Genomic DNA, 72089 nt, shown 5'->3' with positions numbered 1-72089 from the left:
GGTGAGTGCATAACTCCGTCTTTGTCGTATCCTGCGATTTTTATGTCGGGTGTCGGCGGGGGGGGCTGCTAGCGTAGCGTCGGCGGCCGGTAGCGGCGCGGTCGGGCGTGACGACGCAGGTCGAGCAGACTTAGTGGGTTGCTTGCGGGAGCTGGTCGGGCGTCTAGATAAGGCGGCGGCTCCAGTAGTTACGGAGGTGTCCCCGGCGGTAGTTTGGGAAGGCCCCCGGGAAGTGGGATCGTTACAGGCGCGGCCCGGGATGGGGGCAAAAGAGGCGGTCGCGGTGTCAGTACAGACCGAGGCCCAAAAGGAAGGCGATAGGGTGCTTATTGATGATCGTGCTCGTGGGGAGGTGTATGTATGCTTCGAAGGTCCATTGGGGGCGCATTTAAAGCAGGAGGTGCGTGAGTGGATATGGAAGGACGAATATGTCGAGATTTTTTCTCTCCTGCCGCTTGCTAAATTCAATTTGGATAAGAGCAAGCGGGACGAGAGTAAGAAGGATGAGGAGGAACGTCGGCGGTATAGGCTTATCCCGCAGACGTTCGTCAATTGGTCGCAGGCGTTTGCCATATTAGCCAGTGTGATAGGGGAAAAGGCGCCGGAAAATTGTTCGGCGTTGTTTTGCTATTTTGATGCCATTGGGGAGGCTCATAGGGCGTATGGGGGGCAGGCGTGGCTAAGATACGACGAGCAATTCCGTCAGCGGAAAGCGGTTCGGCCGGCGATTCGGTGGGACCAGAAGGATATTGCTCTCTGGTTAAGGGTTACGGCTCCGGTTAGGCAGTCCTTTCCCGGGAGCGTCGGCCAGGGAGGCCAGTCCAGTCAGGTCGGGCAAGGCGTCGGGGCAAAGCTGGGATTCTGCTGGCAATTCAACGATGGCCAGTGTAAGTTCGGGGCCACGTGCAAGTTCAAGCACGTGTGTTCAGAGTGTAATGGTGCATCCCACGGGGCTGCAAAATGTATGCGAAAGAAGAGGTCAGGGAACCAGTCCTCCTCGGTTAGTCAAGGGGTTGTCACCGGTGAGGGTGGAAAGGATGGTCCCTTATCTAAATGAGTATCCGGATAGGGCGGCGGCCATGTTACTTTACGAAGGGTTTTGTGTTGGGTTTATTATTCCTCCGCCTCCTTATGAGGTCCCGGTTACGCGGAGGAACCTTAAGTCGGCCTATTTGCATGCTCAGGTCGTGTCGGAAAAATTGTTTAAAGAGGTTTCGTTGGGTCGTATGGCGGGGCCTTTTGTTGATCAGCCAACAAAAGATTTAGTGGTGTCCCTGTTGGGTATTGTTCCAAAGTGCGAGCCTCGGAAATTTCGTTTGATTCAGCATTTATCGTTTCCCAGGGGTTCGTCAGTGAATGACGGGATTGATCACGAGTTGTGCTCCGTAGTGTATACCTCATTCGATAAGGCGGTGGGGTTAGTTCGGGCTGCGGGTCCCGGCGCGCTGTTAGCAAAAACCGACATCGAGGCGGCTTTCAGGTTGTTGCCAGTTCATCCAAAGAGCCAACGGCTGTTGGGTTGTTTTTGGAATGGGGCTTTTTACGTGGATAGGTGCCTTCCGATGGGATGTTCCCTTTCTTGCGCATACTTCGAGGCATTTAGTAGCTTCGTTGAGTGGGTGACGAAGGGAGTAGCTGGGGTCGACTCTTTGATACATTACTTGGACGATTTCTTGTGCGTCGGCCCGGGGGGTTCGCCGGTTTGCGGTAATTTGCTTCATGCATTGCAGAAGGTGGCGGGGGATTTTGGGATCCCTTTGGCGCCAGAAAAGACTGAGGGCCCGGTATCGACTATTTGCTTTTTGGGTATTGAAATTGACTCGGTGGCAATGGAGTGTCGTCTTCCTGCGGATAAGTTGGGGGCTTTGATTCAGGAGGTACGCCGGGCTTGTAGGTTAAAGAAAATTACGCTGCGTGAGCTTCAGTCGTTGCTGGGGAAGTTGAATTTCGCTTGCCGGATTATGCCAATGGGGAGGGTATTTGGTAGACGTTTGGCGGCGGCAACGGCGGGGGTGCGTGCGCCACATCATTTTGTGCGGCTCAAGGAGGAGCATTGAGCTGATCTGCAGGTATGGGATAACTTCTTGGGCCAGTATAACGGTCGCTCGCTATGGATGGCTCCGGCACAGGATACGAGTGATTTAAATATTTTTACAGATGCGGCGGGGGCGGGCGGTTTTGGAGCGTACGGGGGAGTTCCCCATCGTGGTTGCGGCGACCATTTGGGGGGACAGGCTCAGGGATAAGAAGGTTAGTTTTTACTGCGACAACATGGGGGTGGTGCTGGCCATTAATAACATCACGGCATCATCTCCGCCAGTAGTTCAGTTGTTGCGACATTTAGTGTTGGTGTGCTTGTCATTGAACGCGTGTGTGGTGGCGGTTCATGTGCCGGGGGTACGGAATTGTATCGCTGATGCTCTTTCTCGCTCGCAGTGGGACCGGTTTCGGCAATTGGCACCGGGAGCGGACCGTCTCGGTTTGGCTTGTCCGGAACATCTCTGGGATCTGGTCTCGGTCCCGTAGAACGATTGGTGGAAAGGTCTTTAGCGTGCACAACGTGGAGTGCTTATTCTGCTTGTTGGAGGCAGTGGGAGGAGTGGGTAAGAGAGTTGGGTGACGTCAACACGGATAGAGACAGGTTGGTGGCACTTTTGTACTGGTTAGGGGACGCCTGGGAGGCGGGGTTTTCTTTGGCAAAGGTTAATCATTTCATGTCTGCGGTAGCATTTGGTTTTAAGTTGCGGGGCTTTCGGGATATATCTAAGGAATTTTTAGTGGGACAGGCTTTGAAGGGTCTGCGCCGAGGTAGGGTCGAGGCGGATTGTAGAAGGCCTGTGTCGTTTTCTCTTCTTAGCTCTTTGGGCGGATCATTAGCATCGGTCTGTCGTTCTTCGGCCGAGATGGAGTTGTTTCGGTTCGCATTTTCTTTGGCGTTCTTTGGGGCATTCAGAATTGGCGAGCTGGTGTCGCCTAGTACCAAGCGGGCAGGGGGGTTGAGACTGGGGGAGGTGAGCCTATATGCGGATCGGCTCGAGGTATGGTTGCGCCGGTCAAAAACTGACCAATTGGGAAAGGGAAAGCTGATAGTTTTGTTCGCCCTCCCGGGTTCGGCTATGTGCCCGGTCGCTTGCATGCGGGGTTTTGAGCCACGAGGGGGGTCTCCAGAGTTGCCATTGTTATGTCACGAGGATGGGTCATTTTTGTTCAGATTTCAATTTGGAGCTGTATTTAAAAAATGTTTGGCGGTGGTCGGTGTCGCGGCGGGCCCGTATTCATCTCATTCCTTCAGGATTGGCGCAGCAACAGTAGCAGGGCGCTGGGGGTTGGATGATGAAGGGGTGCGGCGCATCGGTCGTTGGGAGTCCAACAGATTTAGGTTTTATGTCCGCCCCCATCTGTTATGAGTCATGTTGTTAGCGGTTGAAAAATGTTTGTGTGTTGGTATCTAATTTTCTTTTCCGTTTCAGATACGCCTCCATGTCTGGTGTGGTTGTTGGGCCACTCTTACGTGCATTGGGGGGCTTTGAGGGCGGACGTCCGCCCGGACGGTCGCCAGTTGCGCATTCCGCGGCAGGATGCGGTTTTGCATTGGCTGGGATTTAGAGTTATGTCATGGAGCAGGGTGTTAGCGGAATTCCAGACATATTCCCGGCTGGATAGGGTTGCAGAGGTCTTGGTATTGCACGTGGGTGAGAATGACTTGGGGGTCCGCCCCTTTCGTGAGTTGGTGCGGGATATTAAACATGATATGTTGTGTTTGTGGGTTTCTTATCCCAGGTTGGTGATAGTGTGGTCGGACATTGTCCCAAGGAAACATTGGCGACTGGCTAGGTCAGTGGAACGAGTCAATAAGGCTCGCATTAAAGTTAATCGGGCGGTGTCCCGTTTTGTAGCCAAAAATGGGGGCATTTGCGTGCGACACAGGGATTTGGAGTCAGGAGTGGGGAACTACTGGAGGAGTGATGGGGTTCATTTGACCGAGGTTGGGATCAATCTGTGGAGCCTGGCAATAGCAGAGGGAATTGAAAGGGCGGTGGTGGTGTGGCGGAACTCACAGGCTTAAGGTGGTCAAGGCCTGTTTCGCTGTGGCGGGGGGAGTCCTTGAGGTCAGTCAGTACAAAATGGTGGGGGGGTCGCATCGGGGGTATGCGTCCCCCAAAAAAGGTACATGGTTGAAGACTTCATCGGGTGTTATCCCTTTGAAGTGGTCTTCTGGTGGTTGGAGCCATCTGCAGAGGTGAGCGGTGCCTTCGAGCTGGTTTACGGCTGGAGGTAATTGGTTGGTGGTGGTTGCAGATGGCTAACTCGGGGTGTTTAAAAAGGAATATCTAAAATGGCTTCAAGGACTTCCCCTGCTCGGATTAATGTTAACGTTAAATTGTTATTTATGATTCTGACCCGTGTTGGGTCATGTGAATTATTAGAAGGAATTCTCTGGTTGGATTCCTAATTAGTTATCCGAATGTTTCGGATTTAAATGGTATTTTATAAAACTGTGAAATTAATAAACGGCTGCTGTGGCCATTTCACATCCAACCTCGGTGTCACGTGTCTTTTCTAAAAGGTGGGGGTGGAGGGATAGGAAGGGATAAGTGAAGGTTCACTAACACACGACTCTACTTAGGCAGGTCATGAGAGTAGTCTAGTGGGGCCAGTACCTGTAGGTTGCGGTTCTACGGGGGATTTGTCAGTCACGAGTGGAGTTTGGGGAAATTTGTTAGATGGGTTACGTCAGTTGTTAGCTTCAGTTGATACTTCTCGTGGGTCACAGCTAGCAGGTCCCGTTGGAGCTTGGTCAGTGCAGGGACAGTTAGAGGGGGGTGCTCGTAGGGAGAGTACTGCGAGTGCTGAGGCAGGCTCTTCGTCATTTAACGCCTTAGATGCCGGGGTCCAGACGGTGAAGGTAGATGGGGCTAATAAGCCCTTGCCAGTTACGGATACTGCAAAGGGGAGCATGTACATTCGCTTTGAAGGACCATTAGGGACCCACTTAAAGCCAGAGCTCCGTGAAAATATATGGAAAAGGGAGAATTTGGATATTTTTACTTTATTGCCGTTGGAGCGATTTAGTGTGGAACGGTGGGAAAAGGGCAAGGAACATCGTAAGGAGGAGGATGATGAGAGAAGACGGTATAGGCTGATTCCGCGCACATTTGGGAATTGGCTACAAGCTTTTTCCATCATGGCTAGCGTTATAGGGGAGAAATGCCCAGAACATTGTTCCGGTTTATTTTATTACTTGAATTCTATTTGGGAGGCTTATAGAACGTATGAGGGTACTGCTTGGCTTAAATATGATGAGCAGTGTCGTCAGCGTATGGCGGTTCAGTCATCCCTGCGGTGGGATCATAAGAACATAAGCTTTTGGCTGCACCTTATGACTACACCAAAGGGGGCTGGTCAGGGGGGTCATGTTGAAGTCACAAGTTTGCATAACCCCTTTCAGTCGTCACCCGGCGGGTCTAGATCAGCGGGTTCGTCGGGGAGTTTTAAGAAAGGGGTCTGCTGACTCTACAACGAGAGCACCTGTAAATGGGGAACTAATTGTGTCTATAGATACGAATGTGCCGGGTGTGGGGGTGGTAACCACCCCATCTTCAAGTGTTTTAAGCGGGCACGAGGAGGCACGGCGAAGCCAGGGGATGGTTCTGCTAAAGGAGGTGAGTCCAGTAAACCTCGACGCTATGACGCCTTGGCTAAAGAGGTACCCCGACAATGAGAGGGCGCAGCTGTTATTGAACGGTTTTGGGGACGGATTTAGGATTCCGTTCTCCCCGGGGGTGGGTGTTTTGATGGCTAATAATCTGCGTTCGGTACGTCATTTAATGAGGCGGTTCATTTGGTTAGGACGGCGGGGCAAGGGGCGCTTATGGCTAAGGTGGATGTGGAGTCTGCATTTCGCCTTTTGCCGGTGCACCCAGAATCCATGCACTTGCTGGGGTGCTCGTTTGATGGCCTTTTTTATATTGATAGGTGCCTTCCTATGGGGTGCTCTATTTCTTGTGCCTATTTCGAAGCCTTCAGCACGTTTTTGGAGTGGGTGGTCCATGAACGAGCCGGCTCTAAAGCAGTTATTCATTATTTGGATGACTTATTTTGTGTGGGCCCTGCGGCTCGGCCGTCGTGTGCAATAGTGTTATGGGCAATGATGGATGTTTTTGTTGACTTTGGGGTTCCGTTGGCGTTTGAAAAAACCGAAGGACCAACCAGTACGATCTGTTTTTTGGGAATTGAAATTGATTCCCAGGCAATGGAATGTAGGTTGCCAGAGGCAAAACTTATTCATCTGCGAGCAACGGTGCAGGAGGCTCTGGTGAGAACAAAAATCACCTTGCGGCTCCTGCAATCTTTATTGAGGAAACTCAATTTTGCCTGTAGAATTATGCCCATGGGCCATGTTTTTTGTAGGCGCTTAGCACAAGCAACTGCTGGTGTTAGATGTCCCCACTATTTTATTCGCCTTGGCAAGGAGCATAAGGCGGATTTGAGGGTTTGGGATTCCTTTTTGGTAGAATATAACGGCGATCATTATGGATTGCAGAGGGAGTTTCGAATGTGGAGATGCAATTGTGTACTGATGCTTCCGCTTCTATCGGTTTCGGGGCGTATTTTCAGGGAAAATGGTGTGTTGGTACTTGGCCACTAGAGTGGAGGGAGTGTGGTTTGACGAGTAATCTTTGTTTTCTGGAGTTGTTTCCCATTCTTGTTGCAGTGGAAATTTGGGGACAGCTTTTGTCCAATCGGTCTGTGGTTTTTTACTGTGATAACATGGTGGTCGTGTGCGCTATTAATAGTTTGTCCGCCAATTCCCCCCCGGTAATCACAGTGCTACGCCAGTTGGTCCTGCTGTGTTTGAGATGGAACATTCTATTTAGGGCTCATCATGTTCCTGGAGTTTCCAATGACATTGCAGATGCTTTATCTCGATTGCAATGGAATAGTTTCCGTTGGCTAGCTCCAGAGGCGGAGAGGGATCTGGTTTATTGCCCCGAGCACCTTTGGAGGGTGGTGTCGCTCTTCTGATATGGTGGGCGAAGCGTACGCTGGCCCCTGCTACGTGGGATGCTTATACCACGATCTGGGTGAGATGGTTCCAGCTGGAGGATTCGTGGTGTAGTCAAGGGAGTCCTTTTAGTGCCTTAGATGGGATGTTTTGTTTTTTGTTATCTCTTATGCAGAGTGGATCTTCAGCTTCCTCTGTTGTTAAGTCGATAGCGGCACTTTCCTTTTTCTTTAAGTTAATTGGTTGTACGGATGTTACTAAGCATTTCTTGATACGGCGGGCTCTGCAGGGTTTTCAAAAAGGGCATGTCGGGCAGGATAAGCGTGGGCCCGTGTCTTTTGCAATGTTGGAGGGACTTTATTCTCAGTTGCACAGGATATCCCATTCAGATTATGAGAGGTTGTTGTTTCAATTGGCTTTCTCTTGGGTTTTCTATGGGACTTTTAGGGTTGGCGAATTTTGGTTAGTCCCTCAAAACGGGTGCAGGGCGGTATTCAAGTAACCGATGTGTTTTTTTCAGGATAGTGTGTTGAGAATAATGTTGTATCATTCAAAAACTGACAGGAATGGAAAAGGTTTTGAGATTTGTTTGACTTAAATTCATGAGGGGGAATCGTGCCCAGTGGGGTGTTTTCTGCATTTCATGGCTGTGTGTACTCAGGGATTTTCCTCTTTGCTGGTGCTTGCGGATGGTTCAGCGTTGTCCAGATATCAATTTATTGCTGTCTTTAAGAAATGCGTACAAGGGTAGGGCCTTTCACATCTGGATTATAGCTCTCGTTCTTTTAGGATTGGAGCTGCTACTGAGGCTTCTCGTTTTGGGCTCGACACTGCTTCAGTTAAGAGGATTGGCCTCTTGGAGTCCAGCCGCTTTCGTTCCTATGTTAGGCTGCATTTGCTGGAATGTTGATTTCTTTATCTTGGGTTTATTTTGTGTGGGGGGGATGTCATTCTTTTTCTGTGTGACTAATTTTCTGTTGCTTTCAGGTTCTGCAAAATGTGTGGTTTGGCTTCTTGGCCATTCCTATATTTACTGGGCTGAAAGGAGTGCCCGTGTGCGTCCGAATGGTAGGTATTTGGGTTTAGATCCGGATGAGGTGGAGGTACACTGGTTCGGAGTTTGTGGCCTGACCTGGGATCAGGTAAGGCCTTTGTTTCAGGATGCGGTTAGGTCCTGGGGTCTACCTGACATCTTGATAATTCATGCAGGGGGTAATGACATCGGGAGTTATCCCATGCGGAACCTCATTAAGACCATTAAGAGGGACTTCTTATGTTTTGTAGACACCCATCCTGGGCTTTTGATTATCTGGTCCAAAATTGTACAGCGGGTAAAATTGTGCAATGCGCAGTCAGTGTCGGCGCTGAATAGGACCAGAGTTAAGATTAATAAGACAGTGGCCAAGTTTATTCGCCTAAATGGTGGGTTGTTAGTTCATCACCGACTGTTGGAGGATCGGGGCGCGTACATTGGAAAGGATGGGGTTCACTTAACGGATGTGGGCCTGGATGTTTTTAATTTTGGCCTCCAAGAAGGCCTGGAGTTGGGTTTCCAAATGTGGCGGCGCATGAAAATTTAAGGAGTCAAGTTTTCATGCTGTGGCGGGTCCTTGGCAACGCTATTTATGTTTTTATATATTGCTGTCTTTGACGCAATATATTGGTTTTATTTTAAAGCTATGGATTTGGGCTTCTCTAAGGGGCGGACCCTGGGAAGCGTGGTGCTTTAGCGTACTCGTGGTGACGCCACTGTAGCTTATATGGTCACGGCTAGTGGTTTAAGGGTATTGCTTTATTTATGTTTTGGAGGTTGTCAAGGCCTTAGCCACATAATGTTAATATGTTAATTATGTTTATGATATGTTTATACTTGTTTTTTATATATTCTCAGGTTCTGTAAAAGAAATCATCTAATAAAGCTGTGACAAGCACCTTCCAATTTTAATTGTGTCGTTGTATATTTATTAGATAGGAGGGTGTTTGTGTGGCCCCTTGTCGCCCTTGTACCGTCATGTGGTGACAGAGCCTCTTTAAGGGTTCACGGTTATGGCTCATTTTTTTTGTCAGCGCTTCCCTGAAAAGGGCGCTGTACTCTTTGCATGCTTAGATAATGTAGCATATTTAGTGCACACAAGCTGCATGGAGGTGCAGCTTGGTGGTGCTATGATGAGAAATTCAGGTGTCGTTTGTCATTATGTCCGGAGATTGGCTGAGCATCCAAGGCAATCAGTGTTTGGAATCAGCTCATCCTGTATCAGCGACATCCTCAATCCTCTCTAGAAGGAGTCATTTCCTCTGGATCGTATCCTTGGGCATTGGCTAGAGTGCCCAAACAAGTGTCTCCATGCAGATGATTGCTGTGATAGAGACAGCGTTGAATATAACAGGTGGAAGTTGCCTGGGGCCTCCCTACGATTGAGTTGCTGAGGCGGTGGGTGGAAGTTGCCTGGACCTCCCCATAAAAGCGATAAGTTGAAGGGTAAGAAAGAGGAAAAGCCCCGATTTGAAGTGGATGTTAGTACTGTATCAGTGAGGAGCCCAAGCTCCGTCCAAAGGTAGGCAAGCTGGTGAGCCTGCATTGCCTGAAATTGTGGCCATTTTGTATAGATTCTAGCCTACTAAAAGGATTTGCATCAAATCTGGTATTCTTGTCATCATTTCATGACTAACCCTGCGAGCACTTAACTGATACCCGCTCCTACATTTTTTGGCATAGTTGGCAGGATAGTCACAGCCCAGGAAAGATGGCATGCTGTATGGAGTGCCCAAGGAGTGAGCAGAGGGCACGGCAGGAAGGTTTACATGATGAATTTCACAGAGAGTATAGTCGGAGTTCCATTGGAGGGTAAGCTAGTGCCGGAGTTGCAGTCATGAGTACGCTCTTGCCAAGTGCACCTTTGGCTGCATTTCTGTAACTGTAATGAGCCACAAGGAAGCGTTCAAGAGGCGGGTAGAGAGGAGTCTCCCAGCAAGAGAAAGACAAGAGGCTGAGACAAAGAAGGGAGTCCTGGGACCTTGAGTATGAGACTGCAATTGTTAAGTATGTGCCTCACCTGTGAGAGACTGTAACCACTAAGCTTTGAACCTTATGCATGTTTAACACTGTATTTCATTTATAGGTCCAGGACTAGAGGAGATGAGCGGTCACTATATGCATATATACTTCCATTGCGATGCTGCCACCTAGTGGCCAGGAAGCATTTTTATGTGTTGTTTTAGTCACAGGACCTGTGCTTACATGTTCTGAGCTGTGCAGATGCTCACATCAGCAAAGCTCACTGCTATGTAACACTGTTCAGACAATGGTGGCTGACCCTGTTTATTGCAGGCACCGGGAATACCGGCTCGGGCACTGTCTTTAACATTTACTTTAGTGTGCAAAAACAGTGTAGTATGGGCATCTAATCAGTGTCGGAACATTGAATAACTCACAAAAGGCTGTTTTTAAATTTGATAAAAGGCGACTGATCCCACCTAATGGGTTCAGGTGCAAGGGCTGCGACCCATAAATCAGCAACTATTGTACCAACAGGGCTGAGTAGGCCCTGAAGCCAGAGAAGGGCCCATTGCCGTGGCGGTGGAGTGCAGGAACCTCCCCACAGATGATTGCTGTGAAAGAGGCAGCATTGGATGTAACAAGTGGAAGTTGCGTGAAGCCTCCCTGTTATTTAGTTGCTGAGACGATGGGTTACCCCTGTATCAGGGAAGAGTCCGAGCTCTGTCCCAAGGAAACCAAGCTGGTAAAACCCAATTTCCTGCATTGCCTGAAATTGCCGCCACTTTGTGTAATATTTTAGGTGACTGTGCCTCTCTGCTAAGAACAGTTTTTTGTATTTCCTTTTGGTCGTTTTGCAAACATTACCGGCCTACTAAAAGAAACCTGCATCAAACCTGGGTTTCTTGTCATCATACTGCCAGTAACAATGCAAGGTCAAATACATTAGAAAAATGGACAAAAGTAGATGGTCCAGCGTAGTCAAGTTTAAAACAGAGTGTAGTTCCAAAGTGCCTACGCGTTTCAGACGTATACCACGTCCTTCCTAAAAGCTATCCAGCACAGTGGAGCTGTCCAGCAAAAGTGGTGCTGAAACAGAGAGTCGGTGATAGAACATCACTGCTCTAATAGTAAGTTGTGTACTTACAGCATTGTTTGTTAGATAGTTATCAATGATAGGATGAGGATAATAATGATCCAATTTTACCCTTGAGTAGTGGATAGAGTATTAATGCTTATTTTTGTTTATTAGGCTGTCGGATATGAACCTCTGCAATACTCAAATCGAGATATTAAAACATAAATAGACGCTAAAAAATACATCATTTAAACAGTTTAATACAATACATGAATACATGAACTGGAAAAAAGGGAATTATATACTGGTCTTTAAGTGTAATTGGTGTTGAAAAAAATCTTTGTATAATAAACCGCCATTTGATTAATAAGGAATGTGATGGTGGAGGGACCCGTTGGTACGGACAGTTAGGTGTCATCTGTAAAGGCCGTGAACATTGACAGGTATTATTAATTATTAGACTATATTAAATTCTGCCGATAATTTCATAGATTCTTTTACTAATAATTGAACAATAATTCTGGTCCTGAGAGGGTTAATCTAAGACTGAATAATTATTAAAAATTATATTAAAAATAAAAGGGGAGTCCTGACTACAAAACAGAGGGTAAAGAACAGAGATGTTCCTCACCTCTGTACCTGAGATATGGTTGTGTTATACTAGATATTGTCTATAGAAGATATACATGTTAAAAACAAATATATTCTGATGTACCAGGAAGATACTATCACACCTCTGCGGGTCTAGAACTCATATCTAGCCTGAGTGTTATCAGTAATTAATATAAATATTAATTACCTGTCTTGTGATTCCTTTCTTTCTGCTGACAGGATTATATGTCATGTTCCTTCTTCTCACTGGGATCCGTCATCTGTAAAGAATCAAAGGTGTGATAATATGTTCCTGATACATGTTATAGACACTTATATGTATAACACACTAGGGCCATAATTATTTATCTGAGGTATAATGTACAAATAGAAAATAAAGAAAAAGACGACACTAAGGACCTGTTCACATCACCGCTGCCGTTCCGTTGAGGGATTTCGTCTGAGGTTTCCGTCGGGTTAACCCTTCAAAAATGAAACAAAATAACATGCCCCCCCCTTTCCTGTGCTGTATGGCTAAACCCCGTTGTCATAGGATACGGACAAAGACTGCCTCCTATTGCATCATTGGGATCTGCAGCTGACCACGGTCAAGAGACTGGTCGTCCAGCTGCTGAAACAATCTTGGAGGCACCCTTGGGTGATGCCAGGATTCCTGTGAGTGGTGAGTCACATTCATGTTTGGTTGCGTAGTCAAGCACAAATGTGTTGACGGATGTGGATTTGTTCTCTGTTATAAAGGACAACTTGGGCTTGTTTGGGTGGCAAAGGGTGGAGTATAAGCTCTGCCAGTAAAGCCAGTAGGTTAATACCCCGCCTGACTAGATGGTTTGTACAGATTAACCTTTTGTGGCTTATTATTCTGTGGTGTGGCTCCTCTGGGAATTTACCTGTCCACCAATATAGGGGACAAGATCCACAGACGAGAAATTGTGATATTTGGTTTCAGTGGATCACGTAATGGTGGACAAAGAGCGTATTGTAGACAAGAAGCTTAGTTTTGAGAGAGGGTCTGAGAAAAATTTCAAAGTGGTAAAGACCTGTACGATGTAACCTGTCATTTAAAACGAGATAGCCTTGCTGTAAATATCACAGAGACGCTACATAAGTGTCAGGATTGTGAATAGACATGATGTCCTGGCTGGAGGTAATGTATATTCACTTTCAGGACACTTGAGTAACGTTATAATGTGTTTATGTGGCTGCACATAGCGATATAGCTATATCACTATGTGCTGTGTAAATGAATGGGGAGAAGTGTATGACGCTGATTGGTCATTGATTGGTCAGGCCATACACTTCTCTCCACAACGCCCACTTGGTCAAAAAGTAAAACATGCCCAGTTGTCCATTAAGAAACTCATTAGCATGAAGCTAAAATAGGTCATAACTCCGTCAAAAATGATCGTTTTTCTAAATAAAAAACACTGCTGTAATCTACATTACAGCGCCGATCATATTATGTAGACGATAGGCCACTTATAATGTGAGCCCAGAGCTAAGCAGAGCTATGCAGAGGGCGGTCATGACGGGTCTGGACCTGCAAGGGGTCATTTAGAGGGGTATTTTGGTTATAGGTTGGTGGGTGGGTTTGAGTCAGGAATTGTGCTAGGGGGTTGTGAGCATTGGGGGTGGAGTTAATGGGATGTATATATAGTGGCATAAGCAGGGAAGCCATGTTATGTCTTGAAAATTTTTGTCAAGAATAGAGGTGTGCAGCCAGTGTCAGGGTAGCTGTTTTCTGGTCAGTTTTAGGGCCTAGAGTTATGGAGGGTTTAGAGCAGTTAATTGCTAGGGTTAGGCAGGCAGGCAGCTGATAAGGGGCTGGAGTGGGTCCAGGAGCAGCTAGGGGCTTTAGCAGGCTCCTCGGCGGGGCGTCCCCCCAGAGCCCGGCGTTCACGGCCTCTTGAACGCTTGAGCCCCCCGGCGCAGACGGAGGAGTGTGACTCCCCCCTTACCTGGTCCCCGGTGGCTGGCGACGGTGGCGTTGTTCCGGTGTCGGGGACTGGAGCCATGGAGGTGTCGGGAGCGGCAGCAGCAGTGGAGAGGCCTGGAGTGAGAGGCCAAGGTGCGGTTCGCCGGGTGTCCAGTCGGGGTCAGCGCAGCACAGTCCATGTGCCTGAGGAGCGACGTGGAGATGGACGTTGAGGGAAGCGGTGGTGCAGAGGCGGGAGCAGACCCCCTCCTTTCCAGTGCGGTGGGCACGTTCAGGGAGCCTGTCACGAGTTCTTCTGTGGGGCCGGAGGCAAGCCAGGACTCTGCGGCTGTCACGGTAAGTGCCTTCAGCGCTGCTAGAGCGCCATCTGCTGGGTCAGGGGCAAGTGTGCATAGTACACCCGTTAGCATGGGTGATTTGGCGCCATCTAGTCGCCGTTCGGAACATTACAGTGTCGGTGGTAGGCCGGCGCCACCTGCTGTTCAGGAAAATTATTACATCGTGGTGGCAGGCCTGCGCCACCTCCTGGCCATTTTCTTTATAGCAGCAGTAGTGGTAGGTCTGCACTGACTGCTGAATATGTACAAAATTTGCATCATCCAGCGCCTCCTGAGGGAGACGTTGGCCAGGTGGTAGGTGTTTCGTCTGTTTATTTGCCGTTCCAGGTGTCGTCAGGACGGGAGTCCGGTGTAGAAGCAGCCGATGCTTTGCGGCGGGCACTCGGGGTGCCTAGGATGCTCGGACAGGAGACGGCTTCGGTGGACTCAGGACGGACGGCCCCGTTAGTGTCTGGCGACGGGCAGCCTTCTGGTGAGTCACAGCGTTTACACACCATACACGTGGACAGTAATTTTAGTAATGAGAGTAGTCTAGTGGGGCAAGTACCTGTAGGTTGCGGTTCTACGGGGGATTTGTCAGTCACGAGTGGAGTTTGGGGAAATTTGTTAGATGGGTTACGTCAGTTGTTAGCTTCAGTTGATACTTCTCGTGGGTCACAGCTAGCAGGTCCCGTTGGAGTTTGGTCAGCGCAGGGACAGTTAGAGGGGGGTTCTCGTAGGGAGAGTACTACGAGTGCTGAGGCAGGCTCTTCGTCATTTAACGCCTTAGATGCCAGGGTCCAGAAGGAGAATGTAGATGGGGCTAATAAGCCCTTGCCAGTTTCGGATACTGCAAAAGGGAGCATGTACATTTGCTTTGAAGGACCATTAGGGGCCCACTTAAAGCCAGAGCTCCGTGAAAAGATTTGGAAAAGGGAGAATTTGGATATTTTTACTTTATTGCCGTTGGAGCGATTTAGTGTGGAACGGTGGGAAAAGGGCAAGGAACATCGTAAGGAGGAGGATGATGACAGAAAACGGTATAGGCTGATTCCGCGCACATTTGGGAATTGGCTACAAGCTTTTTCCATCATGGCTAGCGTTATAGGGGAGAAATGCCCAGAACATTGTTCCGGTTTATTTTGTTACTTGGATTCCATTTGGGAGGCTTATAGAACGTATGAATGTACTGCTTGGCTTATATATGACGAGCAGTTTCGTCAGCATATGGCGGTTCAGTCATCCCTGCGGTGGGATAATAAGGACATAAGCTTTTGGATGCACCTTATGACTACACCAAAGGGGGCTGGTCAGGGGGTCATGTTGAAGTTGCGAGTTTGCATAACCCCTTTCAGTCCTCACCCGGCGGGTCTAGATCAGCGGGTTCATCGGGGAGTTTTAAGAAAGGGGTCTGCTGACTCTACAACGAGAGCACCTGTAAATGGGGAACTAATTGTGTCTATAGACACGAATGTGCCGGGTGTGGGGGTGGTAAACACCCCGTCTTCAAGTGTTTTAAGCGGGCTTGAGGAGGCACGACGAAGCCAGGGGATGGTTCTGCTAAAGGAGGTGAGTCCAGTAAACCTCAACGCTATGATGCCTTGGCTAAAGAGGTACCCCGACAATGAGAGGGCGCAGCTGTTATTGAAAGGTTTTGGGGACGGATTTAGGATTCCGTTCTCCGCGGGGGTGGGTGTTTTGATAGCTAATAATCTGCGTTCGGTGCGGGATCATCCATTAGTAGTACGAGACAAGTTGCGGAAGGAAGTTTTGTTGGGTAGAATGTTAGGCCCCTTTTCTGATGTTCCTATTTCCAATTTGCGTGTCTCCCCGCTGGGGGTTGTCCCCAAGAAGGAGGCGGGCAAATTTCGGCTTATACATAATTTATCTTATCCGAAGGGTTCTTCGGTAAATGATGATATTGATGAGTCTTTGGCGCGGGTTTCCTATATGTCATTTGATGAGGCGGTTCGTTTGGTTAGGACGGCGGGGCAAGGGGCGCTTATGGCTAAGGTGGATGTGGAGTCTGCATTTCGCCTTTTGCCGGTGCACCCAGAATCCATGCACTTGCTGGGGTGCTCGTTTGATGGCCTTTTTTATATTGATAGGTGCCTTCCTATGGGGTGCTCTATTTCTTGTGCCTATTTCGAAGCCTTCAGCACATTTTTGGAGTGGGTGGTCCATGAACGAGCCGGCTCTAAATCAGTTATTCATTATTTGGATGACTTCTTTTGTGTGGGCCCTGCGGCTCGGCCGTCGTGTGCAATATTGTTATGGGCAGTGATGGATGTTTTTGTTGACTTTGGGGTTCCGTTGGCGTTTGAAAAAACCGAAGGACCAACCACTACGATCTGTTTTTTGGGAATTGAAATTGATTCCCAGGCAATGGAATGTAGGTTGCCAAGGCAAAACTTATTCATCTGCGAGCAACGGTGCAGGAAGCTCTGGTGAAAACAAAAATCACCCTGCGGCTCCTGCAATCTTTATTGGGGAAACTCAATTTTGCCTGTAGAATTATGCCCATGGCCCGTGTTTTTTGTAGGCGCTTAGCACAAGTAACTGCTGGTGTTAGATGTCCCCACCATTTTATTCGCCTTGGCAAGGAGCATAAGGCGGATTTGAGGGTTTGGGATTCCTTTTTGGTAGAATATAACGGCAGATCATTACGGATTGCAGAGGGAATTTCGAATGTGGAGATGCAATTGTGTACTGATGCTTCCGCTTCTATCGGTTTCGGGGCGTATTTTCAGGGAAAATGGTTTGTTGGTACTTGCCCACTAGAGTGGAGGGAGTGTGGTTTGACGGGTAATCTTTGTTTTCTGGAGTTTTTTCCCATTCTTGTTGCGGTGGAAATTTGGGGACAGCTTTTGTCCAATCGGTCAGTGGTTTTTCACTGTGATAACATGGTGGTCGTGTGCGCTATTAATAGTTTGTCCGCCAATTCCCCCCCCCCGGTGATCACAGTGCTACGCCAGTTGGTCCTGCTGTGTTTGAGATGGAACATTCTATTTAGGGCTCATCATGTTCCTGGAGTTTCCAATGACATTGCAGATGCTTTATCTCGATTGCAGTGGGATAGTTTCCGTTGGCTAGCTCCAGAGGCGGAGAGGGATCTGATTTATTGCCCCAAGCACCTTTGGAGGGTGGTGTCGCTCGTCTGATATGGTGGGCGAAGCGTTCGCTGGCCCCTGCTACGTGGGATGATTATACCACGATCTGGGTGAGATGGTTCCAGCTGGAGGATTTGTGGTGTAGTAAAGGGAGTCCTTTTAGTGCCTTAGAGGGGATGTTTTGTTTTTTGTTATCTCTTATGGAGAGTGGATCTTCAGCTTCCTCTGTTGTTAAGTCGGTAGCGGCAGTTTCCTTTTTCTTTAAGTTAATTGGTTGTACGGATGTTACTAAGCATTTTTTGATACAGCGGGCTCTGCAGGGTTTTCAAAAAGGGCATGTCGGGCAGGATAAGCGTGGGCCCGTGTATTTTGCAATGTTGGAGGGACATTTTCTCAGTTGCACAGGATATCCCATTCAGATTATGAGAGGTTGTTGTTTCAATTGGCTTTCTCTTGGGCTTTCTATGGGGCTTTTAGGGTTGGCGAATTGGTTAGTCCCTCAAAACGGGTGCAGGGCGGTATTCAAGTAACCAATGTGTTTTTTTCAGGATAGTGTGTTGAGAATAATGTTGTATCATTGAAAAACTGACAGGAATGGAAAAGGTTTTGAGATTTGTTTGACTAAAATTCATGAGGGGGAATCGTGCCCAGTGGGGTGTTTTCTGCGTTTCATGGCTGTGTGTCCTCAGGGATTTTCCTCTTTGCTGGTGCATGCGGATGGTTCAGCGTTGTCCAGATATCAATTTATTACTGTCTTTAAAAAGTGCGTACAAGGGTTGGGCCTTTCACATCTGGATTACAGCTCTCGTTCTTTTAGGATTGGAGCTGCTACAGAGGCTTCTCGTTTTGGGCTCGACACTGCTTCAGTTAAGAGGATTGGCCGCTCGGAGTCCAGCCGCTTTCATTCCTATGTTAGGCTGCATTTGCTGGAATGTTGATTTCTTTATCTTGGGTTTATTTTGTGTGGGGGGGATGTCATTCTTTTTCTGTGTGACTAATTTTCTGTTGCTTTCAGGTTCTGCCAAATGTGTGGTTTGGCTTCTTGGCCATTCCTATATTTACTGGGCTGAAAGGAGTGCCCGTGTGCGTCCGATTGGTAGGTATTTGGGTTTAGATCCGGATGAGGTGGAGGTACACTGGTTCGAAGTTTGTAGCCTGACCAGGGATCAGGTAAGGCCTTTGTTTCAGGATGCGGTTAGGTCCTGGGGTCTACCTGACATCTTGATAATTCATGTAGGGGGTAATTACATCGGGAGTTATCCCATGCGGAACCTCATTAAGAACATTAAGAGGGACTTCTTATGTTTTGTAGACACCCATCCTGGGCTTTTCATTATCTGGTCCGAAATTGTACAGCGGGTAAAATGGCGCAATGCGCAGTCAGTCTCGGCGCTGAATAGGACCAGAGTTAAGATTAATAAGACAGTGGCCAAGTTTATTCGCCTAAATGGTGGGTTGTTAGTTCATCACCGACTGTTGGAGGATCGGGGCGCGTACATTGGAAAGGATGGGGTTCACTTAACGGATGTGGGCCTGGATGTTTTTAATTTTGGCCTCCAAGAAGGCCTGGAGTTGGGTTTTCAAGTGTGGCGGCGCATGAAAATTTAAGGAGTCAAGTTTTCATGCTGTGGCGGGTCCATGGCAACGCTATTTATGTTTTTATATATTGCTGTCTTTGACACAATATATTGGTTTTATTTTAAAGCTATGGATTTGGGCTTCTCTAAGGGGCGGACCCGGGGAAGCGTGGTGCTTTAGCATACTCGTGGTGACGCCACTGTAGCTTATATGGTCACGGCTAGTGGTTTAAGGGTATTGCTTAATTTATGTTTTGGAGGTTGTCAAGGACTTAGCCACATAATGTTAATATGTTAATTATGTTTATGATATGTTTATACTTTTTTTTAATATATTCTCAGGTTCTGTGAAAGAAATCATCTAATAAAACTGTGACAAGCACCTTCCAATTTTAATTGTTTCGTTGTATATTTATTAGATAGGAGGGTGTTTGTGTGGCCCCTTGTCGCCCTTGTACCGTCATGTGAGCCCAGAGCTAAGCAGAGCTGGGCAGAGGGCGGTCATGACGGGTCTGGGCATGCAAGGGGTCATTTAGAGGGGTATTTTGGTTATAGGTTGGTGGGTGGGTTTGAGTCAGGAATTGTGCTAGGGGGTTGTGAGCATTGGGGGTGGAGTTAAGGGGATGTTTATATAGTGGGATAAGCAGGGAAACCATTTTATGGCTTGAAAAATTTTGTCCCGCCTGCCCTCCCGTTAATTTTTCTTTTGAGCGGAGATGAGCGGTCACTATAAGCATATACACTTCTGTTGCGATGCTGCCACCTAGTGGCCAGGAGGCATTTTTATGTGTTGTTTTAGTCACAGAACCCGTGCTTACATGTTCTGAGCTGTGCAGATGCTCACGTCAGTAAAGCTCACTGCTATGTAACACTGTTCAGACAATGGTGGCTGACCCTGTTTATTGCAGGCACCGGGAAAACCGGCTCGGGCACTGTCTTTAATATTTACTTTAGTGTGCAAGAACAGTGTAGTATGGGCAAGTAATCAGTGTCGGAACATTGAATAACTCACAAAGGGGCTGTTTTTAAATTTGATAAAAGGTGACTGTTCCCACCTAATGGGTTCAGGTGCAAGGGCTGCGACCCATAAATCAGCAACTATTGTGCCAGTAGGGCTGAGTAGGCCCTGAAGCCAGAGAGGGCCCATTGCTGTGGCGGTGCAGTGCAGGAACCTCCCCACAGATGATTGCTGTGAAAGAGGCAGCAATGGATGTAACAAGTGGAAGTTGCGTGAAGCCTCCCTTTTATTTAGTTGCTGAGACGATGGGTTACCCCTGTATCAGGGAAGAGTCCGAGCTCTGTCCCAAGGAAACCAAGCTGGTAAAACCCCATTTCCTGCATTGCCTGAAATTGCCGCCATTTTGTGTAATATTTTAAGTGACTGTGCCTCTCTGCTAAGAACAGTTTTTTGTATTTCCTTTTGGTCGTTTTGCAAACATTACCGGCCTACTAAAAGAAACCTGCATCAAACCTGGGTTTCTTCTCATCATACTGCCAGTAACAATGCAAGGTCAAATACATTACTCGTCCTCACTAGCCTCCCCTCATGCCAAATTTTATGGGCAAAAGGACCATAACAATTATATTCTATTGGAAATAAAAGGTTGATTTCTGACTTTAGGGAACAGAGGGTAAAATAATAGACATGTTCCTCACCTCTGTACCTGAGATATGGTTGTGTTATACTAGATATTGTCTATAGAAGATATACATGTTAAAAACACATATATTCTGATGTATCAGGAAGATACTATCACACCTCTGCGGGTCTAGAACTCATATCTAGCCTGAGTGTTATCAGTAATTAATATAAATATTAATTACCTGTCTTGTGATTCCTTTCTTGCTGCTGACAGGATTATATGTCACGTTCCTTCTTCTCACTGGGATCAGTCATCTGTAAAGAATCAAAGGTGTGATAATATGTTCCTGATACATGTTATAGACACTTATATGTATAACACACTAGGGCCATAATTATTTATCTCAGGTATAATGTACAAATAGAAAATAAAGAAAAAGACGACACTAAGGACCTGTTTACATCACCGCTGCCCTTCCGTTGAGGGATTCCGTCGGAGGTTTCCGTCGGGTTAACCCCTCAAAAATGAAACAAAATAACATGTCCCCCCTTTCCTGTGCTGTATGGCTAAACCCCGTTTTATGGTCAAAAGTAGCATAACAAGTGTATTGTATTGTAAGGCCCCTTGGGTGCCTGGAATTATGGAGCTTATGGGTATATTGTTTATATAGTTTAAATTAATGGTTATTATAAATGTAATCTTAAATGGTTAACACAATTATTTTGTCTGAGTCGTTATAAAGGGTTACCAACGGCATGGAAATCCACTTTTTAAGGGATGGCTGGAGTCTGGCAGCTGGTGTCCATTTTCCCAAAGCAAAGGAGCTGAAGAGCCCTTTCCAAAAGCTTATGGACTGTTATTGTTGTCCCATGCTTTTTAGAGGGATGAGTTATCCTCTAAAAATAGTTCCTCCACCCCCCCTTCCCTGCATGTGGCATGGCCAGAAGTTCCCAGCTTGCAGTAAAGTGGTCCGGGGATGTGGGACAGCGCTGGTGTAGAGGAAGGAGGAGTCAGTCCTTACATTGCACCCTCATCTAACAGGTCCATGAGGCAGGGTTCTGCTCTGCCCATGAGGAAGCAGTAGGGGCATGGATGGCTCGAGTTGTGGTGGGAGGAGCAGTCCTGTGATTATAATGTACAGGCAGACTATGGAGGGCAGTCGGTAGCATCAGTGGTGAGACAGGTGTAGACTCCAAAGGGAATTTATTACCCCCTCCTTGCTGCTGGTGGGAGAGACCGTTGTCATAGGATACGGAGGAAGACTGCCTCCTATTGCATCATTGGGATCTGCAGCTGACCACGGTCAAGAGACTGGTCGTCCAGCTGCTGGAACAATCTTGGAGGCACCCTTGGGTGATGCCAGGATTCCTGTGAGTGGTGAGTCACCTTCATGTTTGGCTGCGTAGTCAAGCACAAATGTGTTGACGGATGAGGATTTTTTCTCTGTTTTAAAGGACAACTTGGGCTTGTTTGGGTGACAAAGGGTGGAGTATAAGCTCTGCCAGTAAAGCCAGTAGGTAAATACCCCGCCTGACTAGATGGTTTGTACAGATTAACCTTTTGTAGCTTATTACTCTGTGGAGTGGCTCCTCTGGGAATTTACCTGTCCACCAATATAGGGGACAAGATCCACAGACGAGAATTTGTGATATTTGGTTTCAGTGGATCACGTAATGGTGGACAAAGAGTGTATTGTGGACAAGAAGCTTAGTTTTGACAGAGGGTCTGAGAAAAATTCCAAAGTGGTAAAGACCTGTACGATGTAACCTGTCATTTAAAATGAGATTACGCTTGCCTTGCTGTAAATATCACAGAGACGCTACATAAGTGTCAGGATTGTAAATAGACATGACATCGTGGCTGGAGGTAATGTATATTTACTGTCAAGACACTTGAGTAATGTCATAGTGTGTTTATGTGGCTGCACATAGCGATATAGCTATATCGCTATGTGCTGTGTAAATGAATGGGGAGAAGTGTATGACGCTGAATGGTCACTGATTGGTCAGCATCATGCACTTCTCTCCACAATGCCCACTTGGTCAAAAAGTAAAACATGCCCAGTTGTCCATTAAGAAACTCATTAGCATGAAGCTAAAATAGGTCATAACTCTGTCAAAAATGATCGTTTTTCTAAATAAAAAAACACTGCTGTAATCTACATTACAGCACCGATCATATTATGTAGAATATAGGCCACTTATAATGTGAGCCCAGAGCTAAGCAGAGCTGGGCAGAGGGCGGTCATGATGGGTCTGGGACTGCAAGGGGTCATTTAGAGGGGTATTTTGGTTATAGGTTTGTGGGTGGGTTTGAGTCAGGAATTGTGCTAGGGGGTTGTGAGCATTGGGGGTGGAGTTAATGGGATGTATATATAGTGGGATAAGTAGGGAAGCCATGTTATGGCTTGAAAAATTTTGTCAAGAATAGAGGTGTGCAGCCAGTGTCAGGGTAGCTGTTTTCTGGTCAGTTTTAGGGCCTAGAGTTATGGAGGGTTTAGAGCAGTTAATTGTTAGGGTTAGGGAGGAGGCAGCTGATAAGGGTCTGGAGTGGGTCCAGGAGCAGATAGGGGCTTTAGCAGATAGGGCCCGGCGTTCACAGCCTCCTGAACGCTTGAGCCCCTCTGCTTCCCTAGCCCCCCGGCGCAGACGGAGGAGTGTGACTCCCCCCTTACCTGTTTCCGCGGTAGTGGTCCCTGGTTTGACAGATCCGGTGGCTGGCGACGATGGCGTTGTTACGGTGTCGGGGACTGGAGCCATGGTGGTGTCGGGAGCGGTGGCAGCAGTGGAGACGCCTGGAGTGAGAGGTCGAGGTACGGTTCGCCGGGTGTCCAGTCGGGGTCAGCGCAGCACAGTCCGTGTGCCTGAGGAGCGACGTGGAGATGGATGTCGAGGGTAGCGGTGGGGCAGCGGCGGGGAGCAGTCCCCCTCCTTTCCTGTGCGGTGGGCTCGTTCAGCGAGCCTGTCAGGAGTTCTTCTGTGGGGCCGGAGGCAAGCCAGGACTCTGCGGCTGTCACGGTGAGTGTCTTCAGCGCTGCTAGAGCGCCATCTGCTGGGTCAGGGGCCAGTGTGCATAGTACACCCGTTAGCATGGGTGATTTGGCGCCATCTAGTGGCCGTTCGGAACATTGCAGTGTCGGTGGTAGGCCGGCGCCACCTGCTGTTCGGGATAATTATTACATCAGTGGTGGCAGGCCTGCGCCACCTCCTGGCCATTTTCGTTATAGCAGCAGTAGTGGTAGGTCTGCACTGACTGCTGAATATGTACAAAATTTGCATCATCCAGCGCCTCCTGAGGGTGACGTTGGCCAGGTGGCAGGTGTTTTGTCTGTTTATTTGCCGTTCCAGGTGTTGTCGGGACGGGAGTCCGGTGTAGAAGCGGCCGATGCTTTGCGGCGGGCACTCGGGGTGCCTAGGATGCTCGGTCAGGAGACGGCTTCAGTGGATTTAGGACGGACGGCCCCGTTAGTGTCTGGCGACGGGCAGCCTTCTGATGAGTCACAGCGTTTACACACCATACACGTGGGCAGTAATTTTAGTAATGAGAGTAGTCTAGTGGGGCAAGTACCTGTAGGTTGCAGTTCTACGGGGGATTTGTCAGTCACGAGTGGAGTTTGGGGAAATTTGTTAGATGGGTTACGTCAGTTGTTAGCTTCAGTTGATACTTCTCGTGGGTCACAGCTAGCAGGTCCCATTGGAGCTTGGTCAGCGCAGAGACAGTTAGAGGGGGGTTCTTGTAGGGAGAGTACTGCGAGTGCTGAGGCAGGCTCTTCGTCATTTAACGCCTTAGATGCTGGGGTCCAGACGGAGAAGGTAGATGGGGCTAATAAGCCCTTGCCAGTTTTGGATACTGCAAAGGGGAGCATGTACATTTGCTTTGAAGGTCCATTAGGGGCCCACTTAAAGCCAGCGATCCGTGAAAAGATTTGGAAAAGGGAGAATTTGGATATTTTTACTTTATTGCCATTGGAGCGATTTAGTGTGGAACGGTGGGAAAAGGGCAAGGAACATCGTAAGGAGGAGGATGAGGAGAGAAGACGATATAGGCTGATTCTGCGCACATTTGGGAATTGGCTACATGCTTTTTCCATCATGGCTAGTGTTATAGGGGAGAAATGCCCAGAACATTGTTCCGGTTTATTTTGTTACTTGGATTCTATTTGGGAGGCTTATAGAACGTATGGGGGTACTGCTTGGCTTAAATATGACGAGCAGGTACGTCAGCGTATGGCGTTTCAGTCATCCCTGCGGTGGGATCATAAGGACATAAGCCTTTGGATGCGCCTTATGACTACACCAAAGGGGGCTGGTCAGGGGGGTCATGTTGAAGTCACGGGTTTGCATAACCCCTTTCAGTCCTCACCCGGCGGGTCTAGATCAGCGGGTTCATCGGGGAGTTTTAAAAAAGGGGTCTGCTGACTCTACAACGAGAGCACCTGTAAATGGGGAACTAATTGTGTCTATAGACACGAATGTGCCGGGTGTAGGGGTGGTAACTACCCCGTCTTCAAGTGTTTTAAGCGGGCACGACGAAGCCAGGGGATGGTTCTGCTAAAGGGGGTGAGTCCAGTGAACCTCGACGCTATGACGCCTTGGCTAAAGAGGTACCCCGACAATGAGAGGGCGCAGCTGTTATTGAAAGGTTTTGGGGACGGATTTAGGATTCCGTTCTCCCCGGGGATGGGTGTTTTGATGGCTAATAATCTGTGTTCGGTGCGGGATCATCCAGAAGTGGTACGAGACAAGTTGCTGAAGGAAGTTTTGTTGGGTAGAATGTTAGGCCCCTTTTCTGATGTTCCTATTTCCAATTTGCGTGTCTTCCCGCAGGGGTTTGTCCCCAAGAAGGAGGCGGGCAAATTTTGGCTTATACATCATTTATCTTATCCGAAGGGTTCTTCGGTAAATGATGATATTGATGAGTCTTTGACGCGGGTTTCCTATACGTCATTTGATGAGGCGGTTCATTTGGTTAGGACGGCGGGGCAAGGGGCGCTTATGGCTAAGGTGGATGTGGAGTCATTTTGCCTTTTGCCGGTGCACCCAGAATCCATGCACTTGCTGGGGTGCTCGTTTGATGGCCTTTTTTATATTGATAGGTGCCTTCCTATGGGGTGCTCTATTTCTTGTGCCTATTTCGAAGCCTTCAGCAAGTTTTTGGAGTGGGTGGTCCGTGAACGAGCCGGCTCTAAAGAAGTTATTCTTTATTTGGATGACTTCTTTTGTGTGTGCCCTGCGGCTCGGCCGTCGTGTGCAATATCGTTATGGGCAGTGATGGATGTTTTTGTTGACTTTGGGGTTCCGTTGGCATTTGAAATAACAGAAGGACCAACCACAACAATCTGTTTTTAGGGAATTGAAATTGATTCCCAGGCAATGGAATGTAGGTTGCCAGAGGCAAAACTTATTGATCTGCGGGCAACGGTGCAGGAGGCTCTGGTGAGAACAAAAATCACCCTGCGGCTCCTTCAATCTTTATTGGGGAAACTCAATTTTGCCTGTAGAATTATGCCCATGGGCAGTGTTTTTTGTAGGCGCTTAGCACAAGAAACTGCTGGTCTTAGATGTCCCCACCATTTTATTCACCTTGGCAAGGAGTATAAGGCGGATTTGAGGGTTTGGGATTCCTTTTTGGTAGAATATAACGGCAGATCATTATGGATTGCAGAGGGAGTTTCGAATGTGGAGATACAATTGTGTACTGATGCTTAAGGTTCTATCGGTTTCGGGGCGTATTGTCAGGGAAAATGGTGTGTTGGTACTTGGCCACTAGAGTGGAGGGAGAGTGGTTTGACGGGTAATCTTTGTTTTCTGGAGTTGTTTCCCATTCTTGTTGCGGTGGAAATTTGGGGACCGCTTTTGTCCAATCGGTCAGTGGTTTTTCACTGTGGTAACAAGGCTATTTAGGGCTCATCATGTTCCTGGAGTTTCCAATGACATTGCGGATGCTTTATCTCGATTGCAGTGGGATCGTTTCCGTTGGCGACCTCCAGAGGCGGAGAGGGATCCGGTTTCTTGCCCCGAGCACCTTTGGAGAGGGTGGTGTCGCTCGTCTGATATGGTGGGCGAAGCGTTCGCTGGCCCCTGCTACGTGGGATGCTTATACCAAGATCTGGGTGAGATGGTTCCAGCTGGAGGATTCGTGGTGTAGTCAAGGGAGTCCTTTTAGTGCCTTAGAGGGGATGTTTTGTTTTTTGTTATCTCTTATGGAGAGTGGATCTTCAACTTCCTCTGTTGTTAAGTCGGTAGCGGCACTTTCCTTTTTCTTTAAGTTAATTGGTTGTACGGATGTTACTAAGCATTTTTTGATACGGCGGGCTCTGCAGGGTTTTCAAAAAGGGCATGTCGGGCAGGATAAGCGTGGGCCGGTGTCTTTTGCAATGTTGGAGGGACAATTTCTCAGTTGCACAGGATATCCCATTCAGATTATGAGAGGTTGTTGTTTCAATTGGCTTTCTCTTGGGCTTTCTATGGGGCTTTTAGGGTTGGCGAATTGGTTAGTCCCTCAAAACGGGTGCAGGCCGGTATTCAAGTAACCAATGTGTTTTTTTCAGGATAGTGTGTTGAGAATAATGTTGTATCATTCAAAAACTGACAGGAATGGAAAAGGTTTTGAGATTTGTTTGACTAAAATTCATGAGGGGGAATCGTGCCCAGTGGGGTGTTTTCTGCGTTTCATGGCTGTGTGTCCTCAGGGATTTTCTTCTTTGCTGGTACATGCGGATGGTTCAGCGTTGTCCAGATATCAATTTATTGCTGTCTTTAAGAAATGCGTACAAGGGTTGGGCCTTTCACATCTGGATTACAGCTCTCATTCTTTTAGGATTGGAGCTGCTACTGAGGTTTCTCGTTTTGGGCTCGACACTGCTTCAGTTAAGAGGATTGGCCGCTGGGAGTGCAGCCGCTTTCGTTCCTATGTTAGGCTGCATTTGCTGGAATGTTGATTTCTTTATCTTGGGTTTATTTTGGGGGGGGATGTCATTCTTGTTCTGTGTGACTAATTTTCTGTTGCTTTCAGGGTCTGCAAAATGTGTGGTATGGCTTCTTGGCCATTCCTATATTTACTGGGCTGAAGGGCGTGCCCGTGTGCGTCCAAATGGTAGATATTTGTGTATAGATCCCGTTGAGGTGGAGGTACACTGGTTCGGAGTTCGTGGCCTGACCTGGGATCAGGTAAGGCCTTTGTTTCAGGATGCTGTTAGGTCCTGGGGTCTACCTGATATCTTGATAATTCATGCAGGGGGTAATGACATCGGGAGTTATCCCATGCGGAACAACATTAAGAGGGACTTCTTATGTTTTGTAGACACCCATCCTGGGCTTTTGATTATCTGGTCCGAAATTGTACAGCGGTTAAAATGGCGCAATGCGCAGTCAGTGTCGGCTCTGATTGGGACCAGAGTTAAGATTAATAAGACAGTGGGCAAGTTTGTTCGCCTAAATGGTGGGTTGGTAGTTCATCACCGACTATTGGAGGATCGGGGTGCGTACATTGGAAAGGATGGGGTTCACTTAACGGATGTGGGCCTGGATGTTTTTAATTTTGGCCTCCAAGAAGGCCTGGAGTTGGGTTTCCAAGTGTGGCGGCGCATGAAAATTTAAGGAGTCAAGTTTTTATGCTGTAGCGGGTCCTTGGCAACGCTATTTATGTTTTTATATATTGCTGTCTTTGACACAATATATTGGTTTTATTTTAAAGTTATGGATTTGGGCTTCTCTAAGGGGCGGACCCTGGGAAGCGTGGTGCTTTAGCATACCCGTGGTGACGCCACTGTAGCTTATATGGTCACGGCTAGTGGTTTAAGGGTATTGCTTTATTTATGTTTTGGAGGTTGTCAAGGACTTAGCCACATAATGTTAATATGTTAATTATGTTTATGATATGTTTATACTTGTTTTTTATATATTCTCAGGTTCTGTAAAATAAATCATCTAATAAAGCTGTGACAAGCACCTTCCAATTTTAATTGTGTCGTTGTATATTTATTAGATAGGAGGGTGTTTGTGTGGCCCCTTGTCGCCCTTGTACTGTCATGTGGTGACAGAGCCTCTTTAAGGGTTCACGGTTATGGCTCATTTTTTTTGTCAGCGCTTCCCTGAAAAGGGCGCTGTACTCTTTGCATGCTTAGATAATGTAGCATATTTAGTGCACACAAGCTGCATGGAGGTGCAGCTTGGTGGTGCTATGATGAGAAATTCAGGCGTCATTTGTCATTATGTCCGGAGATTGGCTGGGCATCCAAGGCAATCAGTGTTTGGAATCAGCTCATCCTGTATCAGCGACATCCTCAATCCTCTCTAGAAGGAGTAATTTCCTCTAGATCGTATCCTTGGGCATTGGCTAGAGTGCCCAAACAGGAGTCTTCATGCAGATGATTGATGTGATAGAGACAGTGTTGAATATAACAGGTGGAAGTTGCCTGGGGCCTCCCTACGATTGAGTTGCTGAGGCGGTGGGTGGAAGTTGCCTGGACCTCCCCATAAAAGCGATAAGGGATGTTGAAGGGTAAGAAAGAGGAAAAGCCCCGATTTGAAGTGGATGTTAGTACTGTATCAGTGAGGAGCCCAAGCTCCGTCCAAAGGTAGGCAAGCTGGTGAGCCACCATTGCCTGCATTGCCTGAAATTGTGGCCATTTTGTACAGATTTTAGCCTACTAAAAGGATTTGCATAAAATATGGTATTCTTTTCATCATTTCATGACTAACAATGGGCGCACTTAACTGATACCCGCTCTTAAACTTTTTGGCATAGTTGGCAGGATAGTCACAGCCCAGGAAAGATGGCATGCCGTATGGAGTGCCCAAGGAGTGAGCAGAGGGCACGACAGGAAGGTTTACATGATGAATTTCACAGAGAGTATAGTCGGAGTTCCATTGGAGGGTAAGCTAGTGCCGGAGTTGCAGTCATGAGTACGCTCTTGCCAAGTGCACCTTTGGCTGCATTTCAGTAACTGTAATGAGCCACAAGGAAGCTTTCAAGAGGCGGGTAGAGAGGAGTCTCCCAGCAAGAGAAAGACAAGAGGCTGTGCATGAGACTGAGACAAAGAAGGGAGTCCTGGGACCTTGAGTATGAGACTGCAATTGTTAAGTATGTGCCTCGCCTGTGAGAGACTGTAACCACTAAGCTTTGAACCTGAGGCCCAAGTAATTTTGAAGAGGGCCTGAACCGAGTCTAACAGGGCCTTCAGAGACTGTCGGAAGAAGGCCCAATTTGTGTGAAAGGAATCTGTGTTTTTGTTTCAGTTATTTTAGTTGCTTATTTTTCCTGGTGCCGGGAATGGCACCGAATAAGGCAAGGGGGCAATGAAAGGTATGGAAGGGAGTCTCCCCTATTCACGAGAAGAGTCATATGGAGTAATGTAGAGATAGATTTTGCTGTCTCTTTCAATTCTTTTGTGTTATGCATGTTTAACACTGTATTTCCTTTATAGGTCCAGGACTAGAGGAGATGAGCGGTCACTATATGCATATATACTTCCATTGCGATGCTGCCACCTAGTGGCCAGGAAGCATTTTTATGTGTTGTTTTAGTCACAGGATTACATGTTCTGAGCTGTGCAGATGCTCACGTCAGCAAAGCTCGCTGCTATGTAACACTGTTCAGACAATGGTGGCTGACCCTGTTTATTGCAGGCACCGGGAATACCGGCTCGGGCACTGTCTTTAACATTTACTTTAGTGTGCAAAAACAGTGTAGTATGGGCAAGTAATCAGTGTCGGAACATTGAATAACTCACAAAAGGCTGTTTTTAAATTTGATAAAAGGCGACTGTTCCCACTTAATGGGTTCAGGTGCAAGGGCTGCGACCCATAAATCAGCAACTATTGTGCCAACAGGGCTGAGTAGGCCCTGAAGCCAGAGAAGGGCCCATTGCTGTGGCGGTGGAGTGCAGGAACCTCCCCACAGATGATTGCTGTGAAAGAGGCAGCATGGGATGTAACAAGTGGAAGTTGCGTGAAGCCTCCCTGTTATTTAGTTGCTGAGACGATGGGTTACCCCTGTATCAGGGAAGAGTCCGAGCTCTGTCCCAAGGAAAGAACAGTTTTTTGTATTTCCTTTTGGTCGTTTTGCAAACATTACCGGCCTACTAAAAGAAACCTGCATCAAACCTGGGTTTCTTGTCATCATACTGCCAGTAACAATGCAAGGTCAAATACATTAGAAAAATGGACAAAAGTAGATGGTCCAGCGCAGTCAAGTTTAAAACAGAGCATAGTTCCAAAGTGCCTACGCGTTTCAGACGTATACCACATCCTTCCTAAAAGCTATCCAGCACAGTGGAGCTGTCCAGCAAAAGTGGTGCTGAAACAGAGAGCCGGTGATAGAACATCACTGCTCTAATAGTAAGTTGTTTACTTACAGCATTGTTTGATAGATAGTTATCAATGATAGGATGAGGGATAACAATGATCCAATTTTATCCTTGAGTAGTGGATAGAGTATTAATGCTTATTTTTGTTCATTAGGCTCTCAGATATGAACCTCTGCAATACTCAAATCGAGATATTAAAACATAAATAGACACTAAAAAATACATCATTTAAACAGTTAAAGACAATACATGAACTAGAAAAAAGGGAATTATATACTGGTCTTTAAGGGTAATTGGTGTTGAAAAAAATCTTTGTATACTAAACCGCCATTTGATTAATAAGGAATGTGATGGGCGAGGGACCCCTTGGTACGGACAGTTAGGTGTCATCTGTAAAGGCCGTGAACATTGACAGGTAATATTAATTATTAGATCATATTCAATTCTGCCGATAATTTCATAGATTCTTTTACTAATAATTGAACATTAATTCTGGTCCTGAAAGGGTTAATCTAAGACTGAATAGTTATTAAAAATTATATTAAAAATAAAAAGGGAGTCCTGACTACAAAACAGAGGGTAAAGAACAGAGATGTTTCTCACCTCTGTACCTGAGATATGGTTGTGTTATACTAGATATTGTCTATAGAAGATATACATGTTAAAAACACATATATTCTGATGTATCAGGAAGATACTATCACACCTCTGCGGGTCTAGAACTCATATCTAGCCTGAGTGTTATCAGTAATTAATATAAATATTAATTACCTGTCTTGTGATTCCTTTCTTGCTGCTGACAGGATTATATGTCACGTTCCTTCTTCTCACTAGGATCAGTCATCTGTAAAGAATCAAAGGTGTGATAATATGTTCCTGATACATGTTATAGACACTTATATGTATAACACACTAGGGCCATAATTATTTATCTCAGGTATAATGTACAAATAGAAAATAATAAAAGCCCCTCCTCCTCCGCTTTTATTCATTCTCAATATTTTCAATGTTTTTTTTGAACGGAAGCAAAAGTGCAGACTGCAGAACTTTTGTTTCCGTTCAGAAAAACAGAAACCTATTGAACGGGGACAAACGGAAAGCAACTGATACAAAAGAATTACCATTGAAATCATTGGTAATTCTAATGGAGCCGTTGCATTCCGTTTAATGTATCGATCTTCTCTTACTCTGACGGAAGAGAGGTAAACTCATAGTAACGCCATTGTGAAAAAAGCCTTAGCCGTGGAGCGTTTTTTAAAATTCATATATATACACGAATTGTACTGGGTGGATTGCTGAGATAGACTAGATGTTCTAACCTTATCTGGCTTCATGTATCATAAATGCCTAGAAGTACAAGGGCTGTTGTTGCCCAAAGTAGCCATTCCGTATCCACATTTTGCTTTTTCCGATTTAGAAAATTAAAGTTGAACTTTGGTTGCTTGGGCCGCATAGAATCTTGTCCCTTTTCCCCATGTCCTGCAAGCTTATTGTCTGTTCTTCCTCTGATGACAACTGCCTAACTATACTAGAGGCTGGTAGACAAAGCACCAATTTCTAACCAATTATGATTTCACACCTGTATGACATCATAAGAAACAATTAGCAAAGGAAGCTGGGACTGATCTGTGTTATGATTACATACAGCATGTTGGTACATGAACTACAAGTTAATATTATAACCCCCTAGATTGTGATTTACAATAGAATAAAATGTTTTACTTGAAGCAGAACTCCCTGAAAAATGTCTCCCAATGGTGAATTTGCTCTCCTGTGAGCCGGCATTTCAGCGTTATTAGAGGAATGTTGGGCCTTAAAACAATAAATCTAAATCCTGTTTTTATTTTTCTAGCAATGGTCAGAAAAAAAGATATCTGATTGGTGGCTATGGGGCCCAGGGTTCCTATGATAACACTGTATTGCCAGAGCAACAGGTAGTGTTGTCACAGGTACACAGGCAAAGGATCACATCTCAGGTGAAACTAGTAACCTAGGTCACTCATAACAGCGAAATAAATATATATATATATATGTATATATATATATACCATGCGCAGTGGAGCCGGATTGATACTGGCTGTGAATGACAAGTGTTATACGTCTTACAACAATACCTGCGTTCTGATTGGTTAAGTGGTCGTGCAGTCTCTGAATCTCACCCAGCTGGTGAATATTGCGATTTAAGGAATGTTATATTTTCTTGCATGAGAAATGTATGTTTTATGTTGTTTTTAACATCAACGTATTGTTTTCACTATTTGTATCGATTGATGTCGCTTCGATACTCTTTCTTTGCTGTATCACGTTATTTTGAGATGTATATATCAACCTCATTATTCTAATGAGATTGATGACACTGATTGTATACACACTATATAAATCACTGAACTTGTATGTATCACTATGCTTGAGAAAGGTCCCAAGGTGGGACGGAAACGTTGCATTGCCATGTTGGCTCAATAAATTTCACCTTTTTTTCACCTTGATCATTGGAGTGCTGCTGAATTTTCTTTTTGTATATATATATATATATATATATATATATATATATATATATATATATATATATATACATTTAACATAAAAAAATGTAAATATATTACACAGCCTTTTCCTATGGAACTATAGAGTCAGCCATGGAGTGTTATTTAAAATTCACATACTGTATACGCACGCATTGTACTAGGTGGATTGCTGAAATAGACTACATGTTCTAACCTAACCTGGCTTCATGTATCATAGATGTTTAGAAGAACAAGGGTTGTTGCCCAAAGTAGCCAATCAGTATCCACATTTTGCTTTTTCCAGTTTAGGAAATGAAAGCTGAACTTTGGTTGCCTTGGGCAACATAGAATTAGTATAATAATAATAATAATAATAATAATAATAATAATAATAATAATAATTCCCTGTTCTGTCTCTTATTCCACATCTTCATGCTTCACCACAAAGGCCTCAACTGTATGAGACACAGAGCATCCAGTTCTAAGCAATTATGACATCATAAGAGAGGATGATGAAAGGATGCTGGGTAGGACACTATGTGATTACAAACAGTATATTATATTAGTACAGTATGATCATGTGGAATGATCTGCCTGTACCATAATGCTTTGATACATTTTGTCCCTTATTGTGCAAATTACAAATGAAGAATTATAGTTTTGAAGGAATTGTATGTGTGGGGCAGTTTGCTATAATCTACACTTTTAAGTAAAATGCAGACATTCATCATGTACTACTTTCATACGTTGGTCCTACCCTAGTCATGCTCTTGAACTAGCCACCTAGGTATATACACACACACATGCACCTGCCCACACTGCCAAACGTACCAATACCTGGTGTAATAACCACAGTATCACTGTGCTTGATTGGCCAGCAAACTCGCCTGACCTAAACCCCATAGAGAATCTATTAGGTATTGTCAAGCGGAAGATGAGACACCAGACCCAACAATACAGACGAGCTGAAGGCCGCTATCACAGCAACCTGGGCTTCCATAACACCTCAGCAGTGCCACAGGCTGATCACCTCCATGCCACGCCGCATTGATAACACCTCAGCAGTGCCACAGGCTGATCGCCCCCATGCCACACCGCATTGATGCAGTAATTCATGCAAAAGGAGCCCGACCAAGTATTGAGGGCATATACTGTACATACTTTTCATAGGCCAATATTTCGGTATTAAAAATCATTCTTAAAATTTGGCTTATATAATATTATAATTTTCTAAGACACTAAATTTTGGGTTTTCAGTAACTTGTTAGCCATAAGATAATCATCAACATTAAAAGAAAAAAATGCTGGATAAAGATCCCTCTCTGTGTAATGAATCTATATAATATATGAGTTTCACTTTTTGAATTGAATTACTGAAATAAATTAACTTTTTGATGATATTCTAATTCACTGAGGAGGACTAGTATATATATATATATATATATATATATATATATATATATATATATATAGCAATAAATCAATCCAAGTATGAGGGAGCACTCTTTGGTTGCTAATACTTAAGGCACTTGTCGTGTGTCTGGTGAGGATTTGCACCCTATACTATACAGGATAGTGCGGCTGTTCTACCTATTTTTGTATTTATAAAATTATATATTATTCACAGAGTAAGAAAACAAAGGGAATTTAAAACCTCCTTTTCACAGGGAGAACAATGCAATTTTTCAGTGAAATATACATTAAAAAAATGCGTTCTACAGTGCATATATAACATTGTCAAATAGTACTAAATACTACTATACAATAGTACTAAAATGACCAAATGATAAAATACTGCAATAATAGTGCTACACAACGCATTCATAATGATGCTGTATGGTTTCAAATAAAAATGCTATAAAGCACTCAAGTAACAGTGCCGAAATAGCGGTGAGATATGTGCCAAAATAATAGTCTCATACAGTGCCAACATAATGGTACTATACAGTGGTCAGTTAACAGTGCTATACACTGCCACGCACTGCCCAGATAACAGTGTTCATATAATAGTATCAGCAATAATACTACCCTTAGTGTGCACATATAAAAATGTCAGTCATAGTGCACATCGCAAATGACTTCCCGTTGTTATTTGCTCTTAGCTGGAAGACCATATTTAACTGTCAAAAGCCAACTACTATTTCATTGTTTCTAATTAACAGATTAATATATTATAATGCTAGAACCCTACCGATCTAGCATTTTTTACCTATCCAGTGAATTGGTGAAAAATGCTGGAGGCTGGAATATCCCTTTAAAAGGGTTGTCCAGGATTAGGAAACAATGGCTACTTTTTCCAAAAACAGCACAGGTTGTATGTGGTATTGCAGTTTGGCCCCATTTACTTCAATGGAGCTGAGCTGCGATACCAGACACTACCCAAGGATAGGTGTGGCGCCGTTTAGGAATAAAGCAGTTATGGGTTCTTTTTATCCTGGACTATTACTTTAAGCCTTTCAGTAGTACACAGCCATTATTTGAATTTTTGTTTTCATTTTTTGCATCGATAAAGCCATATGAGGGCTTGTTTTTTAGTGGGACGAGTTGTTGTTTTTCACTACACCATTTATTGTACCATATAATGTATTGGGAAACAGGAAAAAAATTATTTGTGGGGTGGAATAGGAAAAAAACTGTGATTCCTCAAACATTTGAGGGGTTTCACTTTTACGGCTTTCACCGCATGGTAAAAATGGCATGTTAACTTTACGATTACAGCGATACCAAATTTATATATTTTTTTTCATGTTTTACAAGGAAAAAACTAATTGTTAAAAATAAAATGTGTGTTATGTCACCACATTCTGAGAGCCATAACTTTTTACATTTTTCTGTGAATTGAGCGGTATGAGCGCTTATTTTTTGTGGGGCAAACTGTTGTTTCTATTGGTACCATTTTGGGCTACTTAAGACGTTTTGATCACTTTTTATTTCTTTTTTTGTGGGATTTGATGTGACCAAAAACAGCGATTCTGGCGTTCACCGTGCGGGTTAAATAATGGTATATTGTAATACTTCAGACTTTTAAGGCTGCGGCGATACCAGTTTTGTTTATTTCTTACATTACTTTATAGGACAAAATGGGTAAAGGTTTTTTTTTTGTAAATGTAAATTTTTATTTTTTGACACTACTAAAATTTTTTTACATATTTCATTAGTCCCCCTAGGGGACTTGATCTACTGATCGCTGGTACAATAACCAGCAATACTAATGTTTTGCATTTTGTTTTGTCATTTTTACAGTCTCCTGTTAGGCAGGGCTTAAGAGACAGTGGCGGATCCTCTTATTGGCGGTTCAGGCACCCGCCCAGGGCCCAAAGCTTCCAAGGGGGCCCATGGCCACCCGAACCGCACATAACTTAAAAAAACTATGCAGGGCTGCTGTCGGCCCCATTCTCGCGGTCGTCGGTCCCACCTGGTGATGAAGAGATTGGGCGGGATGTGCACGGGGTGTCAATTGCAGGGGCGAGCTAGGCCGGGAAAAGGGGGCATGTGGCCTTAAGGGTGCGCGACTGCACAGTGGGCATCACTCACCCACTGTGTAAGGGTCGGCACAGCACATCAGCTGTAGAGAGCAGACTGTCAGAGATAGTGATAGGCAGGTGCTGGAGTCAATCTCCCTGACAGTCTGCTCCTCTGTGCGGCTGTGCACTGTCCCTGACTGCAACTAGGAGGTGTAGGACCTGTGGTGTCTATATAGTAAAGATAGTGTAAGTCTACATAGTGTGTGTATAGTGTTTATAGTGTGTATAATGTAAGATTATATAGTGTGTGCATAGTGTATATAGTGTGTGTATAGTGTAAGTCTATATAGTGTGTGGCGTGTGTGTGTATAGTGTTTATAGTGTGTATAATGTAAGTGTATATTGTGTAAGTCTATATAGTGTGTGGTGTGTGTATAGTGTGTATAGTAAAAGTCTATATAGTGTGTTTTTAGTGTATATAGTGTAAGTCTATATAGTGTGTGTTGTGTGTATAATGTAACTCTAAAAAGTGTATATAGTGTAAGTGTGTGTGTGTGTATAATGCACATAGTATGTGTGTGTATAATGCACATAGTATGTGTGTGTATAATGTATTGTTTTTATAATGTAAGCATGTGTGTATATAGTGTGTGTGGTTTGAATATATAGCGCATGGTGTGAGTGTAAATTGTATATATAGTGTGTGTGTGTGTGTGTGTGTATGGTGTATATAATGTAAATCTATATAGTGTTCATAGTGTGTATACTGTAATTCTATATAGTCTGTGGTGTGTGTATGGTGCATATACATACCTCCCAACTTTGAAGTATCACAAAGCCACAGCAATTTCTTTTTTCTTTTAAGCCACACCTCTAATCCCACCCAATCCCCGCTTATACACACTCGGTTCAGCCCACACAGTATCATGCTCCCATAGTGCCTCCCACACAGTATAATGCCAAATAGCTGCCACTATACAGTATAATTCCCCATAGATGCACCCATACAGTATAAAGCCAACACAGATGCCCCCATGAAGTATAATGCCCAAACAGATGCCCACATACAGTATAATTCCCACACAGATGCCTGTACACAGTATAACTCCCAAACAAATACCCCCAGACAGCATAATGCCCCATAGAGCATAGTGCTCCCATAGCTGTCCTATACAGTATAATGCCCCCATAAAGTATAATGCCCACACAGTTTATCCCATACAGTATAATGCCCTCATAGCTGCCCCCTATAGCTTAATGCCCACATACAGTATAATGCCCCCAAAGCTGCCCCTAGTGCCAGTGCCCTTGTAGATAGTGCCACAGTGCCCATGTAAATAGTGCACCTATATAGTGCCACAGTGTCCAGAGTGATAGTGTCACTCCCCCCTTGAAAATAGCGTTACTCCCCCCCCTTGTAGAAAGCGCCATTGGGACTCCCTCTAGGAGCAGAATCCCCAGACAAAGCATATGCCGCGAATTCCGCTCCTAGAGGGAAGCCCTGATGTCACTGTCCATTTATGGACAGTGACGTCAGTAGCTACTCTTTGAGCGGAATCCCCGTTGCCAACTCTGGCCGGGGATTCCGCTCCAGGAAGAGCCCCTAACGTCAATGTCCATATATGGACAGTGACCTCAGGGGTTTCCTCTAGGAGCGGAACCCCCAGCCAGATCATCGGCAACGGGGATTCCCTTCATTCATTAGCCACTGACATCACTGTCCATATGTGGACAGTGACGCCAAGGGCTTCCCCGAGCACAGCGCTTAAAGTAGCGTTGTGTCTGGGGAGTCTTCGGCGAGTGGAGGAGCTCCCTCTGCTCCTCCGCTCTGAACTAATTCTGAAGTAGGGAGCTGATGATTCCCTGCTTCAGTATTGGGTTCAACTGAATCTGCATTCTGAGGACGCAGAAAGAGTTGACAGTGGGACATCCCCAAGGCTGCCCGGGACAGTGGGACACCGCCCGGAATCCGGTTAGCAGATATGCCTATAGTGTAAGTTTGTTTATAGTGTGTGCGTGTAGTGTGTGGTTTGAATAAATAGTGTGTGGTGTTAATGTGATTTGTATATAGTGTGTGATGTGCAAACACAAAAGCATACATCTCAAAAAGACCCTCATAACACAGTACAATGGGTACGGTGCCTCCGGATTAAACTGAAATAAAAGGGGAAGAATGGCCAGTAAAGAGGGAAAAAATGGCACTCGGTTAGAGGAATAAAGAATAAAAAATATTTTGATTAAATATAAATATTTCAGCTAAATTTGTAAGGTGATCCTGCATTAGAGAAAATGTCACACACGGGCAGGTAGGCACAATCCACAGCCACACATTTCATATATGTAAACACCAATACAATACATAAATGAACATCAATATTTCATAGAGTATTAAAAGGTAACTCAGATATGTACATCAGTATTATTTAGATGTTCAATTCATTAATAAATAGTATATATAGTGTGTGGTATATAGTGTGGTGTGTATAGTGTAAGTGTAGTCTATGGTGTGTGTGTGTGTGTGTGTGTGTGTGTGTGTGTGTGTGTGTGTACTGTGTATAGTACTAACAAATGAAAGATGGGCCAGTGCTCAGTGGACTGGGAGTCCGCTGCTGATACAATAATCCCGGCTCACTACTGCTGTAGCAGCCAAGGCAGTGCGGTTACCAAAAGTGATGCGTAGTGTAGAGGTGTGTGTATGTAGTGTTTATAGGATAAGTGTAGTTGATGCAATGTATGTAGTGTGTGTATAGTGTATGTAGTGCGTTTAGTGTATACATTGTTTTGTTTATGTATGTGTGTGTGTGTGTGTGTGTGTGTGTGTGTGTGTGTGTGTTTGTGTGTATACTAGCAAATACCAGATGGGCCAGTGGGCTGGGAATCCGCAGCTGACACAATTATACCTGCTCACTACCGCTGTATCAGCCACAGCAGTACCGATGCCAATAGTACCCGACACTGGCCACTATTAATTGGATTTGTGGATTTGATTTACAGAAATTATGTAAACCAATTTCAATAGATGACGGCCACCATCACTTACCTCTCTTCACACCTCTCCACCTTCGTGCGCGACCGCAGTAGGTCCTTACACATCCAGCTGCAAACACACGGTCCTTGTGCTGAACAGCATCAGGACATAGTGCGGCAGCGTCTGTAGGTAAAGAGGAAACAGCGAGCAGCTGGAAGTAAAATATGGGGTCTGAGGTCTGAATTAAAGGGGTTGGCCCATGAAAACCATTTATCACCTATCTGCAGGATAAGCAATAAATGTATGATCCCTTTGGGGGCCTCACTGAACACGAAAACAAGGGTTCCGTGTCCACTGTTTGAATCGAATGGCGGTCAAAATAGCTCTCTGACTTCACTATAGTATACTAGTCCTTCTCAATGAATTAGAATATCATCGTCTTAAAGTTAATTTATTTCAGTAATTCAATTCAAAAAGTAAAACTCATATTATATAGATTCACTACACACAGAGTGATCTATTTACAGCATTTTTTCCTTTTAATGTTGATGATTATGGTAACAGTTAATGAAAACCCAAAATTTAGTGTCTCAGAAAATGTGAATATTCGGTATTTCAAAAATTATTTTTAATACCGAAATGTTGGCCTACTGAAAATGTATATGCACTCAATACTTGGTCGGGGCTCCTTTTGCATGAATTACTGCATCAATGCGGCGTGGCATGGAGGCGATCAGCCTGTGGCACTGCTGAGGTATTATGGAAGCCCAGGTTGCTTTGATAGCGGCCTTCAGCTCATCTTCCTCTTGACAATACCCCATAGATTCTCTATGGGGTTTAGGCCAGGCGAGTTTCCTCTGGCCAATCAAGCACAGTGATACTGTGGTTATTAAACCAGGTATTGGTACTTTTGGCAGTCTGGGCAGGTGCCAAGTCCTGCTTGAAAAAGAAATCAGCATTGCCATAAAGCTTGTCAGCAGAGGGAAGCATGAAGTGCTCTAAAATTTCCTGGTAGATGGATGCGATGACTTTGGACTTGATATAACACAGTGGACCAACACCAGCAGATGACATGGCTCCCCAAACCATCTCTGACAGTGGAAACTCCACACTGGACTGAGAGCAACTTGGATTGAGTGCCTCTCCACACTTCCTCCAAACTCTGGGACCAGGGGAGTAACTAGGAAAGGCTGGGCCCCATAGCAAACTTTTGACTGGGGCCCCTCCTCCCCCGGGTGTCACACAACCCCCCCCCCTTGTAGAGAGTGCCTTTTTTACAAACCCCCCCTATTGATAACGCGATACAGCCCTCCCCCGTAGATAACGCCATACAGCCCCCCGTAGATAACGCCATACAGCCCCCCTGTAGATAACGCCATACAGCCCCCTTTGTAGATATCTACAGAGGGTGTATGGCGTTCCCTACAGGGGGGGTCTGTATGGCACTATCTACAGGGGGTGCTGTATGGCGTTATCTACAGGGTGGGCTGTATGGCGTTATCTACAGGGGGGCTGTATGGCGCTATCTACAGGGGGGCTGTATGGCACTATCTACAGGGGGGACTGTATGGCGCTATCTACAGGGGGGACTGTATGGCACTATCTACAGGGGGGATTGTATGGCGCTATCTACAGGGGGGACTGTATGGCGCTATCTACAGGGGGGACTGTATGGCGCTATCTACAGAGGGGGCTGTATGGCGTTATCTACGGGGGGACTGTATGGCGTTCCCTACAGGGGGGGTGTATGGCGTTCCCTACAGGGGGGGGCTGTATGGCACTATCTACAGGGGGGGGGGCTGTATGGCGCTATCTACAGGGGGGGCTGTATGGCGCTATCTACAGAGGGGGCTGTATGGCGTTATCTATGGGGGGCTGTATAGCGTTATCTACGGGGGGACTGTATGGCGTTCCCTACAGGGGGGTGTATGGCGTTCCCTACAGCGGGGGCTGTATGGCACTATCTACAGGGGGGGCTGTAGGGCGCTATCTACAGGGGGGGCTGTATGACACTATCTACAGGGGGCTGTATGGCGCTATCTACAGAGGGGGCTGTATGGCGTTATTTACGGGGGGGGGGGGCTGTATGGCGTTCCCGACAGAGGGGGCTGTCTGGCGTTATCTACAGGGGGGCCTGTATGGCGTTACCTACAGGGAGTCTGTATGGCGTTCCCTACAGGGGGGGTCTGTAGGGAACGCCATACAGCCCCCCCTGTAGGGAACTCCATACAGCGTCCCCCCTGTAGGGAACGCCATACAGCGCCCCCCCCCCCCGTAGGGAACACCATACAGCGTCCCCCCCTGTAGGGAACGCCATACAGCCCCCCTGTAGGGAACGCCATACAGCCCCCCCCCTGTAGGGAACGCCATACAGCGTCCCCCCTCCCAAAAAAATGCGACCCACAGTGTATCCTAATAAAAGACATGTATCCCCTATCCACAGGATAGGGGATACATGTGTGATCACTGGCAGCGATAGGGAGAACGGGGGACTGAAAGTCCCCCGGAGTTCTCCATCACTAACCTCTGACTTCCGGCGTCTGCGCAGCTCACTAAAAATGAAAGGAGCGCAGGTCACGCATGCGCACAAGCGGGACCGGCGCTCCATTCATTTCTCCGGAGCTGCCGACACAGACCCCGGATGTCCGAGGTTTGTGATGGAGAATGTCAGGGGGACTTTCAGTCCCCCGTTCTCCCTATCAATGCCGGCGATCACACATATATCCCCTGTCCTGTGGAGAGGGGATACATGTCTTTTGTTTACTGGCAGAGCGGGGAGATACCTCCCTGCTCTGCCGTAGTGTTCAGTGGCATCCCGCTGTAGTAGCTATAGCGGCTTCTAGCGGAGCCTCCGGCCATGGTGGGGGCCCGTGCCGGCAGGCGACACGGGCCCCCTCATGCCGCGGGTCCCGTAGCAGCCGCTACTGCTGCTACGGCGGTAGTTACGCCACTGTCTGGGACCTTGATTTCCAAATGAAATGCAAATTTTACTTTTAATCTGAAAACAGGACTTTGGATCACTGGGCAACAGACCAGTCCTTTCTCTCCTTAGCCCAGGTAAGACGCTTCTGACATTGTCTCTGGGTCATGAGTGGCTTGACAAGGAATGACTCCAGCCACAGTCCACTCCTTGTGAATTTCCACCAGATTCTTGAATGGCCTTTTCTTGACAATCCCTTCAAGGCTGCTGATATCCCTGTTGCTTGTTAACCTTTTTGTACCACACTTTTCCCTTCCTCTCAACTTTCCGTTAATGTGATTGGATACAGCACTGTGAACAGCCAGCTTCTTTAGCAATGTCCTTTTGTGGCTTACCCTCCTTGTGGAGGGTGTCAATGACTGTGTTCTGGACAACTGTCAAGTCAGCAATCTTCCCCATGATTGTGTCGCCTACTGAACCAGACTGTTGGACCATTTAAAAGCTTAGGAAACCTTTGCAGGTGTTTTGTGTTGATTAGCTTATTAGAGTGTGACATCATGAGTCTACAATCTTCAACTTTTGCCCAATATTCAAATTTTCTGATAGACTAAATTTTGGGTTTTCATTAACTGTTAGCCATAATCATCAACATTAACCCCTTTGCGCTCAGGCCAGTACTATTACGTCCTGCTGAGCGCATCGTTCGCGCTCAGCTCAGTAATAGTACTGACCTGAGTTAACACGGCGCCATCTTTCCCGGCGCGTGTTTGAGCTGTGATACCTGCTGTTTCCGACAGCAGGCTATCACAGCTTAGTGTGCAGGGACCGATCGCGGTAGTCCCCGCCGATTAACCCCTTAGAAGCCGCGTTCAATAGCGATCGCGGCTTCTTAGGGGTTAAGCTGCCATCGCCGGCCTGCTACACGATAGCGGGCCACGATGGCTACTATGGCAACCAGAATCCTAACAATGGACTCTGGCTACGCCATCGACGGAAGCCTAGTGAGTCCTGACAAAGTGAGGACCCACTATGCTTGCTGTCAGCGAACAGCTGACAGCTCTAATACACTGCACTACGTATGTAGTGCAGTGTATTAGAATAGCGATCAGAGCTTCCTGCCCTCATGTCCCCTAGTGGGACAAAGTAAAAAAAGTGTAAAAAAGTAAAAAAAAGTTGTGTAAAAATAAGAAAATAAAAGATTTAAAAGTAATAAAAGTTAAAGTCCCCCCTTTTTCCCTTATCAGTCCTTTATTATTAATAAAAATATATAAATAAACAAATAAACTATACATAATTGATATCGCCGTGTCCGTATCGGCCTGAACTACAAAACGATGTTGTTATTTATCCCGCTCTGTGAACGCCGTAAAAGAAAATAATAATAAACCGTACCACAATCACAATTGTTTGGTCACTTCATCTCCCAAAAAATGGAATAAAAAGAGATCAAAAAGTCGCATGTACCGAAAAATGGTACTGATCGAAACTACAGTTCGTTACGCAAAAAATAAGTCCAAGCACGACTTTCCTGATGGAAAAATAAAAGAGTTATGGCTCTTAGAATAAGGCAACACAAAAAATAAATTATATTTTACAAAATGTATTTTATTGTGCAAACGCCATAAGACATAAAATAAACTATAAACATCTGGTATCGCCGTAATCGTATCGCCCCGCAGAATAAAGTTAATATGTCATTTATAGCGCACGGTGAACACTGTAAAAAAAATAGAATAACAAAACAATAGTAAAATTGCTGTTTTTTTAGTCACCGCGCCATTTAAAAATAGAATAAAAACTGATCAAAAAGTCGCATGCACCCCAAGAAAACTACAATGAATTCATCAAGGTCTCTAGTTTCAAAAAAGGGGTCACTTTTGGGGGGTTTCCACTGTTTTAGCACCACAAGACCTCTTCAAACCGGACATGGTGCCTAATAAATTAAATTAAATTAATTAAATGTCACATCTACTTTTCTCTAAATTCCTGTGAAACACCTAAAGGGTTAATAAACTTTCTATATGCTGTTGTGAATACTTTGAGGGGTCTAGTTTCTAAAATGGGGAGTTTCATAGAGGTTTGTAATATATGGGCCCCTCAAAGCAACTTCAGAACTGAGCTGGAAACTAAAAAATAAAATAAAAATGAGGCAATACTTCGCTTCTTACATTATACTCATAATGAGCCGTGCCCACCCCGAGGTGACCCCAGTTTTGACCGTTTGTATAAACGGAGACCCCTATTAGACCGTTTCAGTGCCCGGTTTGCCAAGCATTCACCCCCGAGAAGTGTATTTCTATTGATGAGTCCTTGGTACATTTTAAAGGGAGGGTTCAGTTCCACCAGTACCTGCCGGGTAGGAGGGCAAGGTATGGCGTGAAGATGTATAAGCTGTGCGAGAGTGCATCAGGGTATACCTACAAATTTAGGATATATGAAGGGAAGGACACCAGTATTCAGCCCCCAGAATGCCCCCCTTACTGGAAGTTAATACAAAAATTGTGTGGGATTTGGTGCACCCACTGCTGGACCAGGGTTATCACCTCTACCTGGATAATTTTTATACCAGCGTCCCACTCTTCAACTGCCTCGCTTCCAGAAGTCCTGCGGCATGCGGCACTGCTACAAGAAACCTGAGAGGCCTCCCTAAGACTCTGCTTGGGCAAACAAGAAGGGGTGAGAGCAGGGCACATTCTAGCAGCAACATATTGTGTGTCAAGTATAAGACCAGGGAGATGCCACACCAGTATCCATGTACCTGTACGAGGTACCAGTACAGAGACCCCCAAACCAGACTGCATCCTGGACTACAATAGGTACATGGGAGGGGTGGACTTGTCAGATCAAGTCCTGAAGCCCTACAGTACTTTTGGAGGCGAGGCCACACGCATCGTACCAGGGCAACACTTTTTAGGAGAAGTTCCCCAAACTGGCAAGAAGGGAAAAAGTCAAAAGAGGTGCAAAGTCTGCTATAAGAGGGGGATAAGGAAGAACACAATATATCAATGTGACGCGTGTCCCGAAAAACCAGAGCTCTGTGTGAAAGAGTGTTTTAAAATTTATCATCCATCCCTTTATTTTTAATTTACCCCAGTTTTACTCGCTCTGATCCACTTCGCACAGCTTACCCCTCCTCATCTTTCCGCTCTGAGCCCTGCTGTGTGCCCAGGCAGCTGATAACAGCCACATGTAGGGTATTGCCGTACCCGGGAGAACCAACATTACAGTTTATGAGGTGTATATCTCCGGTGGCGCATGCTGGGCACAATATATCGGACACTGAATTGGCATATATGTATAGAAAATTTCACTCTGCCCCAACTGCTGCACATTATCTTTTACACAATACCTGTGGGGTCAAAATGCTCACTACACCTCTAGATGAATGCCTTAAAGGGTGTAGATTTTAAAACAGGGTCACTTCTCGGGGGTTTCAACTGTACCGCTACCTTAGGGGCTTCTGCATACAAGACTTAGCACCAGAAAAGCTCCAGTAGGCCAAATGGTGGTCCTTTCCTTCTGAGCCCTGCCGTGTGCCCAGGCAGCTAATAACAGCCACATGTAGGGTATTGCCGTACCCGGGAGAACCCACATTACAGTTTATGGGGTGTATGTCTCTGGTGGCACATGCTGGGCACAATATATCGGACACTGACATGGCATATATATAGAAAATTGCAAATCTCACTCTGCACCATCTGCTGCGCATTATCTTTTACACAATACCTGTGGGATCAAAATGCTCACTACACCTCTAGATGAATTCCTTAAGGGGTGTCATTTTTAAAATGGGGTCACTTCTCGGGGGTTTCAACTGTACTGATACCTCAGAGGCTTCTGCACACATGACTTCCCAGTAGGCCACATGGTGGTCCTTTCCTTCTGAGCCCTCCCATGGGCCCAAACGGCAGTTTATCACCACAAATGGGGTATTGCCGAACTCAAGACAAATTGGGCAACAAATTGGGGTATTTTATTCCTTGTGAAAATAAGAAATTTTGAGCCAAAACTACCTCTTATTGGAAAAAATTAATTTTTTTTAAATTCACAGCCCAATTCAAATAAATTCAGTGAAAAAACTGTGGTGTCTAAATGGTCACAACACCCATAAATGAATTCCTTGAGGGGTGTAATTTCCAAAATGGGGTCACTTCTGGTGGGTTTCCATTGCTTTGATACCTTTAGGGCTCTGCAAATGCGACATGGCACCCGAAAACCAATCCAGCAAAATCTGGGCTCCAAAGAACACATAGCACTCCTTTCCTTCTAATCCCTCCCATGGGCCCAAACGGCAGTTTATCACCACAAATAGGGTATTGCCGCACTCAGGACAAATTTGGCAACAAAATGGGGTATTTTATTAGTTGTGAAAATAAGATATTTTGAGCCAAAACTACATCTTCTTGGAAAAAAGTTTTTTTTTTTTAATTCACAGCCCAATTCAAATAAGTTCTGTGAAAAAACTGTGGGGTCTAAATGGTCACAACACCCATAAATAAATTCCTTGAGAGGTTTTGTTTCCAAAATGGGGTCACTTTTGGTGGGTTTCCATTGCTTTGATACCTCTGAGGCTCTGCAAATGCGACATGGCACCTGAAAACCAATCCAGCAAAATCTGGACTCCTAAGAACACATAGCGCTCCTTTCCTTCTGAGTCCTCCCATGGGCCCAAACGGCAGTTTATCACCACAAATGGGGTATTGCCGCACTCAGGACAAATTGGGCAACAAAATGGGGTATTTTGTTCCCTGTGAAAATAAGAAATTCTGATAAAAAATGACATCTTATTGGACAAATTGTCATTCTTTTAATTTCACAGCCCAATTCAAATACGCGCTGTGAAAAAACTACCAGGTCAAAATGGTAACAATAACCAAAATTAATTCCTTGAGGGGTGCAGTTTCCGAAATGGGGTCAGTTTTGGGGGATTCCTACTGTTTTGGCACCTCAACACCTCTCCAAACCTGGCATGCTGCCTAAAATATATGCTAATAAAAAAGAAGCACCAAAATGTACTAGGTGCTTCTTTGCTTCTGGGGCTTGTGTTTTATTCCACGAGCGTACTAGAGCCACATGTGGGACATTTCTAAAAACTGCAGAATCTGGACAATACATATTTAGTAGTGTTTCTCTGGTAAAACCTTCTTTGTTACAGAAAAAAAATAGAATAAAATTGAAATTCAGCAAGAAAAATGAAATTTGCAAATTTCACCTCCACTTTGCTTTAATTCCTGTGAAATGCCTGAAGGGTTAAAAAAACGTTCTAAATGCTATTTTGAATACTTTGAGGGGTCTAGTTTTTAAAATGGGGTGTTTTATGGGGGTTTCTAATACATAGGCCCCTCAAAGCCTCTTCAGAACTGAACAGGTACCTTAAAAAAAAGGCTTTTGAAATTTTCTTAAAAATATGAGAAATTGCTGTTTATGTTCTAAGCCTTGTAACGTCCAAGAAAAATAAAATAATGCTCTAAAAACTATGCAGATCTAAAGAAGACTTATGGGAAATGTGAACTAGTAACTATTTCGGCTGGTATAACCGTCTGTTTTACAAGCACATGCATTTAAATTCTGAAAAATTCTATTTTTCAAATTTTTCTCTAAATTTTGCCAGTTTTCACAAATAAACACTGAATATATCGACCAAATTTTACCACTAACATAAAGCCCAATGTCTCATGAGAAAACAGTCTCAGAATCGCTTGGATAGGTTTAAGCATTCCTACGTTATTACCACATAAAGTGAAATATGTCAGATTTAAAAAATAGGCTCTGAGCCTTAAGGCCCAAACTAGGCTGCGTCCTTAAGGGGTTAAAAGCCAAAAATGCTGGAAATAGATCACTCTGTGTAATGAGTCTATACAGTGGCCACCAAAAGTTCCGAAACACCCTTATAACTTTTGAACGGCTCGAGGTAGAGGGTTGAAATTTGGTGGGATTTAATGGGGTCATAAAATCTACCAGTTTATTGAAAAGAAAAAAAAACACCCTTGGGGGCGGTGGGGTGGTCGGGGTTAGCAAAATCTTAAATGGCACGGGGGTCGAGTGGGGCTCATTTGAAAGCGCTTTTCAATATGAAAACAATGCCGCTGAGATATTTAACTTTAAAGTTATCATTGTCATTATCGGCTACCGCCGGTGTTTGCATTGCCCAGAATGTACCGCTCGGGTAAAATCCTAAATGTGTGTGGGCACGTGTGCATGTGCGAGCTTAGGAATGTCACATCAAGGTGACTTTAAATTACGTATTATTACAATCGGTCTCGGCGATACAAAATGGACCTAGTCTATGAATTTCAGAGAGCGCTAATTCGGAGAGTAATTTTCATTTTTGTACATTTCTATTGTCATATCACAAAATGCATTTGACCGAAACGGAAAGGATCACTTTATTGATGAGAGGGTATGGCGAAGAAAAAATAAGATCCTATCAAGAAGTAGCGGCTTTATTCAATGCCACTTATCCTATCCGTGATCCAATTTCATTGTCAACTGTTAAAAGAACTGTTCATCGTTTCGAAACAAGTGGTTCAATTAAAGACGCACCAAGATCCGGAAGACCCAAACATGCTAGTAATGATGAAAAAGCTTTAGATGTTCTGCTCAATGTACATGATGACCCTTAGGGTACGTTCACATGCAAACTCAAAAACGTCTGAAAATACGGAGCTGTTTTCAAGGGAAAACAGCTCCTGATTTTCAGGCGTTTTTTGAGCCACTCGCGATTTTTGTGGCGTTTTTTACGGCCGCTTTTGGAGCGGTTTTCAATAGAGTCTATGAAAAACGGCTCCAAAAACGGCCCGAGAAGTGACCTGCACTTCATTTTCACGACCGTGTAAAAAAAAAGGCCCGTCGGAATAGAATGCCGTTCTTCCCATTGCAATCAATGGGCAGATGTTTGGAGGCGTTCTACTTCCGATTTTTCGGCCGTTTACGGACAAAAAACGGATGAAAATAGGCCGTGTGAACACACCCTTAAACATCTGTCTCGAATGGAGCACAACAAAATGATATCAGTGCCACATCAGTCCGTCGAATTTTGAGGAGGGATTATTATCATCCTTATAAAATACGTCTAGTTCAGGAGCTATCCGAAGATGATTATGACGGAAGAGTGGAATTTTGCGATACACTGATGACAAGAAGGGGGCCCAAGCTTGTGGAACAGCCCAGGGCCTATAGTCTACTTAATCCGCCACTGGGTCCTGGACTAGAGGAGATGAGCCGTCACTATATGCATATATACTTCCATTGCGATGCTGCCACCTAGTGGCCAGGAAGCATTTTTATGTGTTGTTTTAGTCACAGGACCTTATATAGTTACATAGTTACATAGTTTGTACGGTTGAAAAAAGACACATGTCCATCAAGTTCAACCAAGGGATGGGAAAGGGGAAGTGGGATGGGAAAGGGGAAGTAAAAAATTTCTACACATAGGAGCTAATATTTTTTTGTTCTAGGAAATTATCTAAGCCTTTTTTAAAGCCATCTACTGTCCCTGCTGTGACCAGCTCCTGCGGTAGTCTATTCAATAAATTCACCGTTCTCACAGTAAAGAAGGCTTGTCGCCTCTGCAGGTTGAACCTTTCTTTTTCCAGACGGAGGGAGTGCCCCCTTGTTTTTTGAGGGGGTTTTACATGGAACAGGATTTGACCATATTTTTTTGTATGTGCCATTTATATATTTATATAAGTTAATCATGTCCCCCCTTAGTCGTCTTTTCTCAAGGCTAAATAGGTTTAGCTTACCTGTGCTTACATGTTCTGAGCTGTGCAGATGCTCACGTCAGCAAAGCTCACTGCTATGTAACACTGTTCAGAAAATGGTGGCTAACCCTGTTTATTGCAGGCACCGGGAATACCGGCTCGGGCACAGTCTTTAAGGGTATGTGCACACACACTAATTACGTCCGTAATTGACGGACGTATTTCGGCCGCAAGTCCCGGACCGAACACAGTGCAGGGAGCCGGGCTCCTAGAATCATACTTATGTACGATGCTAGGAGTCCCTGCCTCTCTGCAGGACAACTCTCCCGTACTGTAATCATGTTTTCAGTACAGGACAGCAGTTCCACGGAGTAGCAGGGACTCCTAGCATCGTACATAAGTATGATGCTAGGAGCACGGCTCCCTGCACTGTGGTCGGTCCGGTACTTGCGGCCGAAATACGTCCGTCAATTACGGACGTAATTAGTGTGTGTGCACATACCCTAATATTTACTTTAGTGTGCAAAAACAGTGTAGTATGGGCAAGTAATCAGTGTCGGAACATTGAATAACTTACAAAGGGGCTGTTTTTAAATTTGATAAAAGGTGACTGATCCCACCTAATGGGTTCTGGTGCAAGGGCTGCGACCCATAAATCAGCAACTATTGTGCCAGCAGGGCTGAGTAGGCCCTGAAGCCAGAGAGGGCCCATTGCTGTGGCGGTGCAGTGCAGGAACCTCCCCACAGATGATTGCTGTAAAAGAGGCAGCATTGGATGTAACAAGTGGAAGTTGCGTGAAGCCTCCCTGTTATTTAGTTGCTGAGACGATGGATTACCCCTGTATCAGGGAAGAGTCCGAGCTCTGTCCCAAGGAAACCAAGCTGGTAAAACCCCATTTCCTGCATTGCCTGAAATTGCCGCCATTTTGTGTAATATTTTAAGTGACTGTGCCTATCTGCTAAGAACAGTTTTTTGTATTTCCTTTTGGTCGTTTTGCAAACATTACCGGCCTACTAAAATAAACCTGCATCAAACCAGGGTTTCTTGTCATCATACTGCCAGTAACAATGCAAGGTCAAATACGTTACTCGCCCTCACTAGCCTCCCCTCATGCCAAATTTTATGGTCAAAAGGACCATAACAATTTTATTCTATTGGAAATAAAAGGTGGATTTCTGACTTGAAAGAACAGAGGGTAAAATAATAGACATGTTCCTCACCTCTGTACCTGAGATATGGTTGTGTTATACTAGATATTGTCTATAGAAGATATACATGTTAAAAACACATATATTCTGATTTATCCGGAAGATACTATCACACCTCTGCGGGTCTAGAACTCATATCTAGCCTGAATGTTATCAGTAATTAATATAAATATTAATTACCTGTCTTGTGATTCCTTTCTTGCTGCTGACAGGATTATATGTCACGTTCCTTCTTCTCACTGGGATCAGTCATCTGTAAAGAATCAAAGGTGTGATAATATGTTCCTGATACATGTTATAGACACTTTTATGTATTACACACTAGGGCCATAATTATTTATCTGAGGTATAATGTACAAATAGAAAATAAAGAAAAAGACGACACTAAGGACCTGTTCACATCACCGTTGCCCTTCCGTTGAGGGATTCCGTCGGAGGTTTCCGTCGGGTTAACCCCTCAAAAATGAAACAAAATAACATGCCCCCCCCCCCTTTCCTGTACTGTATGGCAAAACCCAATTTTATGGTCAAAATTAGAATAACAAGTGTATTCTATTGTAAGGCCCCTTGGGTGCCTAGAATTATGGAGCTTATGGGTATATTGCTTATATAGTTTAAATTAATGTTTATTATCAATGTAATCTTAAATGGTTAACACAATTATTTTTTCTGAGTCGTTATAAAGGGTTACCTGTGCCTAGTAGGCAACAGTTCTCCAAAAAGATTCAGGATTGTTACCACACAGGGTTCTCAGTGGTGGAGTGGATGCAACGGCATGGAAATCCACTTTTTAAGGGAGTCCATTTTCCAAAAGCAAAGGAGCTGAAGAGCCCTTTCCAAAAACTTATGGACTGTTATTGTTGTCCCGTGCTTTTTAAAAGGATGTGCTATCCTCTAAAAATAGTTTCTCCAGCCCCCCTTCCCTGCATGTGGCATGGCCGGAAGTTCCCGGCTTGCAGTAAAGTGGTCCGGGGATGTGGGACAGCGCTGGTGTAGAGGAAGGAGGAGTCAGTCCTTACATTGCAACCTCATCTAACAGGTCCATGAGGCAGGGTTCTGCTCTGTCCCTGAGGAAGCAGTAGGGGCATGGATGGCTCGAGGTGTGGTGGAAGGAGCAGTCCTGTGGTTATAAAGTGCAGGCAGACTATGGAGGGCAGTCGGTAGCATCAGTGGTGAGACAGGTGTAGACTCCAAAGGGAGTTTATTGCCCCCTCAATGCGATTGGTGGGAAAGACCGTTGTCATAGGATACGGACGAAGACTGCCTCCTATTGCATCATTGGGATCTGCAGTTGACCACAGTCAAGAGACTGGTCGTCCAGCTGCTGGAACAATCTTGGAGGCACCCTTGGGTGATGCCAGGATTCCTGTGAGTGGTGAGTCACCTTCATGTTTGGCTGCGTAGTCAAGCACAAATGTGTTGACGGATGTGGATTTGTTCTCTATTTTAAAGGACAACTTGGGCTTGTTTGGGTGGCAAAGGGTGGATTATAAGCTCTGCCAGTAAAGCCAGTAGGTTAATACCCCGCCTGACTAGATGGTTTGTACAGATTAACCTTTTGTGGCTTATTATTCTGTGGTGTGGCTCCTCTGGGAATTTACCTGTCCACCAATATAGGGGACAAGATCCACAGACGAGAATTTGTGATACTTGGTTTCAGTGGATCACGTAATGGTGGACAAAGAGCGTATTGTGGACAAGAAGCTTAGTTTTGAGAGAGGGTCTGAGAAAAATTCCAAAGTGGTAAAGACCTGTACGATGTAACATGTCATTTAAAACGAGATAGCCTTGCTGTAAATATCACAGAGATGCTACATAAGTGTCAGGATTGTGAATAGACATGACGTCCTGGCTGGAGGTAATGTATATTCACTTTCAGGACACTTGAGTAACGTTATAATGTGTTTATGTGGCTGCACATAGCGATATAGCTATATCACTATGTGCTGTGTAAATGAATGGGGAGAAGTGTATGACGCTGATTGGTCATTGATTGGTCAGCGCCATACACTTCTCTCCACAATGCCCACTTGGTCAAAAAGTAAAACACGCCCAGTTGTCCATTAAGAAACTCATTAGCATGAAGCTAAAATAGGTCATAACTCCTTAAAAATGATCGTTTTTCTAAATAAAAAACACTGCTGTAATCTACATTACAGCGCCGATCATATTATGTAGACGATAGGCCACTTATAATGTGAGTCCAGAGCTAAGCAGAGCTGGGCAGAGGGCGGTCATGACGGGTCTGGACCTGCAAGGGGTCATTTAGAGGGGTATTTTGGTTATAGGTTGGTGGGTGGGTTTGAGTCAGGAATTGTGCTAGGGGGTTGTGAGCATTGGGGGTGGAGTTAATGGGATGTATATATAGTGGGATAAGCAGGGAAGCCATGTTATGGCTTGAAAAATTTTGTCAAGAATAGAGGTGTGCAGCCAGTGTCAGGGTAGCTGTTTTCTGGTCAGTTTTAGGGCCTAGAGTTATGGAGGGTTTAGAGCAGTTAATTGCTAGGGTTAGGGAGCAGGCAGCTGATAAGGGGCTGGAGTGTGTCCAGGAGCAGCTAGGGGCTTTAGCAGGCTACCCGGCGGGGCGTCCTCCCAGTCCTCTTGAACGCTTGAGCCCCTCTGCTTCCCCAGCCCCCCGGCGCAGACGGAGGAGTGTGACTTCCCCCTTACCTGTTTCCGCGGTAGTGGTCCCTGGTGTGACAGATCCGGTGGCTGGCGACGGTGGCGTTGTTCCGGTGTCGGGGACTGGAGCCATGGCGGTGTCGGGAGCGGCGGCAGGAGTGGAGAGGCCTGGAGTGAGAGGCCGAGGTGCGGTTCGCCGGGTGTCCAGTCGGGGTCAGCGCAGCACAGTCCGTGTGCCTGAGGAGCGACGTGGAGATGGACGTTGAGGGAAGCGGTGGTGCAGCGGCGGGGAGCAGTCCCCCTCCTTTCCAGTGTGGTGGGCTCGTTCAGGGAGCCTGTCAGGAGTTCTTCTGTGGGGCCGGAAGCAAGCCAGGACTCTGCGGCTGTCGCGGTGAGTGCCTTCAGCACTGCTAGAGCGCCATCTGCTGGGTCAGGGGCCAGTGTGCATAGTACACCCGTTAGCATGGGTGATTTGGCGCCATCTAGTCACCGTTCGGAACATTGCAGTGTCGGTGGTAGGCCGGCGCCACCTGCTGTTCAGGAAAATTATTACATCGTGGTGGCAGGCCTGCGCCACCTCCTGGCCATTTTCGTTATAGCAGCAGTAGTGGTAGGTCTGCACTGACTTCTGAATATGTACAACATTTGCATCATCCAGCGCCTCCTGAGGGTGACGTTGGCCAGGTGGCAGGTGTTTCGTTTGTTTATTTGTTGTTCCAGGTGTCGTCAGGACGGGAGTCCGGTGTAGAAGCGGCCGATGCTTTGCGGCGGGCACTCGGGGTGCCTTGGATGCTCGGTCAGGAGACGGCTTTGGTGGATTCAGGACGGACAGCCCCGTTAGTGTTTGGCGACGGGCAGCCTTCTGGTGAGTCACGGCGTTTACACACCATACACGTGGGCAGTAATTTTAGTAAAGAAGAGGCTGGACGCAGCCTGCAAGGCTTAGGAGGGAAGCCTCCATGACGGACCTAGTAGGGAAAGGGTTAACTATGAGGGAGAGGTAGGGGGTGGAGGATGAGAGGAGGGAGGAGTTAGGGGGCCGTTACCAGGCTTCCCGCTGCTTTCGGCATTGAGCCGGAAGCAGCGGGAGGAGTAACACATACTAGTATAAGCTCCTCCGTTGTCCCGCTCTGTGCCATGTCGAAGGCCGACATACTTGCGCGGCTGCGTGCTGCAGCTGTTCACCACGGTCCCGGGTGGTTGGAGGAGACCGTGGCGGCACTCACCAGGATCCCGGACGCCGAATCGTCGCCACGTCAGGCACGGCACCCGAGGTCTGTTGCTGAAGGGGACAGGCTCCCCTCCCCCGGCCCCCTTCCTAGCAGTAATATGGCGGCGGGGGGGGGAGTCGGCAACACCCGCTCCTGCTCAGAGGAGGCAGAGAGCGTCGCCAGGGGCGACGGTGACTCAGGCCGGGTCTACCCGTCGCTCCCGGCAGTCCCGCCCTCCAGAACGCCTCAGCCCTGAGGTGGTCCCGCGGACGCGGCGTCGCAGAGGGAGCCCTACAAAGGACGCTGCAGGCCAGGCAGCTGGGGGGGCCGCCTCTTCCCAGGCCCTGCGCCCAGGCTGGAATCCCCAGCCGCGACGGGGTCCGGCGGTAATCAGGGAGTCGCAGGCCGGGCTCCCTGTCACCCCTCCCCCATCGGATGCAAGATTTGGAGGACAATCTACGGCCGCCCCGCCTGGTGATGCTCCGGCCAGGGGGCAGGCTTCATCGGGATCGTCTAGACGGACACCTAGAGCTGCAGCGACGACGAGGCAACAGGTCCGGTCGGAAGTCTGGGTCCCAGCGGTCGGGCGGCAGGTTGCCGGCCCATCTGTCAGCGCGTCGTCGTTCCCGTGTAGGAGATGTCGGTGGGATGGCCAGTCGTCTGCGAGAGAGGAGCTGGAGGAAGGTGAACTGGACGTTTATCGGCGAGGTCAGGATGGTCCGGCTGACGGGAACACAGCGCCTGTGCAGCCCGGTGAGTGCATAACTCCGTCTTTGTCGTATCCTGCGATTTTTAAGTCGGGTGTCGGCGGGGGGGGCTGCTAGCGTAGCGTCGGCGGCCGGTAGCGGCGCGGTCGGGCGTGACGACGCAGGTCGAGCAGACTTAGTGGGTTGCTTGCGGGAGCTGGTCGGGCGTCTAGATAAGGCGGCGGCTCCAGTAGTTACGGAGGTGTCCCCGGCGGTAGTTTGGGAAGGCCTCCGGGAAGTGGGATCGTTACAGGCGCGGCCCGGGATGGGGGCAAAAGAGGCGGTCGCGGTGTCAGTACAGACCGAGGCCCAAAAGGAAGGCGATAGGGTGCTTATTGATGATCGTGCTCGTGGGGAGGTGTATGTATGCTTCGAAGGTCCATTGGGGGCGCATTTAAAGCAGGAAGTGCGTGAGTGGATATGGAAGGACGAATATGTCGAGATTTTTTCTCTCCTGCCGCTTGCTAAATTCAATTTGGATAAGAGCAAGCGGGACGAGAGTAAGAAGGATGAGGAGGAACGTCGGCGGTATAGGCTTATCCCGCAGACGTTCGTCAATTGGTCGCAGGCGTTTGCCATATTAGCCAGTGTGATAGGGGAAAAGGCGCCGGAAAATTGTTCGGCGTTGTTTTGCTATTTTGATGCCATTGGGGAGGCTCATAGGGCGTATGGGGGGCAGGCGTGGCTAAGATACGACGAGCAATTCCGTCAGCGGAAAGCGGTTCGGCCGGCGATTCGGTGGGACCAGAAGGATATTGCTCTCTGGTTAAGGGTTACGGCTCCGGTTAGGCAGTCCTTTCCCGGGAGCGTCGGCCAGGGAGGCCAGTCCAGTCAGGTCGGGCAAGGCGTCGGGGCAAAGCTGGGATTCTGCTGGCAATTCAACGATGGCCAGTGTAAGTTCGGGGCCACGTGCAAGTTCAAGCACGTGTGTTCAGAGTGTAATGGTGCATCCCACGGGGCTGCAAAATGTATGCGAAAGAAGAGGTCAGGGAACCAGTCCTCCTCGGTTAGTCAAGGGGTTATCACCGGTGAGGGTGGAAAGGATGGTCCCTTATCTAAATGAGTATCCGGATAGGGCGGCGGCCATGTTACTTTACGAAGGGTTTTGTGTTGGGTTTATTATTCCTCCGCCTCCTTATGAGGTCCCGGTTACGCGGAGGAACCTTAAGTCGGCCTATTTGCATGCTCAGGTCGTGTCGGAAAAATTGTTTAAAGAGGTTTCGTTGGGTCGTATGGCGGGGCCTTTTGTTGATCAGCCAACAAAAGATTTAGTGGTGTCCCTGTTGGGTATTGTTCCAAAGTGCGAGCCTCGGAAATTTCGTTTGATTCAGCATTTATCGTTTCCCAGGGGTTCGTCAGTGAATGACGGGATTGATCACGAGTTGTGCTCCGTAGTGTATACCTCATTCGATAAGGCGGTGGGGTTAGTTCGGGCTGCGGGTCCCGGCGCGCTGTTAGCAAAAACCGACATCGAGGCGGCTTTCAGGTTGTTGCCAGTTCATCCAAAGAGCCAACGGCTGTTGGGTTGTTTTTGGAATGGGGCTTTTTACGTGGATAGGTGCCTTCCGATGGGATGTTCCCTTTCTTGCGCATACTTCGAGGCATTTAGTAGCTTCGTTGAGTGGGTGACGAAGGGAGTAGCTGGGGTCGACTCTTTGATACATTACTTGGACGATTTCTTGTGCGTCGGCCCGGGGGGTTCGCCGGTTTGCGGTAATTTGCTTCATGCATTGCAGAAGGTGGCGGGGGATTTTGGGATCCCTTTGGCGCCAGAAAAGACTGAGGGCCCGGTATCGACTATTTGCTTTTTGGGTATTGAAATTGACTCGGTGGCAATGGAGTGTCGTCTTCCTGCGGATAAGTTGGGGGCTTTGATTCAGGAGGTACGCCGGGCTTGTAGGTTAAAGAAAATTACGCTGCGTGAGCTTCAGTCGTTGCTGGGGAAGTTGAATTTCGCTTGCCGGATTATGCCAATGGGGAGGGTATTTGGTAGACGTTTGGCGGCGGCAACGGCGGGGGTGCGTGCGCCACATCATTTTGTGCGGCTCAAGGAGGAGCATTGAGCTGATCTGCAGGTATGGGATAACTTCTTGGGCCAGTATAACGGTCGCTCGCTATGGATGGCTCCGGCACAGGATACGAGTGATTTAAATATTTTTACAGATGCGGCGGGGGCGGGCGGTTTTGGAGCGTACGGGGGAGTTCCCCATCGTGGTTGCGGCGACCATTTGGGGGGACAGGCTCAGGGATAAGAAGGTTCGTTTTTACTGCGACAACATGGGGGTGGTGCTGGCCATTAATAACATCACGGCATCATCTCCGCCAGTAGTTCAGTTGTTGCGACATTTAGTGTTGGTGTGCTTGTCATTGAACGCGTGTGTGGTGGCGGTTCATGTGCCGGGGGTACGGAATTGTATCGCTGATGCTCTTTCTCGCTCGCAGTGGGACCGGTTTCGGCAATTGGCACCGGGAGCGGACCGTCTCGGTTTGGCTTGTCCGGAACATCTCTGGGATCTGGTCTCGGTCCCGTAGAACGATTGGTGGAAAGGTCTTTAGCGTGCACAACGTGGAGTGCTTATTCTGCTTGTTGGAGGCAGTGGGAGGAGTGGGTAAGAGAGTTGGGTGACGTCAACACGGATAGAGACAGGTTGGTGGCACTTTTGTACTGGTTAGGGGACGCCTGGGAGGCGGGGTTTTCTTTGGCAAAGGTTAATCATTTCATGTCTGCGGTAGCATTTGGTTTTAAGTTGCGGGGCTTTCGGGATATATCTAAGGAATTTTTAGTGGGACAGGCTTTGAAGGGTCTGCGCCGAGGTAGGGTCGAGGCGGATTGTAGAAGGCCTGTGTCGTTTTCTCTTCTTAGCTCTTTGGGCGGATCATTAGCATCGGTCTGTCGTTCTTCGGCCGAGATGGAGTTGTTTCGGTTCGCATTTTCTTTGGCGTTCTTTGGGGCATTCAGAATTGGCGAGCTGGTGTCGCCTAGTACCAAGCGGGCAGGGGGGTTGAGACTGGGGGAGGTGAGCCTATATGCGGATCGGCTCGAGGTATGGTTGCGCCGGTCAAAAACTGACCAATTGGGAAAGGGAAAGCTGATAGTTTTGTTCGCCCTCCCGGGTTCGGCTATGTGCCCGGTCGCTTGCATGCGGGGTTTTGAGCCACGAGGGGGGTCTCCAGAGTTGCCATTGTTATGTCACGAGGATGGGTCATTTTTGTTCAGATTTCAATTTGGAGCTGTATTTAAAAAATGTTTGGCGGTGGTCGGTGTCGCGGCGGGCCCGTATTCATCTCATTCCTTCAGGATTGGCGCAGCAACAGAAGCAGGGCGCTGGGGGTTGGATGATGAAGGGGTGCGGCGCATCGGTCGTTGGGAGTCCAACAGATTTAGGTTTTATGTCCGCCCCCATCTGTTATGAGTCATGTTGTTAGCGGTTGAAAAATGTTTGTGTGTTGGTATCTAATTTTCTTTTCCGTTTCAGATACGCCTCCATGTCTGGTGTGGTTGTTGGGCCACTCTTACGTGCATTGGGGGGCTTTGAGGGCGGACGTCCGCCCGGACGGTCGCCAGTTGCGCATTCCGCGGCAGGATGCGGTTTTGCATTGGCTGGGATTTAGAGTTATGTCATGGAGCAGGGTGTTAGCGGAATTCCAGACATATTCCCGGCTGGATAGGGTTGCAGAGGTCTTGGTATTGCACGTGGGTGAGAATGACTTGGGGGTCCGCCCCTTTCGTGAGTTGGTGCGGGATATTAAACATGATATGTTGTGTTTGTGGGTTTCTTATCCCAGGTTGGTGATAGTGTGGTCGGACATTGTCCCAAGGAAACATTGGCGACTGGCTAGGTCAGTGGAACGAGTCAATAAGGCTCGCATTAAAGTTAATCGGGCGGTGTCCCGTTTTGTAGCCAAAAATGGGGGCATTTGCGTGCGACACAGGGATTTGGAGTCAGGAGTGGGGAACTACTGGAGGAGTGATGGGGTTCATTTGACCGAGGTTGGGATCAATCTGTGGAGCCTGGCAATAGCAGAGGGAATTGAAAGGGCGGTGGTGGTGTGGCGGAACTCACAGGCTTAAGGTGGTCAAGGCCTGTTTCGCTGTGGCGGGGGGAGTCCTTGAGGTCAGTCAGTACAAAATGGTGGGGGGGTCGCATCGGGGGTATGCGTCCCCCAAAAAAGGTACATGGTTGAAGACTTCATCGGGTGTTATCCCTTTGAAGTGGTCTTCTGGTGGTTGGAGCCATCTGCAGAGGTGAGCGGTGCCTTCGAGCTGGTTTACGGCTGGAGGTAATTGGTTGGTGGTGGTTGCAGATGGCTAACTCGGGGTGTTTAAAAAGGAATATCTAAAATGGCTTCAAGGACTTCCCCTGCTCGGATTAATGTTAACGTTAAATTGTTATTTATGATTCTGACCCATGTTGGGTCATGTGAATTATTAGAAGGAATTCTCTGGTTGGATTCCTAATTAGTTATCCGAATGTTTCGGATTTAAATGGTATTTTATAAAACTGTGAAATTAATAAACGGCTGCTGTGGCCATTTCACATCCAACCTCGGTGTCACGTGTCTTTTCTAAAAGGTGGGGGTGGAGGGATAGGAAGGGATAAGTGAAGGTTCACTAACACACGACTCTACTTAGGCAGGTCATGAGAGTAGTCTAGTGGGGCCAGTACCTGTAGGTTGCGGTTCTACGGGGGATTTGTCAGTCACGAGTGGAGTTTGGGGAAATTTGTTAGATGGGTTACGTCAGTTGTTAGCTTCAGTTGATACTTCTCGTGGGTCACAGCTAGCAGGTCCCGTTGGAGCTTGGTCAGTGCAGGGACAGTTAGAGGGGGGTGCTCGTAGGGAGAGTACTGCGAGTGCTGAGGCAGGCTCTTCGTCATTTAACGCCTTAGATGCCGGGGTCCAGACGGAGAAGGTAGATGGGGCTAATAAGCCCTTGCCAGTTACGGATACTGCAAAGGGGAGCATGTACATTCGCTTTGAAGGACCATTAGGGACCCACTTAAAGCCAGAGCTCCGTGAAAATATATGGAAAAGGGAGAATTTGGATATTTTTACTTTATTGCCGTTGGAGCGATTTAGTGTGGAACGGTGGGAAAAGGGCAAGGAACATCGTAAGGAGGAGGATGATGAGAGAAGACGGTATAGGCTGATTCCGCGCACATTTGGGAATTGGCTACAAGCTTTTTCCATCATGGCTAGCGTTATAGGGGAGAAATGCCCAGAACATTGTTCCGGTTTATTTTATTACTTGAATTCTATTTGGGAGGCTTATAGAACGTATGAGGGTACTGCTTGGCTTAAATATGATGAGCAGTGTCGTCAGCGTATGGCGGTTCAGTCATCCCTGCGGTGGGATCATAAGAACATAAGCTTTTGGCTGCACCTTATGACTACACCAAAGGGGGCTGGTCAGGGGGGTCATGTTGAAGTCACAAGTTTGCATAACCCCTTTCAGTCGTCACCCGGCGGGTCTAGATCAGCGGGTTCGTCGGGGAGTTTTAAGAAAGGGGTCTGCTGACTCTACAACGAGAGCACCTGTAAATGGGGAACTAATTGTGTCTATAGATACGAATGTGCCGGGTGTGGGGGTGGTAACCACCCCATCTTCAAGTGTTTTAAGCGGGCACGAGGAGGCACGGCGAAGCCAGGGGATGGTTCTGCTAAAGGAGGTGAGTCCAGTAAACCTCGACGCTATGACGCCTTGGCTAAAGAGGTACCCCGACAATGAGAGGGCGCAGCTGTTATTGAACGGTTTTGGGGACGGATTTAGGATTCCGTTCTCCCCGGGGGTGGGTGTTTTGATGGCTAATAATCTGCGTTCGGTACGTCATTTAATGAGGCGGTTCATTTGGTTAGGACGGCGGGGCAAGGGGCGCTTATGGCTAAGGTGGATGTGGAGTCTGCATTTCGCCTTTTGCCGGTGCACCCAGAATCCATGCACTTGCTGGGGTGCTCGTTTGATGGCCTTTTTTATATTGATAGGTGCCTTCCTATGGGGTGCTCTATTTCTTGTGCCTATTTCGAAGCCTTCAGCACGTTTTTGGAGTGGGTGGTCCATGAACGAGCCGGCTCTAAAGCAGTTATTCATTATTTGGATGACTTATTTTGTGTGGGCCCTGCGGCTCGGCCGTCGTGTGCAATAGTGTTATGGGCAATGATGGATGTTTTTGTTGACTTTGGGGTTCCGTTGGCGTTTGAAAAAACCGAAGGACCAACCAGTACGATCTGTTTTTTGGGAATTGAAATTGATTCCCAGGCAATGGAATGTAGGTTGCCAGCACAGGCAACTGCTGGTGTTAGATGTCCCCACTATTTTATTCGCCTTGGCAAGGAGCATAAGGCGGATTTGAGGGTTTGGGATTCCTTTTTGGTAGAATATAACGGCGATCATTATGGATTGCAGAGGGAGTTTCGAATGTGGAGATGCAATTGTGTACTGATGCTTCCGCTTCTATCGGTTTCGGGGCGTATTTTCAGGGAAAATGGTGTGTTGGTACTTGGCCACTAGAGTGGAGGGAGTGTGGTTTGACGGGTAATCTTGGTTTTCTGGAGTTGTTTCCCATTCTTGTTGCAGTGGAAATTTGGGGACAGCTTTTGTCCAATCGGTCTGTGGTTTTTTACTGTGATAACATGGTGGTCGTGTGCGCTATTAATAGTTTGTCCGCCAATTCCCCCCCGGTAATCACAGTGCTACGCCAGTTGGTCCTGCTGTGTTTGAGATGGAACATTCTATTTAGGGCTCATCATGTTCCTGGAGTTTCCAATGACATTGCAGATGCTTTATCTCGATTGCAATGGGATAGTTTCCGTTGGCTAGCTCCAGAGGCGGAGAGGGATCTGGTTTATTGCCCCGAGCACCTTTGGAGGGTGGTGTTGCTCTTCTGATATGGTGGGCGAAGCGTACGCTGGCCCCTGCTACGTGGGATGCTTATACCACGATCTGGGTGAGATGGTTCCAGCTGGAGGATTCGTGGTGTAGTCAAGGGAGTCCTTTTAGTGCCTTAGATGGGATGTTTTGTTTTTTGTTATCTCTTATGCAGAGTGGATCTTCAGCTTCCTCTGTTGTTAAGTCGATAGCGGCACTTTCCTTTTTCTTTAAGTTAATTGGTTGTACGGATGTTACTAAGCATTTCTTGATACGGCGGGCTCTGCAGGGTTTTCAAAAAGGGCATGTCGGGCAGGATAAGCGTGGGCCCGTGTCTTTTGCAATGTTGGAGGGACTTTATTCTCAGTTGCACAGGATATCCCATTCAGATTATGAGAGGTTGTTGTTTCAATTGGCTTTCTCTTGGGCTTTCTATGGGACTTTTAGGGTTGGCGAATTTTGGTTAGTCCCTCAAAACGGGTGCAGGGCGGTATTCAAGTAACCGATGTGTTTTTTTCAGGATAGTGTGTTGAGAATAATGTTGTATCATTCAAAAACTGACAGGAATGGAAAAGGTTTTGAGATTTGTTTGACTTAAATTCATGAGGGGGAATCGTGCCCAGTGGGGTGTTTTCTGCATTTCATGGCTGTGTGTACTCAGGGATTTTCCTCTTTGCTGGTGCTTGCGGATGGTTCAGCGTTGTCCAGATATCAATTTATTGCTGTCTTTAAGAAATGCGTACAAGGGTAGGGCCTTTCACATCTGGATTATAGCTCTCGTTCTTTTAGGATTGGAGCTGCTACTGAGGCTTCTCGTTTTGGGCTCGACACTGCTTCAGTTAAGAGGATTGGCCTCTTGGAGTCCAGCCGCTTTCGTTCCTATGTTAGGCTGCATTTGCTGGAATGTTGATTTCTTTATCTTGGGTTTATTTTGTGTGGGGGGGATGTCATTCTTTTTCTGTGTGACTAATTTTCTGTTGCTTTCAGGTTCTGCAAAATGTGTGGTTTGGCTTCTTGGCCATTCCTATATTTACTGGGCTGAAAGGAGTGCCCGTGTGCGTCCGAATGGTAGGTATTTGGGTTTAGATCCGGATGAGGTGGAGGTACACTGGTTCGGAGTTTGTGGCCTGACCTGGGATCAGGTAAGGCCTTTGTTTCAGGATGCGGTTAGGTCCTGGGGTCTACCTGACATCTTGATAATTCATGCAGGGGGTAATGACATCGGGAGTTATCCCATGCGGAACCTCATTAAGACCATTAAGAGGGACTTCTTATGTTTTGTAGACACCCATCCTGGGCTTTTGATTATCTGGTCCAAAATTGTACAGCGGGTAAAATTGTGCAATGCGCAGTCAGTGTCGGCGCTGAATAGGACCAGAGTTAAGATTAATAAGACAGTGGCCAAGTTTATTCGCCTAAATGGTGGGTTGTTAGTTCATCACCGACTGTTGGAGGATCGGGGCGCGTACATTGGAAAGGATGGGGTTCACTTAACGGATGTGGGCCTGGATGTTTTTAATTTTGGCCTCCAAGAAGGCCTGGAGTTGGGTTTCCAAATGTGGCGGCGCATGAAAATTTAAGGAGTCAAGTTTTCATGCTGTGGCGGGTCCTTGGCAACGCTATTTATGTTTTTATATATTGCTGTCTTTGACGCAATATATTGGTTTTATTTTAAAGCTATGGATTTGGGCTTCTCTAAGGGGCGGACCCTGGGAAGCGTGGTGCTTTAGCGTACTCGTGGTGACGCCACTGTAGCTTATATGGTCACGGCTAGTGGTTTAAGGGTATTGCTTTATTTATGTTTTGGAGGTTGTCAAGGACTTAGCCACATAATGTTAATATGTTAATTATGTTTATGATATGTTTATACTTGTTTTTTATATATTCTCAGGTTCTGTAAAAGAAATCATCTAATAAAGCTGTGACAAGCACCTTCCAATTTTAATTGTGTCGTATATTTATTAGATAGGAGGGTGTTTGTGTGGCCCCTTGTCGCCCTTGTACCGTCATGTGAGCCCAGAGCTAAGCAGAGCTGGGCAGAGGGCGGTCATGACGGGTCTGGGCATGCAAGGGGTCATTTAGAGGGGTATTTTGGTTATAGGTTGGTGGGTGGGTTTGAGTCAGGAATTGTGCTAGGGGGTTGTGAGCATTGGGGGTGGAGTTAAGGGGATGTTTATATAGTGGGATAAGCAGGGAAGTCATTTTATGCCTTGAAAAATTTTGTCCCGCCTGCCGTCCCGTTAATTTTTCTTTTGAGCGGAGATGAGCGGTCACTATATGCATATGCACTTCCATTGCGATGCTGCCACCTAGTGGACAGGAAGCATTTTTATGTGTTGTTTTAGTCACAGGACCTGTGCTTACATGTTCTGAGCTGTGCAGATGCTCACATCAGTAAAGCTCACTGCTATGTAACACTGTTCAGACAATGGTGGCTGACCCTGTTTATTGCAGGCACCGGGAAAACCGGCTCGGGCACTGTCTTTAATATTTACTTTAGTGTGCAAAAACAGTGTAGTATGGGCAAGTAATCAGTGTCGGAACATTGAATAACTCACAAAGGGGCTGTTTTTAAATTTGATAAAAGGCGACTGTTCCCACCTAATGGGTTCAGGTGCAAGGGCTGTGACCCATAAATCAGCAACTATTGTGCCAGCAGGTCTGAGTAGGCCCTGAAGCCAGAGAGGGCCCATTGCTGTGGCGGTGGAGTGCAGGAACCTCCCCACAGATGATTGCTGTGAAAGAGGCAGCATTGGATGTAATAAGTGGAAGTTGCGTGAAGCCTCCCTGTTGTTTAGTTGCTGAGACGATGGGTTACCCCTGTATCAGGGAAGAGTCTGAGCTCTGTCCCAAGAAAACCAAGCTGGTAAAACCCCATTTCCTGCATTGCCTGAAATTGCCGCCATTTTGTGTAATATTTTAAGTGACTGTGCCTCTCTGCTAAGAACAGTTTTTTGTATTTACTTTTGGTCGTTTTGCAAACATTACCGGCCTACTAAAAGAAACCTGCATCAAACCTGGGTTTCTTGTCATCATACTGCCAGTAACAATGCAAGGTCAAATACATTACTCGCCCTCACTAGCCTCCCCTCATGCCAAATTTTATGGCCAAAAGGACCATAACAATTTTATTCTATTTGAAATAATAGGTGGATTTCTGACTTTAGAGAACAGAGGGTAAAATAATAGACATGTTCCTCACCTCTGTACCTGAGATATGGTACAATTTGTCCCGTAAAAATTAAGCCCTCATATGGCTGTGTCAACGAAAAAATAAAAGAGTTATGACTTTTGGAAGGCGGGGAAGAAAAAAACAAAAACATAAAAATGAAACTTAGCCTGGTCCTGAAAGGGTTAATCTAAGACTGAATAGCTATTAAAAATTATATTAAAAATAAAAGGGGAGTTCTGACTACAAAACAGAGGGTAAAGAACAGAGATGTTCCTCACCTCTGTACCTGAGATATGGTTGTGTTATACTAGATATTGTCTATAGAAGATATACATGTTAAAAACACATATATTCTGATGTATCAGGAAGATACTATCACACCTCTGAGGGTCTAGAACTCATATCTAGCCTGAGTGTTATCAGTAATTAATATAAATATTAATTACCTGTCTTGTGATTCCTTTCTTGCTGCTGACAGGATTATATGTCACGTTCCTTCTTCTCACTAGGATCAGTCATCTGTAAAGAATCAAAGGTGTGATAATATGTTCCTGATACATGTTATAGACACTTATATGTATAACACACTAGGGCCATAATTATTTATCTCAGGTATAATGTACAAATAGAAAATAAAGAAAAAGACGACACTAAGGACCTGTTCACATTACCGTTGCCCTTCCGTTGAGGGATTCCGTCTGAGGTTTCCGTCGGGTTAACCCCTCAAAAATGAAACAAAATAACATGCCCCCCCTTTCCTGTGCTGTATGGCTAAACCCCGTTGTCATAGGATACGGACGAAGACTGCCTCCTATTGCATCATTGGGATCTGCAGCTGACCACGGTCAAAAGACTGGTCGTCCAGCTGCTGGAACAATCTTGGAGGCACCCTTGGGTGATGCCAGGATTCCTGTGAGTGGTGAGTCACATTCATGTTTGGCTGCGTAGTCAAGCACAAATGTGTTGACGGATGTGGATTTGTTCTCTGTTTTAAAGGACAACTTGGGCTTGTTTGGGTGGCAAAGTGTGGAGTATAAGCTCTGCCAGTAAAGCCAGTAGGTTAATACCCCGCCTGACTAGATGGTTTGTACAGATTAACCTTTTGTGGCTTATTATTCTGTTGTGTGGCTCCTCTGGGAATTTACCTGTCCACCAATATAGGGGACAAGATCCACAGACGAGAATTTGTGATATTTGTTTTCAGTGGATCACGTAATCGTGGACAAAGAGCGTATTGTGGACAAGAAGCTTAGTTTTGAGAGAGGGTCTGAGAAAAATTTCAAAGTGGTAAAGACCTGTACGATGTAACCTGTCATTTAAAACGAGATAGCCTTGCTGTAAATATCACAGAGACACTACATAAGTGTCAGGATTGTGAATAGACATGACGTCCTGGCTGGAGGTAATGTATATTTACTGTCAGGACACTTGAGTAACGTTATAATGTGTTTATGTGGCTGCACATAGCGATATAGCTATATCACTATGTGCTGTGTAAATGAATGGGGAGAAGTGTATGACGCTGATTGGTCAATGATTGGTCAGCGCCATACACTTCTCTCCACAACGCCCACTTGGTCAAAAAGTAAAACACGCCCAGTTGTCCATTAAGAAACTCATTAGCATGAAGCTAAAATAGGTCATAACTCCTTCAAAAATGATTGTTTTTCTAAATAAAAAACACTGCTGTAATCTACATTACAGCGCCGATCATATTATGTAGACGATAGGCCACTTATAATGTGAGCCCAGAGCTAAGCAGAGCTGGGCAGAGGGCGGTCATGATGGGTCTGGACCTGCAAGGGGTCATTTAGAGGGGTATTTTTGGTTATAGGTTGGTGGGTGGGTTTGAGTCAGGAATTGTGCTAGGGGGTTGTGAGCATTGGGGGTGGAGTTAATGGGATGTATATATAGTGGGATAAGAAGGGAAGCCATGTTATGGCTTAAAATTTTTTGTCAAGAATAGAGGTGTGCAGCCAGTGTCAGGGTAGCTGTTTTCTGGTCAGTTTTAGGGCCTAGAGTTATGGAGGGTTTAGAGCAGTTAATTGTTAGGGTTAGGGAGGAGGCAGCTGATAAGGGGCTGGAGTGGGTCCAGGAGCAGCTAGGGGCTTTAGCAGGCTCCCCGGCGGGGCATCCCCCCAGAGCCCGGCGTACACAGCCTCTTGAAGGCTTGAGCCCCTCTGCTTCCCCAGCCCCCCGGCGCAGACGGAGGAGTGTGACTTCCCCCTTACCTGTTTCCGCGGTAGTGGTCCCTGGTGTGACAGATCCGGTGGCTGGCGACGGTGGCGTTGTTCCGGTGTCGGGGACTGGAGCCATGGCGGTGCCGGGAGCGGCGGCAGCAGTGGAGAGGCCTGGAGTGAGAGGCCGAGGTGCGGTTCGCCGGGTGTCCAGTCGGGGTCAGCGCAGCACAGTCCGTGTGCCTGAGGAGCGACGTGGAGATGGACGTTGAGGGAAGCGGTGGTGCAGCGGCGGGGAGCAGTCCCCCTCCTTTCCAGTGTGGTGGGCTCGTTCAGGGAGCCTGTCAGGAGTTCTTCTGTGGGGCCGGAAGCAAGCCAGGACTCTGCGGCTGTCGCGGTGAGTGCCTTCAGCACTGCTAGAGCGCCATCTGCTGGGTCAGGGGCCAGTGTGCATAGTACACCCGTTAGCATGGGTGATTTGGCGCCATCTAGTCACCGTTCGGAACATTGCAGTGTCGGTGGTAGGCCGGCGCCACCTGCTGTTCAGGAAAATTATTACATCGTGGTGGCAGGCCTGCGCCACCTCCTGGCCATTTTCGTTATAGCAGCAGTAGTGGTAGGTCTGCACTGACTTCTGAATATGTACAACATTTGCATCATCCAGCGCCTCCTGAGGGTGACGTTGGCCAGGTGGCAGGTGTTTCGTTTGTTTATTTGTTGTTCCAGGTGTCGTCAGGACGGGAGTCCGGTGTAGAAGCGGCCGATGCTTTGCGGCGGGCACTCGGGGTGCCTTGGATGCTCGGTCAGGAGACGGCTTTGGTGGATTCAGGACGGACAGCCCCGTTAGTGTTTGGCGACGGGCAGCCTTCTGGTGAGTCACGGCGTTTACACACCATACACGTGGGCAGTAATTTTAGTAAAGAAGAGGCTGGACGCAGCCTGCAAGGCTTAGGAGGGAAGCCTCCATGACGGACCTAGTAGGGAAAGGGTTAACTATGAGGGAGAGGTAGGGGGTGGAGGATGAGAGGAGGGAGGAGTTAGGGGGCCGTTACCAGGCTTCCCGCTGCTTTCGGCATTGAGCCGGAAGCAGCGGGAGGAGTAACACATACTAGTATAAGCTCCTCCGTTGTCCCGCTCTGTGCCATGTCGAAGGCCGACATACTTGCGCGGCTGCGTGCTGCAGCTGTTCACCACGGTCCCGGGTGGTTGGAGGAGACCGTGGCGGCACTCACCAGGATCCCGGACGCCGAATCGTCGCCACGTCAGGCACAGCACCCGAGGTCTGTTGCTGAAGGGGACAGGCTCCCCTCCCCCGGCCCCCTTCCTAGCAGTAATATGGCGGCGGGCGGGGGAGTCGGCAACACCCGCTCCTGCTCAGAGGAGGCAGAGAGCGTCGCCAGGGGCGACGGTGACTCAGGCCGGGTCTACCCGTCGCTCCCGGCGGTCCCGCCCTCCAGAACGCCTCAGCCCTGAGGTGGTCCCGCGGACGCGGCGTCGCAGAGGGAGCCCTACAAAGGACGCTGCAGGCCAGGCAGCTGGGGGGGCCGCCTCTTCCCAGGCCCTGCGCCCAGGCTGGAATCCCCAGCCGCGACGGGGTCCGGCGGTAATCAGGGAGTCGCAGGCCGGGCTCCCTGTCACCCCTCCCCCATCGGATGCAAGATTTGGAGGACAATCTACGGCCGCCCCGCCTGGTGATGCTCCGGCCAGGGGGCAGGCTTCATCGGGATCGTCTAGACGGACACCTAGAGCTGCAGCGACGACGAGGCAACAGGTCCGGTCGGAAGTCTGGGTCCCAGCGGTCGGGCGGCAGGTTGCCGGCCCATCTGTCAGCGCGTCGTCGTTCCCGTGTAGGAGATGTCGGTGGGATGGCCAGTCGTCTGCGAGAGAGGAGCTGGAGGAAGGTGAACTGGACGTTTATCGGCGAGGTCAGGATGGTCCGGCTGACGGGAACACAGCGCCTGTGCAGCCCGGTGAGTGCATAACTCCGTCTTTGTCGTATCCTGCGATTTTTATGTCGGGTGTCGGCGGGGGGGGGCTGCTAGCGTAGCGTCGGCGGCCGGTAGCGGCGCGGTCGGGCGTGACGACGCAGGTCGAGCAGACTTAGTGGGTTGCTTGCGGGAGCTGGTCGGGCGTCTAGATAAGGCGGCGGCTCCAGTAGTTACGGAGGTGTCCCCGGCGGTAGTTTGGGAAGGCCCCCGGGAAGTGGGATCGTTACAGGCGCGGCCCGGGATGGGGGCAAAAGAGGCGGTCGCGGTGTCAGTACAGACCGAGGCCCAAAAGGAAGGCGATAGGGTGCTTATTGATGATCGTGCTCGTGGGGAGGTGTATGTATGCTTCGAAGGTCCATTGGGGGCGCATTTAAAGCAGGAGGTGCGTGAGTGGATATGGAAGGACGAATATGTCGAGATTTTTTCTCTCCTGCCGCTTGCTAAATTCAATTTGGATAAGAGCAAGCGGGACGAGAGTAAGAAGGATGAGGAGGAACGTCGGCGGTATAGGCTTATCCCGCAGACGTTCGTCAATTGGTCGCAGGCGTTTGCCATATTAGCCAGTGTGATAGGGGAAAAGGCGCCGGAAAATTGTTCGGCGTTGTTTTGCTATTTTGATGCCATTGGGGAGGCTCATAGGGCGTATGGGGGGCAGGCGTGGCTAAGATACGACGAGCAATTCCGTCAGCGGAAAGCGGTTCGGCCGGCGATTCGGTGGGACCAGAAGGATATTGCTCTCTGGTTAAGGGTTACGGCTCCGGTTAGGCAGTCCTTTCCCGGGAGCGTCGGCCAGGGAGGCCAGTCCAGTCAGGTCGGGCAAGGCGTCGGGGCAAAGCTGGGATTCTGCTGGCAATTCAACGATGGCCAGTGTAAGTTCGGGGCCACGTGCAAGTTCAAGCACGTGTGTTCAGAGTGTAATGGTGCATCCCACGGGGCTGCAAAATGTATGCGAAAGAAGAGGTCAGGGAACCAGTCCTCCTCGGTTAGTCAAGGGGTTGTCACCGGTGAGGGTGGAAAGGATGGTCCCTTATCTAAATGAGTATCCGGATAGGGCGGCGGCCATGTTACTTTACGAAGGGTTTTGTGTTGGGTTTATTATTCCTCCGCCTCCTTATGAGGTCCCGGTTACGCGGAGGAACCTTAAGTCGGCCTATTTGCATGCTCAGGTCGTGTCGGAAAAATTGTTTAAAGAGGTTTCGTTGGGTCGTATGGCGGGGCCTTTTGTTGATCAGCCAACAAAAGATTTAGTGGTGTCCCTGTTGGGTATTGTTCCAAAGTGCGAGCCTCGGAAATTTCGTTTGATTCAGCATTTATCGTTTCCCAGGGGTTCGTCAGTGAATGACGGGATTGATCACGAGTTGTGCTCCGTAGTGTATACCTCATTCGATAAGGCGGTGGGGTTAGTTCGGGCTGCGGGTCCCGGCGCGCTGTTAGCAAAAACCGACATCGAGGCGGCTTTCAGGTTGTTGCCAGTTCATCCAAAGAGCCAACGGCTGTTGGGTTGTTTTTGGAATGGGGCTTTTTACGTGGATAGGTGCCTTCCGATGGGATGTTCCCTTTCTTGCGCATACTTCGAGGCATTTAGTAGCTTCGTTGAGTGGGTGACGAAGGGAGTAGCTGGGGTCGACTCTTTGATACATTACTTGGACGATTTCTTGTGCGTCGGCCCGGGGGGTTCGCCGGTTTGCGGTAATTTGCTTCATGCATTGCAGAAGGTGGCGGGGGATTTTGGGATCCCTTTGGCGCCAGAAAAGACTGAGGGCCCGGTATCGACTATTTGCTTTTTGGGTATTGAAATTGACTCGGTGGCAATGGAGTGTCGTCTTCCTGCGGATAAGTTGGGGGCTTTGATTCAGGAGGTACGCCGGGCTTGTAGGTTAAAGAAAATTACGCTGCGTGAGCTTCAGTCGTTGCTGGGGAAGTTGAATTTCGCTTGCCGGATTATGCCAATGGGGAGGGTATTTGGTAGACGTTTGGCGGCGGCAACGGCGGGGGTGCGTGCGCCACATCATTTTGTGCG

This window comes from Rhinoderma darwinii, unplaced genomic scaffold (genome assembly GCF_050947455.1).
Source record: "Rhinoderma darwinii isolate aRhiDar2 unplaced genomic scaffold, aRhiDar2.hap1 Scaffold_103, whole genome shotgun sequence".
Lineage (NCBI taxonomy): Eukaryota > Metazoa > Chordata > Amphibia > Anura > Rhinodermatidae > Rhinoderma > Rhinoderma darwinii.
The sequence above is the reverse complement of the archived record's forward strand: the minus strand, read 5'-3'. Positions refer to the sequence as shown.